At 47.8% G+C, this 69590-nt stretch overlaps 3 protein-coding genes and 2 long non-coding RNA genes across 9 annotated transcripts in view; 3 read left to right on the top strand and 2 right to left on the bottom strand.

Moving 5' to 3' along the window:
* The window catches only part of Hoxa13 (homeo box A13), a 2134-nt gene extending 1388 nt beyond the window's left edge, over window positions 1–746 (bottom strand). Inside the window, 1 exon segment of the mRNA NM_001271355.1 lies at window positions 1–746. This exon segment is cut by the window's left edge and continues 193 nt beyond it. Within this exon segment, the coding sequence (NP_001258284.1) occupies window positions 1–723 (723 nt within the window). The 5' untranslated portion in view covers window positions 724–746.
* A 176-nt stretch (window positions 747–922) lies between these two features.
* On the top strand, window positions 923–7788 carry LOC147994859 (uncharacterized). Of its 2 annotated transcripts, XR_015686586.1 has the most exons (3): window positions 923–1157; window positions 2970–3328; window positions 4410–7788. It is a non-coding gene; the product is annotated as an uncharacterized LOC147994859 (long non-coding RNA). The 2 variants fall into 2 exon arrangements; XR_015686585.1 differs by lacking the exon at window positions 923–1157 and having other exon boundaries at window positions 2551–3328.
* Window positions 7789–12641: 4853 nt separating this feature from the next.
* On the top strand, window positions 12642–53340 carry LOC147994860 (uncharacterized). Of its 2 annotated transcripts, XR_015686590.1 has the most exons (4): window positions 12646–12789; window positions 20894–21033; window positions 31355–31484; window positions 52325–53340. It is a non-coding gene; the product is annotated as an uncharacterized LOC147994860 (long non-coding RNA). The 2 variants fall into 2 exon arrangements; XR_015686589.1 differs by lacking the exon at window positions 52325–53340 and having other exon boundaries at window positions 12642–12789; window positions 31355–31984.
* On the bottom strand, window positions 52981–55796 carry LOC147994861 (uncharacterized). Its single transcript, XM_087659743.1, has 3 exons — window positions 55193–55796; window positions 54465–54572; window positions 52981–53601 (listed from the first exon to the last, which is right to left on the bottom strand). Exons 1-3 carry the CDS (start codon window positions 55554–55556, stop codon window positions 53099–53101), a joined length of 975 nt encoding a protein of 324 aa, XP_087515869.1. The 5' UTR covers window positions 55557–55796; the 3' UTR covers window positions 52981–53098.
* Window positions 55334–60237, top strand: Evx1 (even-skipped homeobox 1). 3 transcript variants are annotated; one of them, XM_087655489.1, is made up of 4 exons: window positions 55334–55562; window positions 55822–56160; window positions 57661–57917; window positions 58488–60237. In XM_087655489.1, the coding sequence occupies exons 2-4, from the start codon at window positions 55857–55859 to the stop codon at window positions 59025–59027; spliced, it is 1101 nt and encodes a 366-aa protein (XP_087511615.1). In that variant the 5' UTR covers window positions 55334–55562; window positions 55822–55856; the 3' UTR covers window positions 59028–60237. The 3 variants fall into 3 exon arrangements, with proteins under 3 accessions (XP_087511615.1, XP_087511616.1, NP_001178901.1); XM_087655490.1 differs by having other exon boundaries at window positions 55822–56105; NM_001191972.1 differs by lacking the exon at window positions 55334–55562 and having other exon boundaries at window positions 55734–56160; window positions 58488–60113.
* The last annotated feature ends 9353 nt before the right edge of the window (window positions 60238–69590 follow it).

The raw sequence follows: 69590 nt of genomic DNA on the forward strand, positions 1-69590 counted from the left end.
GTGGTGGTGGTAAGGCCCGGCTGCGTAGCCCTGGTGGTAGAAGGCAAACTCCTTGGCGCGGGAGCTGAACTCCTCGGCCGCGGGGCCGGCGGTGTCCATGTACTTGTCGGCGAAGGCGGCCGCAGCCGAGGCAGGCTGCGCGCAGGACTTGATGGCGTTGGGGTGCGGGCCCATGCGGGCGCACGGGTAGTAGCCGCTGCCGAAGTAGCCATAGGGCAGCGCCGCGGGACCCGACGAGCTTTGTGCCGCCGCCGAGCAGGGACTACACTGCTTGGCGGCCTCGGCACCCGCGGGCCCCGCCGGTCCGGGCCCTCCCGACGACGACGCGGCAGCCGCGGCGGCGGCGGCGGCAGCAGCGGCAGCGGCGGCGGCGGCGGCGGTCGGGGGCGCCTCCCCCGGGGCGCTGCTGTACGCGGCCGCGGCGCCCGGCGCCAGTGGTGCGGGATGCGCCATCAGGTTGCGGCACTGGTTGGCCGCGGCGGCGGCGGCGGCGGCAGCCGCTGCGGCCACCGAGAAGTTGCCCCCCGCGGCCGCCGCAGCCGGGTGGGGGAAGCCCCCGCCCCCAGCTCCCGCCGCCGCCGCCGCTGCCGCCGCCGCTGCCGCCGCCGCCGCCCCTTCCATGTTCTTGTTGAGCTCGTCGGCCACCAGGCCGCCGCCGTTGTCGTAGAGAAACATGACGGTGGGCTCGATCCAGCGGGGGTGGAGGAGCACGGAGGCTGTCATAGCCCGAGCCGCATGGAGAAGACCCCAGTGGCGCTGTTTTAAAAAGCCCCCAAGAAGTGAAGAGCGCGCTGCGCGGGGCCGGGGCCCGAGCGAGGGGGGCGGGTCGCGCCCTGCGGGGTCGCGCCAGGCGGCCGCCCATTGGCCCGCCCCCGGCCCGCCCCCGGCGTATGCAAAGCGAGAGGCTCCGGCTCGGCTCCGCGCTGGGCCCGCCGTCCCCGCCGCCGCCGCCGCCACCGCCCGCGCGGTCCTCTGTGCCAGCACTAGCTCCCGCCGCGCGGCCGCGCAGCAGTCACCCACGGAGGAGGCGGGGAACTATGATGAGTGGGGCGGGAAACACAGGGACCCCTATCCTTTCTCGGGTCTCGCGCGGAGGTTGGGAGGGGCCGTGAGCGGCCGCGGTTGGGCTGCGACCTGAGGTCGTGGGGACAAGTCAGGTAAATTCTCCAGTGGTTAGGAATGAGGGTTTGCCTTGGATTGGCCCAGGATAGCCCGGCGTATTTTAGGGAGCTCTGGGGCTGTTTTCTTTCCAGGGATGGATGCATTTTTCTGCAGCTAGACTCTACCAAGAATGTCGGAGTTTCAGCCTCGCCGAGATTTGACTCCCCTACCCCTGGGGAACAAGGGCAGGGCGTTTGTTTCCTGTCGGTTCCAGGAGAAGTCTGGCGCTAGGGTCCCAGGACATTTCTCTGGGAAGCTTGGGTTGCATTTAGGAGCTCCTTTCCCTGTTCTCAGGCTCTAGAGGACAATTTCAATTAGGCCTACAGACTCAGGATATCTGAACAACTAATTGTATCTCCCTATCCTCTTCACATCACACACGGGAACGCAAATTTACACACGCGCGCGCGCGCGCGCACACACACACACACACAGAGACAGAGAGACAGAGAGAGAGAGAGAGAGAGAGAGAGAGAGAGAGAGAGAGAGAGAGAGAGAGAGAGAGAGATGCATACCGCCACACTGTCCAACTTGTATATACAGCTCGCTATTCATTCCGATTCAGCAACTATTCTTTCTGGTCCGCAGAGGGTTTCAGATGAAGAAAGCACCATTCACTCATGCTCTTGTCTCAGGAGTCCGGCTGCCTTTTCCTGAAGGGGTTTAAGAGGAACAGGCCCCAGCTGGGCTGCTGGCTGGAACTCCAGCCACGGTTCTGGGGCTTCCAACAAGCCCCTCCATAGATCCTGAGTTGGACACGACACTCCTGACACCTGGAAATTCAGTGTTGCATTCTATTTTGGGAAAAGAGAAAGAGGATCTTTGGGATCGTTTCATGGCTTTCCCTAGCCTGTAGTGGGTTCAAAGTACTGGAGACCCAGCCCGATGCCTTCCTTTGTACCTGGGAGTGTGGTGGTGGGGTTTGTATAGGAAGAGCCACCTTTAAGTGCAGTGTTTTGGTAAAGGATTCTGGGGACCCTGCCTCCTTAGGACCACATCCATTTCTGATTGTGCAACTGTGAACTGGTCAGATGTCCAGAGGGGAAACCAGTGGTCAAAGTGAAAGTGGGTGCATTCTGAAATATAGAAGCTGGGAAGGGTTCTGGACCATCTTTCGTCAAATGCCCTGATAGGCAGCCAGGCTTGGACCTGTCCTCTCCCAGTTTGTAGACTTAGCTCTAAGCTACAGCATCACACATACACTCAATCCATATGCTGCTCTGTAAGCCCCCTGGGCTTCTGGCAAGATCGGGACCAGTAAGGCGAGGCTCAGGTTTTTATCTGCCAGGATTCTGGGTTTGTTCTGACTAATGTTAAGTATCGCCCAATAAAACCTTCCCTGATCCCCACACACACCCAGTGTGTCCTCTCCCTTCTGACTTTAGCAGTACTGGGTAAATATTGATTTGCCCCCAGTTTACCTTCTTACTGACTGGCCATTTGCAGACTAAGGAAGCAACCTCTGTGAAGACTTGATTTTTGTTACTTTGGAGCCCTTTTCATCCCCCCCATCCCCCACTCCTTCCTCCCTCTAAGTGGCATTGTAAAACTCAACAGTGACAAAGAGACGAAGTACGGTTCCGGGCTCCAATTCTTGGAGACTGGAGGGTTTGAGGGCAGTTTACATACAGGTCAGACACGGCTGGAGGCCAAGGTCAAGTTGAAAGTTGCTGTCTAGTCAGCGTGAGAAACTACAATGAGCCCAGAGACTGCCGACTGCCCACCTCCCCTCTCAATCCCCCATCCCTTACAGTTCTGGCTTCTGGCTCTGTTTGGTTTTTCAGCATCACTTTTTGCTCTCTTTGTAGAGTTTTGGGGGCGGTGTTTACAGACTGGACTGATTCTTCTCTGTCGCCGCCCTGCTCTATGCTGGGTTTCCGAGCCACCGAAGTTTTCCAGCTATGTTCAGAAAACGAAAACACAGCTCAGGAAGCCTCCACCAGCAGTTGCCTATGCCAGTTCACCTCTGGCAGTGGCTGTACTGCTGGTCCACGCAGCAGCCAAGACCAGCTCCACGTTCTTCCCTCCCCCTCAGTTCACTGGAGCCGGGAGCCCTGCACTCAGGGAAAGGGCCTCAGCTCTACAGACTGCCAAAGTCCGCTGTGTCCCTCCGCTCCAAAAATGGTGAGAAAGGAACCCATCTTTTTCACAGAGGAACCGGGAACAGGTTTGTCTGGGAAGAACGAAGCAGCGGGGAGGCTTTGGGCCGCATCTTGAATTTACTGGGCTTTGCTTCCTATACGTGGCATCCCCACCGTGGAAGGACTTTGGATTTGAATTACTGAGGTTTATATTTTCTATCAATTTGAGAGAGAGAGAGAGAGAGAGAGAGAGAGAGAGAGAGAGAGAGAGAGAGAGAACCCCAAGACCAGATTATTTAGAGGAAGCATCCCTGTTCTTCTCCTGTCTTAAATCTCATACATTGGTGTGGATTTTCTTCTAGGCATGTGTCATGGGCATAGTAGCATATGTAGCTCTTTCTCCCCTTCCCGAGTCCCATCTTTATTGCTTTAAAATATCTGCATGTCCTGCTAGGTTTTTTTTGAGCTGTAGGCATCATTGGAAATTGTTTCTAGAATTAGATAGAATGAACACTGGGAATAGTTTTGAGTAAGACTTTCTAGAAATTCTACTCACTTTAAAACAGTAAGCCCTCCATCTTTCAAAGAGGGAGAGAAAAGATTCATTAATAGTTTCTTATACAACGCTCCAGGCAGTATCACACCAGCTTGGTGTGGGAAAAGAAAGGCTGGAGGATGAAGCCTGGCTCTCGGAAAGCCAGTAGTTTCTTCCAGTGTTCTTCCTCATTTACCAAAGACACAGGAAAAAGTTGCCTGTCTGTCCGGCTAGCAGGGCCTGACTTTCTGAACTCTTTTTGTCTCTCAAGCTTGGTGCTACTTGCAGAAGCACCAGTAACTTAACACGGTTCTCCATGGCTTAGGGAAGAGAAGTTAGGGCACTCACGGTCACCTTCAGGCAATAGTAGCCATAGAAACTCTCAAGCCAAGAACCAGGCTGGGGTGGAAGCTAGAGAAGTCTCTATTAATGCCAAAGTTTTGTCGGATATACCCAGATTTCTCATCTAAGACCTTCAAGGGCAGTGTGGCTACAGGCTGGCCTTTGTTGTAGGAGTTTCCACAGCTTTCCCAAGCCCTTGATTTTGACTGGTGCAAGCCAGGGTCCACCGGCTTTGAAAGCCCTCTTGCATCCCGCCTGAGACTTTGACTGCATTTTTCTTTTCTTTTTAGAAGACTCCTGACCAACAAGGATTACAGGACCCTGGGCTCCTAGACCGACCCTGGGCTCCTAGGCTTGGAGAAGAAAAGGACAAAGGGAAACAGAGGTCTAATCGAATTTGATTTTCATTAGCAAATTAAATTTACCTGCTCTCACTTTAACTCGGAAGAGGCTGTCAGCACCATTCTCTGGAACTACTTCTTTGCATTGATCTGGTATTAGGATAAACATTCCATGGCTGCTTTTAAAGACACTTTGTATTTCAGGATATTCATGTGTTTCTAATGTATCCAAGCAGCTTTATGAGCTGCTTTGCAGGACATCTTACCCTCTGGCTTCCACGCCAGGCAGGCTGGGGGCAATGAGATAATGGCAAAGCAAATAAGATTCAGAAAGGAGCGTGTAGTCAGGGGACTAGGACAGAGAGAAAGGAGAGATTCTCAAAGAAGGTAACTCCTCAGAATCCTTACCAGCAGAGAGAGCATTTGGGAATGCAGCAAATGGGAAGTTGAGTTTTTGAGAGATCTCAATCCTCTGTGCGCCAGGGGGAAAGCAGTGCTCCCCTTTTTTTGGTGTGTGTGTGTGTGTGTGTGTGTGTGTGTGTGTGTGTGTGTGTGTGTGTGTGAGTATGAGGGGGCTGTCCGGAGTTCTGGGCTGGCCAGAGCACAGGAAAATGTCATATGACCCATTTGAGGTTTTTATTCTGTAGGGAAGCAATAATGAAGTCAAGGAAAGGTTTCATGTTGTGGGGATAATTTTGGAACATGGGGAGTCACTCTGTACTATGGTGACCCACTTCAACGTGGAAATGGGAGGTCAAGAAAGAAAATCACAGACCTTGCCTCTAAGATCACCTCAGAATGGACTTTGAGGAGAGCAAATTATTGGATACGTGGCCCATCCACTGCCTACCAGATTGGACCAGGTACAATGGAACCAGATTAGAGCCAGCCATCGGGAAGAGCCTTCTCGAAGGAAAGATAGAGCAGAAACCCAGACAGAACTCTAGCTGCTCTATTTCTTACGAAGTCTCAAAGAAGGGAGGAGGCACCTCGGCCTGCTCCCCCCCCCCCCCCCCCCGTTTTAGAAGAACTAACGGCAGGTTTCAAGCTCTGGTGAGGAGCACCTCTACTCCGCTGCCTGAGATCCCTTCTCTGGAGTGATTTAGATGGTGGTGAGAGGTCTCTCCGTGTTGTAATGGCGTCACTGCGCTGCCCTTCACCACGTCTGGAAGCGCAGACTTCACCTAAAGGACCCGAGTGTGAGTTGGAAGCAGAGGGACCGAATTCCTGTAAATAGAGGCTCAACCTGAAGGAAGACGCTCGCTCCTTTCCCCAGTGAGTGGCAGGCAGCCCAGGGCACCAGCTTACAGGACTCTGGGAGTGAGCTGGGGCCACTGGGACAGATGCTGGCAAAAAAGGGTACCTCCTGACTACCCGGAGCTTGCAGCTGACACGTGAAAAGGACCCCCCTCCCAACCCTAGGGTGTTGCTCACTACCCGCAACAAAACAGGAAACCAGCGCCGGGCTGTGGATCCTTTATATCAATAAATACACTGTAGACGGTGGAGAGAGTTCGAAGGAAGTAGGGGGCTTGCGTCTAAGTCTGGTGCTGACGAGGGCTCGGTGTTTCTCCACGAGAAATCAGTGAGAAATCAGCGTGGAGCAGAGCTAAGCCCACAGGAGTCCTTCTCTGAAGAAAGCTCCTCAGAATTCCTGGCTGTGAATTCTTAATAGACAAAGCCACGGAAGGAAGGAAACTTACCAGCAAGGAGAAAGGGGGAACCCTTCAAGTACACACTGAGGTGTAATCAGATTTTACAGGCATGTTATATACTGTAACCATAACGATGTGTGTGCCTTCATGAAAGGATTTTTTTTTTTTTTTGGTTCTTTTTTTCGGAGCTGGGGACCGAACCCAGGGCCTTGCGCTTCCTAGGCAAGCGCTCTACCACTGAGCTAAATCCCCAGCCCCGTGTGTGCCTTCATACACACTCACAGATTCACACATCAAATGTATACACAGGCACAAGCGTAGTGAATGAATGTATGCTTAATGTTTTGTCTGTGAAATACAGTCGGATGCCAAATCCTAAGGGAAAAAAAATCACCTTGTCAAACCAGCCTGATGGCCAGTTTCCTGTCCTCTCATCCAATTCAGATTTCTCCAGTCACTGGTCATCCCTCCTGGCTCTGTAAATACTGTAAATACACCTGTCTTAGTGGAAGGTGTATATCTGGTTCAGATGTCCTCCCCTAGAATCTCTGGACCCTCATTGAGCTGTTTCGAGCTTGTAAGGGAGCCTCCAGCTGAAGTCCTTTGTCTGTGGGACTGGATGCCTGCGCGGCCCAATGCTCTGGGAAATGAAGCAGCTCAATAAAAACTTCTGATATTAGTTTTTATAGGTATTTACACTTTGGTTTGGGTAGCTGGGTACGGAAGCTTCATTAATCAGTCCCCGACCTTGGGTTTGGGCTGGGAAAAGGGACTGGCCGGAAAGGAAAGAAAGTATCGGGAAGTCAGAGAGAATGAAAAAAAAAAAAAACACAAAAAACTGAACAAGGTCATTTTCTGTTCCTGGAAACATGAGTAAGTGGGCAATTCCAGGGGCAACCCAGTTGACCACTACCTCCCCCCTTTGTACAGGGAAAATGTTTTCTGCCTTTGCATAATATAATTAATAACCATACTTTAAAAATATTTTCCCCAAATACATATAAAAGTATAACAAGCCCCTCTACACCCAATTTATCTTTGTCTGTATTATCATTTTATCTTGCATCCTCGTTTTGATATTTAAAGTTTAATTAAGTTCCAGACATTGAACTGCTTTATTTTCAATAGACGGTTTTGAGAATATTTCAAGATTGTGAAAAAGGGTTGAACTAGAGTTGTTTCAGTTAAGGACTAGAAAGAACCCAAGGTTTCATCAAGAAGAAACCTGGACCAAAGAGATTTGGGTATCTTATGTGAAAATCGTATGTGTCTTCTTTATAAAAATTACACATGCAAGGGGGGGCATATATCAACTTCTTCTGTGAGTCCTTCCATTGAAGATTTCTGTTCACTTAAGATTGGTGTGGGGGGGTGTGGGGGTGTGCATACACACGCTCGAACTGTGCCCCAGCACAGTCCTAACTTGATACGTTTTTACATTGAGCAAATGCCTATTTCCTATTTCAAAACATCCCCTTCCCTATAAATGTGGCAGAGAAATGTGCAATGGTTAAAATAAGAGGAGAACGTGCGGACTGGATTGGTATCAAAGTTACCCTGGTTTTCTAGGGGAATAAAAAGCGTGTAGCTCTGTATGCCTTTTAAAATATTCCTTCCCCAACAAGAGGTTTTTAAAATACTGAATAAAAGTATTGATGTTTTGTTTGTATTAATTCAGTGATCTATTTGAAAAGGAGCACGATTCCAGGAAACTCTGAAGTTGATTTAACTAAAAGTGTTGGTGACTTTATAAACCAATATGACAAAAACAAATTATAGAAATTCTTGAGTTTGACAAAGTCTATACCCGGCAGCTGCTGAATAAGATTCAGCCCCACCTAGTCCAACTTCTTTCCAAGGCCAGAGTACTGGATTGTTTATGATTTTTTAATTGCCCCCCCCCTTTGCGGCTAAATATCTGGAATTATTTTTATAGTACGTGTATATAACTCTTCGGGGCGGCAGAAAAGTGCTATTTCACTAAACTCATAAGGGTTGTATAAATTAAACAGGAGAATTTATGTGCATATACTTTATGTCAATTTCTAGCAGTTCTAACAGTGTGTGGCAGAAAGCCCTAGAAATGTTCCTCAGGCGTTCCCTCCCTTACTACAGAGGTTCTAACAAATCTGCTTTTAAGTGGCCTAGGACACAGAGGCTGCCAGAGTGTGGGTGTCCTCAGTTTCTTGATCTTAAGATGACGTTCAGGAAAGGAGTAAAGGCTTGGGTCAAGGTCAGGGCAGAGACTGCAGAATTAAGAATATCAAAATTTCGGAGGAAGAGGGAAAAGGGGAAAAAACACTAACAGACAAAACGGGAGACAAAGAGGAAGGGAGAGATAGGAAGAAGGAAAATGAGAAACAATGAAGCCTACTCGGTAATTCCTGACAAAACATTTAAGCCTCGGGACCTAAGCAATGCTGTGCTTTTAAAGTAACATGGAAGCCCCCTCTCTGCAGAAGCTAGCTCTTTTCAGAAGCTGGCTGTGTTCACTGTTCCCACCACCCACTGAGGTCCCATTTTGGAGCCAAGGCGTCAAACCTCCTTGTGATTTCTCTAATTGCACAAAAATAATTTAAACTCTGAGAACCTGATTAGGGTCCTGAATTAAATTCAAAATTGAGCATCTGTTTGTAGAGAGCCCAAGTGTGTGGATTGCAGCTGGGATCTGCTTTGGTAGTCTGGGTAGTTGAGTTGGGGACAGCCCCTCAAGCCTGCTAACAATCACTTGCTCTCAGCCGCTTTTAAAAAGGTCATATTTCTTTTACATTTTTAGGATCTAATGTGAGGTTATGCAGGGTCATGGGACCCTCGGCTGGTGCGAAGTAATTTGATGTCACTGAGAGCAAGCAGACTCATTTGTCACCCCAGGAACAGAAAGAAGTCCCTCAGTTTGTGCTAAGAACAGGATTCGGTGTGGTGTATGTGTGGTAGCCATGGCGACAGATTCTGTGTAGAATCTAGCTAGAAGTCCGGTGTTAATCCAGCTAGGTGGGCTGGGTAAGGTTAGAGTACTTTTTCAGGTAGGGCACAAAGTTGAGGGGGAGGGATCGGAAAGTCTCCAGGAGGCACATCTAAACTCAGCATGGGATTCGAACTACTCCTAGACCTTGGATCCAGGGTTCCTTTGCAATCCTGAATATTCAATAAAACCTAAGGGAGTTTCCTAGGTCGGGGAGGGGGAATCCCATCCAGCCAATCGTGGGATAAAATGGGAGCAGAGGGAGCCACAGACTTTGCAGTCTTTGGTCAATGCACTTCAGGTCTGTGAAGAGAACTGGCTAATGTTTGTGGGGGGAAAAAAACCTGTAAACCATTTTTTTTTTTACTTGAATGGTTTCATTTCCAGTTCTAATTTATGATTATTTTTAAGAAGTGGGGAGTAAGTGATGACCTTTTTTTGAGAATCAAGGGAATTCCAAGCCCAGATTGGATTGTGTGTAGGTGTAGAGAAGGTAAGTCGATGGAAAACACAGAAGAGGTCCTTTCCCAAAGCCATGTCTAGTCCTGGTCCTGCCAGTGAACAAGACCAGACAAGGAGACCTTCCTGCAGAAGGCTGCTCCCAGGGGCCAGCATGCCCCAGGCAGCCTTCGCCTCCAGAATATTCTTGCACTGGGCTCCAACTTTGGGTTCACAATGTAGTGGGGATTCATATGTTAGAGGATGATGTAGAGCAGCATCTCTTATCTGTGTTTTTAATTTTTTAAAAGATTCATTTATTTTATTTTTATGTGTATGAATGTTTTTTCCTGTGTGTGTGCTACAGCATGTGCCTATTGGACCCCTGGGATCTAGGGTGAGCCACGGAATGAGCCCTGGGAATCAAACAAGGGTCTTCTTCAAAAAACAACACCAGAACAACAAATGTTATTAGCCACTGAGCTGTCTCTCCAGCCCCCTCCCTTATCACCCACCCCTCTCATCACAAAGACAAGCTGTATCCTGATGCTAATCTTTCCCTGACAGTTCTAGGATGATGTGGTACCACAGTGAATGGAGACCCCCTGCCAATGAAGTCAGGCAGGAGGCTGCAGGGGATAGCACATCCTCTCTCTGGAAACAGGGGAGGCAGCTCCAAGAGAAGCTACAGTGGGCTCCTCTCTAAGGCACAAGGGGAGGAGGTGCACAGAATGCTGATTAGGCCTCCCGCTGCTACCTGCAATCGCCTGATTGCCTAGTGGATTGCAATCTAAAGCTGGCAACCTGTCTTTCGTGCCTCCTGCCTGAGGAGACTTTACTATGTAACCACATATAGGTATGAGGGACTTTCCCCAAAGCAGGATCAGGCGCCCAGAATAATTGGATCAGAACAGGGATCTTGGATAACAAACACCTCATCACTGGATACTAGAACCACAACCTGGAGAGAAGGCCCCTCAGAGCTGGATCATTTCTCTCAACACTCTGGGATCTTCGACAGTGGAGCAAGCATGTGGCAGGATAAAGGACTGCACTGGAGAGATTGGTTTCTCTTTGTGGGCTCCAGTGGTGCAGCAAGGCACCCCAGTGGTCCAGCAGGCCTGCAGTCCGGGTTTGCAGGAGCAGAGGATGCTCCGGGGACGTCACTGCAGTTGCGATCTCTCCCCACTAGATGTCTTCCAAGTTAATCGGATTTACAGTGCACTGTTAGTCCCCATGAGTGAGACTCGGTTTCCCCTGCCACGTTTTGAAATCTGGAGTTTCTCTAGGAAAGCAAAACTTTTCCTTTGAGTCTTCAGGCCCTTTTGTTACCCTACTCTCCTAGGCCTGGAAGCCAACTAGAATCAAATACTGGCTCCCTGCCGGTCCGAGTCGCCCTGCTCACGCCTTTGGAATCTTTTTATGACCTTTGATGTGTTTAAATAACATGGCAAGGCTGAGCACACACCTCGGATTAAACTTTAATCGGCTGCAGTCAAGGTCGTCCAGGTGGTAAATGCGTTTCCTGTGACTTCTCCTAGCGGATACTGCAGGGTCCAAGGTCTGGGGGCACAGCCCTAGGCTTCTATCCTCACCTCCCGCCTCTGCATAGGCTTGGGCGGGACAAAAGTGGGGCCACCCCATAGAGCTCCAAAGTAGACTAAGGAAATGGAATCGGAGGTGAACACCCAGGGTGGGCTAATGACCGAAGTGATTTTTTTTTTAATGGCTACTAAGACAGAATAGTTAAAAACTCCAAGAGCCATTACCAATTTCCCCTCACCTCAGAGAATGGTTGAAGTTCCAAAGTCATGGTCAATGCCTTGATTATTTCTCCCAGCATGGTTCTGCTTCCAGGCAAGCAGAATGGGGGTCCTCTGGTAATGACAGTTAAGTTAACTGAGCTGATTATACTGGAGGTTACCGAGCTCATTCACAGTAGATCAAGGCCTAGAACTCAGGCTGTAGTTGCCACTCTGTGGGCCACACACGGTTAACTTCTTCTGTCTTAGACACTGAGTATGAACATAACTTTCCATGCCAATACACCTGTCAGGGAAGAACTGTCTCACAAAGCCAGGACAAACCTCTTGAAGTACATCTCAAACCGTGACTCGTTCTGAGAAAAATTGGAGTCAGAGTGTTGAAGTGATTTCATTTTGTGTGTGTGTCTGTGTGTGTCTGTGTCTGTGTGTGTGTTGAAAATTTATAATGAGCTGAATTTGTAAGCTGTTGGATTTATACCTCTTCACAAAATGGGCCAAATAACCTCTTGGGGAAAATGTCTCCACTTATCAAGCTATATTTGGGTTCAGGAAGGATTTCAGCAGAAATGAGGTGTCTCAAGGTTTGAGCCTTAGTCTTACAGGCATCACTCTTCCCTCTGGGATCACTTCCTGGTCTGGGCACAGGCACCCTATCCATGAGTGCAAAAACCACATTGTCTCAAAAACAAATGTAAGCCTCATCTTCAATGTTTCACCCCAATCTTGAGTACTTAGAGGCAAGATCCTGAATGCTTCTCTAGAGCAGAGATCCCCATAGCTATGATAATAATAAATATTAGTGCGGAAGTGGTGCATGCTTTTGATCCCAGAACTCAAAAGGCAGAGGCAGACAGATTTCAGTGAGTCCAATGCTAGCCTGATTTACATAGGGAGTCCTAGGTTTATCAAGACTAGATAGTGACACCCTGTCATCGTCATCATCATCATCATCATTATCATCATCATCATAATTTGGTTTACATTTTTTTCAGCATTAGATATCAAATACAAGTGCATGCAACACACGTGCTTCACTACTGAGCCACCTACCCGATCAATTACTTAGTAGTCCTTTACCCCACAAGAAACCCCATATACTAAAATAGGATTCTGAATCTCTGAGTTGGAGACAAGATCATCACATACTCAAGTTAGTGTTAAAATCCCTTCTTCACGGAAACCTCTGGGAGCTAGTAACACCACTCGGAACCTTGATCTCTGTAGTAGTTCACGAGTGTATACATATATAAAAATCACTCAGCTGGGTATTTGAGATTTGTATACGTGGCTATATGTAAGTTACACAGCAATAAAAAAAAATTAAGTGCTTCCTCATAACGACCTGTGAAGTGGGTCCTGAGGTTACTATAATCAGCTCCATTTTACAGACCAGGCTACTAAGACTCCAGGGAAGCTAGAGAGACCCAGGCCTCTGGATGAAAATAACTGCCTAAGCTTCCGTCCTCTCAGGCTTGCTGCTAGGCCGTCATCCTGCTCTTCCTCCTCTGGTAGGTTTCCCAGGAAGTACGAAGCTCAGCGTAGAAACTGGGTTGCACGGTGCCTTTGAGGCAAGAATTCAGCGATCTGTTCCTTCAGTCTTCTTGGTCTTCCTTTGGATAGAGAGATGGTGGAGAGGGTTTGGTGCCCAGAGCCTTGAGGCCTAGAGAGCCAATAAGGAAGCCCACAGGGCTCAGAACACATTTTCTTTGTATAGTTCCTGGTCTCTGTCTACACTCAGAGCAGCCGACAGACCTTACCCTGCCTGCTTTATTCTCTAGCTGCTTCCCCACTGTCTACCCCACCACTTTTCCAAAAGCACCACCGAAATGTGGCGAGGGGTATTCTGAAATAAAGGCCGGCCAAAGACATAGAAAGAGGTGGTTATTTATTCCAGGCACAGTCGCAAACGGTTTCCAAAAATATCGAGGGGAGATATTTTATTGTCCAGCCTGTCTGCAGCCTGTAATTATGCGTTCAAGATGTTTAATGTGTGCAAATGCATTAGCTGCTTTCGCTGGTTGAAAAAACCTTCGAGCTGGGGGCACGGGAGAGGCAAGTCTGGAGACAGTTATGTCTTACAGACTCAAAACTTATTCTACCCTTACTGTAAACGCCCAGGCCACCTTTACGAGAAGTCAGGAAAACTTGAAGAAGGAGTAGCCACGTTTACCCAAGAAGGCTGCTTTTGTTTTGTTTTGCTTTGGTTTTCTTCCCTCTCCCGGATTGTTCGAAGTGCTTATCTGTCGGGTTGCAGGTCAGTTTCCGGGCGGCGCCAGAGAGAGGCCGCCTTGCAGAGAAAAGCTGTGCCAGCCCCTGGTGCCTTGGTCCTCTAAGACCTCGCCAGAGGGGCTCATCGGCACCGGGCGGTGGCTCGGCCTGTGGCCAGGAAGCCCTCGGAGGCGGCCAGCCGCCCCTCTTGGGCAAGGTCACCGTCTTCCCGCAGTTTGGGGTTGTAGCGACTTAGTCTTCACTTTCTCAAGGCCCTGCTCACCCGTCTCTAATGTCGCTCCAGATGGAGATGACAATCTAGAAGGAGGCCTAGCTCGCGTGAGACAGTGTCTTGCTAGGTTGGGGTGCAGGGTCAGCTCTAGCAAAGCTGACCTGGGGTGAACTTGCTATTTTGGGTCCGAGTGCTACAGGGCCAGGAGGACAGCTGGGATGGGGGGAACCCCGCCTCCATTCCCGGGTCATCACGTCCTCACCCCGGGCTGGTCCTCCCACCCTCCCAGTGGCCAGGACTCGGGAGGGAACCTTGTAAGGTCCTGTGGTGGCACCTGCCCCGCACCCTGCGGTCCTCACTTCGGTTGTGAACACTCGGGTTCCAGGCTGCGGCCGGCCTGCAGTGTGAAAGTGCGCAGCCCGAGGTTGGCAGGCCATGCCTGGCTGCCAGCTTTAGCGCAACAGAGGTGTGCGTTTAAAAGTCGTTGCTTGTTCTTTCCCTCCGCGCCCCCAATTTTCAGTTTAGTCAGGGTTTTTAGCCCCCCCCCCAAAAAAAACAAAAAAACAAAAAAACGAGGCGGCGGCTATGAGGGTGCCGGGCGGCGCTCAGCTTAATGGCTAGACAAAGTTGCCTCTTGTTTAGGTGTCCCAATCCCGCCCCGCATCGCTCAGTCTAACTGGGTCCTGTCCCTCAGCAGGAGGGTTGGGTCCCGGGAGCCAGTCCGAGGGTTTCTTGTGCTCCTTTTAACTCGACCATCTAACAACCACCATGTCTTTTCTTTCTTCTTTCTTTCTTTTCTTTCTTTCCTTCTTTCTTTCTTTCTTTCTTTTTCTTAGAAAAGATCCGATTTTTAAACCTGTTTTAGACTACTGCCGGCTCAAACCAAATTATAAACAAACAAACAAACAAACAAATAAAACGATCCGAGCGCCGTGCGTTGTGAGGGAAGCAGAAAAATCTGTGCGAAGTGTAGGCCTTTTCCCGGCTCCTAGCAGCCAATGCCTCAGGGTACGGAGCCTGGGAAGGTGTGAGAGGACCTGAGGGGATGGTGAAGTCCCAGGGTGGGGAAGTGAGCACACAAAGAACTAAAACAAAAAGCCCTAATTTGTCTCTGAACCAAACAGAATCCCTTTGAGGTACAGTTTCTTGTGGACTTAGAGTAGGGGGCTCTCAGAATTAGGGGAGGTCTCTGAGATGTCACTTCCAATCTGCCTTTGAGGGTAAGAACTTTAGTCTCAAAGAGAGTTTGTGAGTGGTTGCAATTCTTAAAGAAACAGAGAAACCCTAAGCTTTGAGTAACTTTGCATTATGGGGTTTCTGGGACTTCTCCAAACCTGGCTGAGATGGTGGTACATTCATTGGTTATGAAATGGATACAGTGGGGACAGCAAGACTTCTGAGGAAGCAGACTTCTCCTTTCCTCATCTACCACTCTCCCCAACTCTCCCCTCTCCCTCTTTTTCTATCGGTTTTTTCATTCACAAAAGTCAGACCCCAGCTCCAAGTGAAGTCAGCCTGCTGAGACAGGTTGTGGTAAAACTTATCGAGCTGATGGTACATATTTCACACCCAAGAAGTAGTTTTGTCCTCCAGGCTGAAAAATTAAATTAGAGACACGCCAAGTGTTCTACAAACCTGTAACCTGAAGGTCCCTACATATGCAGTCTTCTAGAGACACTTCTAGAAGTGGTCTGTGAGGTGAAGCAGAATTTAGTACATTTCCTAGCTCAACTGAAAAAGAAAACTGAGTGCTTTTCCATTGTTCTCAACCTGTAGGTCTCGACCTTTTTGGAACCAAACAACCCTTTCATAGGGGTCACCTAAGACCATAGGAAAACACATATTTACACTATGATTCACAACAGTAACAAAATTGCGGTTATGAAGTAGCAATGAAAATAATTTTACACTTGGGAGTCACCACAAGATGAGGAGCTGTGTTAAAGAGGAACAGCATGAGGAAGGCGGGGGGGGGGGGGGGACTGAGGGAAAGCATGGTTATTACTGCTGTTTCGAGTGTACTTTTCCTTTTGTCTCTCCCTTTCTCCTGTAGACTCACACTTTTCTCAATGCTCTCACAGCAATCCAATATGTGATCCTCTCTACGGGAAGTGGGTGTGAGCAGGGCTTCTGTGCTCCCATCCGCCCATGTTCCTTAGCCATTCAATAAGACACCAGGGAAGCCAGAAATCTATGCCCAGGGCTTCCTGTTGTTAGGAATGGAGATCTGAACCCTAGAGTAAGGAGTGGGGAAGAGTGTTTCTTCTTGCATCCGGGGTCTAGAAAAAAGCTGGGCTTGACTGGGCTGCCTGAGCAATGGGGAGTTTCCCTTGCAGCTGTAGTGACTAGGAAGAGGTGGATCGAATTCTGAGGGACTCTAACAAACTGGTGAGCGGGCCACCTGGAAGACCTTGGTTTCTCAATTCTTCAGATCCCTGGAGGAGGGATTGTGTAGCTGAACAAACTCCTGGCCCATTTCAGCCTCTATTTTGGTTTTCCTGCCCAGGGATATTAGAGCTTTGTTCAGATCCTTTCCTAGCGCCCTACACTCTTTGGCTTTCTGGTTTCTATTAGCAAGGGACTTCGTGTAAGATAATCTGGGTTTCTCCCTCTGACCTCTGAAACATGTAATTTGGGGGAGATACTGTATTTAAAATGCCAGTCCCAGTAATGATCCCAGCTTAGCAGTGTGAGCTCTTACCCTCCCCTTAATGAACAGAGCTGTTGAGAAATCATTTCACTTTGATCTGGTTTGTGACCTGAGTTTTTTGGCTTAGAGAAGACTGGGCAGCTAATTGGATTCTCCCGTTGCCTTTAATCTCTACCTCTGCACTTGGAACCTGACCAAGCTGAATTAAAACCGAGTCTGATAAACAAGATGTAGCTGGCTCCCAGGTTAACAGAAACAAGAGAACCACTCCTTCTTCCCCAGGACCACTGTGGGCTTTAATGATCACAGTGTGGTTGGCACCTCACAAAACCCACGAAGCTATAGGCTCCCAGAACCTGCAGTACGGAAGTCTTCAAAATCCCTTCCTCTCTCTCCCGACACCCTGGATGTGGCTTAATTAGGAAGAGAAGGAGAGGTACAGGGAGAAGAGGAAGAAAACTTACAATTGATGTAAGAAGAAAGTTGGGGTCATCTGAAAGAGAGGCAGTACAGGGTCCAGAAGACTTTGTCCCTGGAAGTGGAAGCAAACCAGGCCAAGCTTTTGAGGGCCAGACAGTGAAGATTGAGATTTGAATCTCCAACTGTGCTTCCAGAGGTGGGGGTGGTGGTGCAGGAGGGAAATAGGATATGAGGGGCAGGGCTATGCAGTCTGAGGGGCTGCGGATCATGGGTTTTATTTAATCTCTTCAGATGCCAGGGCTTTGTGCTCTGAAGGCAGAGGTGAAGAAGGACCCAGCCTGTTGGCATCTCCATTTCTCAGTTGGGACTGAGAAAAGATGCTCTTAGGCCCCCTCCTGAGGCTCCAGCTGCCCTTTCCTTCTCAGCTCGAGGAGTCTTGAAGGCATGGTTTCTCCAAGGTGGTGGGATTCATGCTAGGCCAGGAGCTTTCAACCTGGACACTTGACAGCTTGGGTCAGATGGCCTCCTGTGTTGTAGAGGCTGGCCTGTGCATCCTAGGCCTCCTTGTTGTGGGGGCTGATCTGTGCATTCTCTAGCTTCTACCTACTAACATCAGTTGTGAGGACAAAAGGTATCTTCAGACATTGTCAAGTGTCCACTGTGGAACAAGAGTTGCTTCCTGTTGAGAACCATCAGTCCTGACCTCTGTGAGGCAAGCTCGTCTGGTGGGAAGGTAGAATGCTTTGCTTCAGATGACCTTTCAGAGTCTTGAAACCCTTCCTGGGGGTATCTTGAACATCTATTGCAATACCTTCCTCCAGGCTTTGGATAAGCGTATAGCTTCCTGGATACATAATCTAAACCTTTGCATTTGTTCTGAATCTAGGAGAAAGGTGTTTGTGAGTTTGCCCATGGTAACTTATAGAGATTTATTTTATATATGTCCGTTACAGATGGTTGTGAGTCACCGTGTAGTTGCTGGGAATTGAACTCAGGACCTCTAGAAGAGCAGTCAGTGCTCTTAGTCGCTGAGCCATTTGTCCAGCCCCTTTTTCCTACCATTTTGAGTATGACGTGCTTGACGATGGTATTGAACGGTCGGGCATGAGTGAGTGGTGAGCCCATTGTGCATCCTTGGGTGTGATGCACATGCAGATTTGATAGCTCTGCAAACATCTTTTTGCTCCAGCTCTGAGAGGCCATCTGACTTGACTCTGGGTAAGCACCTCCCATGTTGGCTCTCTGCAGTCACTTGTTATCAGGAAAGAGTGAGTTCGTCATAACTTCCTAAATACTTAACCCTACTCTAATGCTGATTTTTTTTTTGACACAGTGTTTGTGTGGTCCTGACTGTCCCATAACTCACTATGTAGATCAGGCTGGCCTCAGACTCAAGAGATCCGCTTACCTCTGACTTCTGAACGTTGGGATTAAAGGTGTGTACCACCACCAAACCAGCTGAAAATATTTTTTCTTTGTTTTTTGAGACAGAGTTTCTCTGTGTAGGCCCAGCTGTTCTGGACAGCCTGTCTCCTCACTCTAGACTAGGCTGGCCTCGAACTCATAGAACTGCATCCTTAGTGCTGGAATTAAAGACGACTGCCACCATCACCCAGAGGAAATAACTTTTAAAATAAGTTATGGTCTTGGAGAAATGGCTTGGCATTTTTTTTAAACATTTATTTATTTAATGTGCATGAGTACACTGTAGCTGTCTTCAGACACACCAGAAGAGGGCATCAGATCTCATTACAGATGGTTGTGAGCCACCATGTGGTTGCTGGGAATTGAACTCAGGACCTCTGGAAGAGCAGTCAGTGCTCTTAACCACTGAGCCATCTCTCCAGCCCATGGCTTGGCATTTAAGAGCACTTTTCTTCCCAGTGAACTGGAGTTCAGTTCCTAGCACCCAAGTCAGAGAGCTCACAAATACCTACAGTTCAGTTGCAAGAGATTTGCTGTCTCTGGCCTCTGAGGGCACCTGCACCCATATGTATATATCCACACCCAGGCACCTATACATATGATTAAAAAATAATTTTAAGACCTTTGAAGAAAATAAGAATTTTACTATAGCCATCTCTGTTTTTTGCTTGCTTGTTTTGTTTTTGAGACAGGGTCTCACTGTGTAGCTCTGATTAGCCTGAAACTATGTAGTTGAGGCTGGCCTCCTGCTCTCAGAGATCCTCCTGCCTCTGTATCCTGAGTGCTGGGATTAAAGGCATGTGCTGCCACACCAGGCTACTATATCCACCCCAACGAGGATTTTTCTTTTTCTTCTTGGTCTTTCTTTTTGAGTTCTCCTTTCGGAGCCTAGCTTCAGAAAAAGCAGTAGGATTGAGAGAAGTTGATTAATTCACAAAGCCAGTTCTATTAGTAATAACAGTAATATTCAATTAGCTTGATAACCCAAAGAAACATGAAAGTTACATTGTGATATTATGGGTACATAATGTTTAGAATAAATTATAGGCACTTTGCACTAGCAAGCGCATTTCAGGATCAGATATTGAGGTGCTGTCCTTTGGTATTTGACAAAAGTCACTGAGTACTTAGAGCTAATCACATTAGGAATGAAATGAATTAATTAGCTCATTTTAATCTGCCTAACAACCCCAGGGGCTGATTTACAGTCACCTTCACCTTTTAGATGGGGAGAGAGAGCCCCGGCTCAGACAGGGAAGGTAACTTGCCTAAGGTCATTCAGCAGCTGGGAGATGAACGGAGGATGTTTTCTTGCCATTGGATCAAAGCCTCTGCATCTCACTGTGCGGAGGATTAAGCCATAGCCTTGTACGTGCTAAGCGTGTGATCTAACACCCGTTCCAGCTACGAACTTCTTCCGTCCCTTGTTAGTTTGCTGGGTAGAGAGAAAATGGCTGAGATGACAGCTACAGATGGCCCAGTGGTTAAGAGCAGGTTCTGGTCTTATAGAGAACCAGAGTTCTGTTTCTACCACTTGCTTCTCGTGGCTCACAACTTCCTGTAAGTCCAACTTCAGGGATCGACCCCTTTGCCCGTCCTCCCCTGGCACTCATGTGCACATCCCTCACTTGTATATTTGTAATTTTTAAAAATGAAATAATAAGGCACATCTTCAAAAGAGGGCAACTGTTGAGGTGAGTAACTCTGTGCTAAGTATGGAGCCACTGCCCTGGAAATGTCACTCTGAGCTGACTTCAGGGCCAGATTCCTCACCAACAGTCTATTAATAGAAGCTTTTCTGATAATTGTAAGTTATGGGAAAAGTAATGCATATACTGGTATTTACTGCCCTAGGAACATGGGAGGCATAAGGAAGGAGGGAGGGTTGTAATTGTAGAAAAACATCCATTCTGGTAACAGAACTCAGTGGCAGTCAGAGACTTCTTCACAGGTTTCCGGCCCTGCTGGTGGCCCCTCCACCAGGCTCCATACAGGCAGGAACCCCCAGAAGAGGAAAGGGGCCTGTTACAGGAATCATCAACCTGTCACCACTGCTAGGGTGAATATGGCCTCTGAGCTAGACTGGGAGGGGGGAGGCTTGCTTTATAGTACTACCAGCTGCAGGGGTGGGGACAGGAGGTTAGCATTGTGGGGGAGAAGTGGAAGCTAGAGGTAGGCCTGCCTCTGAGAAACTGTCGTTCATAGAAGTGCTGGCACTAGTTAGCACTGAGTATGAGCACGGAGGTCTTTTCCCCTCAGGGTCTCCTCACCGTTTGCCTGTGCCTTTGTGGATCTGTGTGAGAGAGAAAAGGGGGTCGTGGTGCTGGACATACAAGCCTGGGAAGGATTACATGGGAAACCTGGGATGGAGAATGGGGACAGTGTGGTAGGAGGTGTGACGTATGGGGTGTGTTGAAGGTGGCCAGAAGAGACTGGGGTGCTGGTGGTGGGCCTAAATGGTGTCTCTATGCTTGGCAGGCTGAAGGGGCTAGTTTCTGTGTATGTAGGTTTGGAGACCAGTAGTGTCTGAATACAGGAGGAGGGTAAAGAAAGTCTCCTTTTTCTCATTCATTTTATTTACTGCATGCTAGAGGCTGTACTTTGCTTTCTTCTCACTTTTTAAGGTCTTTATTATTTTTATCTCTATGTGCATGTCCATCTGTATATATGTCCTAAGTATGCAGGTGCCCGCAGAAGCCAGAAGAGGCCATGGGAACCCCTCTGAGCTGGAGTTGTAAGCAGTCATGTGCCCTCTGACATGGATGGGAGCTGGAAACCAATCCTGGGTCCTATGGAAGAACACCAAGCCTCCTAAGAGCTGAGTATCCCTCCAGCCCCCGCGTTTTAATTTTTAGACTCTGTATGTTGTAGGAATCATCTCACAGGGCACCATCCCCCCAACTTCTCCTGGCTGTGAATTGGTGTTAAGTCCGTTTCGCAGGTGAAGAAATTGACTCAAGGGTCAGTGACTAATGCAAAGTCTACCCGATTGGGTGTCAGAGAGCTCCTTTTTCAGCTTCTGGTCACTGGGACTACAGAGGGATGCCTAAGACAGGGCATGGAGAAGGGGAGACCCATGGAGCTTCTGTTGGTGATCTTGCTTGTTTTCAAGGTTGGCATGAGGAGAAGCGGTACTGTTCTGTGTTTCAGCTTCTCTGCCATCGTCAATCTGACCTTGGGAAGATGTCCAATGGTCATGCAGAATTCTATCTTCCACTCTCTTTTCCCAGGCATTGTCGCTTGGAGTAGGAGTTCCAGGGTGCCCTGGCTGTGATGTTCCTGTTAATGTGCCAGCTGGAGGGGCTGGAAAAGAGATCCCAGGAAGCAGAAGTTCTGCAAATCTCTGGTTGTAGGTCTGCAGAAACTCTGAGGCCTGGACCACACCTGCAGAAAACCTCTTGTCCCCAGCCCCAGTCCCAGCAATGTATCACAGACGACACACTTGACATAGGGCCATGCAGAGTGGGCATCCCGACCCATATCCTCTTCCTGCTCTTTGCAATCACTCCTGGCTCCCAGGTTCGTGACTCCATGCGGCCAGGACCCTCAGCAGGGATGGAACTTCTAACCTGTACAGAGAGCTAGGTAACACGATGTAGATTAATCAGTGCTCTGAGCGCCATGACAGGTGCTGTAATTGGTGCTTTATATTCTAAATATTTATCATAGTTTGTCTTCTGGATAAATTTTAGTGAAGTGGTCTGTGCAAAATCAAGCGTTAAGTCATAAGATCAAGAAAATATTACAAAGTGAACACAAGGGTAAGCAGCGATACCAGGGAAACAGGACAAAACCAGTCCTTGGTCACTCCAGGGAGAACCACCATTCTGCTGCTTAACAGACACCCAAACATTTGCTTTCACTGGACAAATATGAAGCCTGGGTGCAGGCTGTCAGTACAGCGTTATCAGTGAGGGCCCTGTGACTGTGTGATCTGTTTTTGAAGTGGCATGGGAGTGTTTTGCTTCTCCTCAAAGACTGGGGAGTGGGGGACTGGTCAGTATCTAAAATTTACACTTGTACAAAAAAAATTTTATTTTCAGTTTCTAACACTTTTTATTTTATTTTATTTTTTTTTTGGTTCTTTTTTTTCGGAGCTGGGGACGGAACCCAGGGCCTTGCGCTTCCTAGGCAAGCGCTCTACCACTGAGCTAAATCCCCAACCCCATATTTTTTTATTTTTTCATTTTCATTGTTTTTTATTAGATATATTTCTTTAAAAATTATTTATTTATTTAAAGTACACTGTAGCTGTCTTCAAACACACCAGATCCCATTACAGATGGTTGTGAGCCACCATGTGGTTGCTGGGATTTGAACTCAGGACCTCTAGAAGAGCAGTCAGTGTTCCTAACCACTGAGCCATCTCTACAGCCCCATTTATTTCTTTATTTACATTTCAAATATTATTCCCTTTCCTGGTTTCCTGTCCATAAGCCTCCTATCCCTTCCCCCATAAGGGGTGTTCTCCCTATCCACCCCCCTTACCCTGCCCCCCAACATTCCCCTGCACCAGGGGTCCAACTTTGGCAGGACCAAGGGTTTCCTCTTCCACTGGTGCCCCAACAAGGCTATTCTCTGCTTGTACAAAAATTTGAGGTCACCTCCTGTTATTCCTCTGGGCCTACTCAGTGGAGTAAGGTGTGGCCTTCACTCCTAGGATCTGCCCTGTGTCTCCTAGGGGTGGGTTTGTGTATCTCAGAAGTCATAGGATGGATTTAGAGTACAGCTGCCTGCAGTGCTCATGGTTAACACAAACCCCGATCTTTTGTAACAGTGACACATCTCCAGCAAGCTTGTTGCAATAAACATGGGCTTGAGGTTCACTGGGCCCTGAAAATCATGGAGAAACTTTAAATTGCTAGCACACTGGAGGTAGTGCTTGCCTCTCATCCTGTCTGCATTGCATGGGGTCTGATCTACTGCTCAGCAAAACAAAGAGATAACCATTCTCCTGCTACTCAAACAACCCCAGAGTCTTGCTGGAGAGACAGAGTGCTGCTTGTCTCTGCAGAGTCTTCCTACAGAGCGGTCAGGACAGTGGCTGTAACAGTCGCGTCTCACTGTGGTCATATCTATATTTCAACATAGAAATTCACATCGAGCTGAATGAGCTGTGGCTCAGTTCTGTAATTCCAGCATTTGGGAGGCCATGGCAGGACGAGTGCCATAAACCAAGGTCTGCCTATGCTACAAATAGGATCCAGTCTCAGAAAGCCAAACACCAAGGTTGGTGAGATGACTCAGTGGGTAAGGGCTCTTGCTGCTAAGCCTGACAACCTAAATTTGATCCCCAGAGTGAATATGGTAGAAGGAGGGAACCGGCTGTCCTTTGATGTGTCCAGTTATTTGTGCTGTGGCATGTATACATATATCTGTAACGGGCACACAGACTCGCATACACACACACACACACACCCCTACATACATCACATAATAAATAAATGTAAAACAAACAAGTCCCCAAACCAAACCACTCACTTGCCTAACCACACAAACAAACACCAACAATGGGAGGTATAGACCTCCAGGATTTATCTTTCTCTATGTATCCATCCTGGTCTAAAGGAATACAATACATTCTTCAAGGCAGTCTGTCTCTGTCTCTGTCTGTCTCTGTCTCTGTCTCTGCCTCTGTCTCTGTCTCTGTCTCTGTCTCTGTCTCTCTCTCTCTCTCCCTCTCTCTCTCTCTCTGGTTTCTCTGTTGCAACCCTAACTGTCCAAGAACTTGCTTTATAGACCAGGTTGGCCTTAACCTCAAAGATCCCTCTGCTTCTGCCTCCTAGGTGCTGGGATTAAAGGTGTGTGCCACCACCACCACCTGGCCCACACCAAACTCTTTAAAATCAGAATCCCAGTGCTGGAGAAAAGGGCCTTTCAGGTCTCAGATCTTCCCTGGGGGAATTAGCTGTTCCCAGAACAGGGCAGCTTACTCCCCCTGTGGGATAGGCTCAAATGTGTGTGTGAGTAGTGAACTCGGGTTGGATGCTCCCTTATCGCATCAGGTTCCGGGCACTTTACATTCCGCAGCAGCTTTTCCATGGGAGCGGCTCGGAGCATCCGCCCTCTCCCCTCTGTTTACTGCAATTACTCTGAAAGTTTCACGGGTTTTGTTTTCTGTGATGATAGAAAGGAATAGAACACAGGACCTTCACTCTGTTGAAGAACGAGGTGTTCTGGTTTGGATTCTAGAGTCAAGGCTTACCAGTTGAGTCCCCTACTTGCTTTGTGACCTTGACTACGTCTGTTTATATTGGTAAACTTTAGTTTACTCTGAAAATGCAAAGTACTACTATCTAATTAATCCACAAGGCTGTTGCAAAGTCTGAGTTTTACGATTTGAATAACACCTTTAGGGGCTGGAGAGATGGCTCAGTGGTTAAGAGCATTGACTGCTCTTCCAGAGGTCCTGAGTTCAATTCCCAGCAACCACATGGTGGCTCACAACTATCTGTAATGGGATCTGAGTGTCAGTGTCCACACATTCATAAAAAATAAATAAACCTTAAAATATCACGACACACTTGATTCAGGACCTTGAGGACCTAGATACAATAGCTAAGTGAACATTATTTATTTTTATTTAATTAATTTACTATTTTCATTAGTTCTTGAGATAGGGTCTCACTATGTAGCCTGAAACTCATTATTTAGATCACTTTAGCCTCCAACTCACAGAGATCCACCTGCCTCTGTTTTTTGTATACTGGGATGGAGGCATGTGCCACCGTGCCCAGTTGATTTTCATTCTTTATTCTCATATCATTCGGCATCATTCAGCCTGCCCTTTACCTCTTCGTGTAGCTGAGGGCGATGTTGGATTCTGCATGTTTTCATTATTTGTTGGAGATGGGGGAGATGCACACAGTCTGGCATCAGGGTGGAGGTCAGAGGACATCTTCTGGGAGTTACTTCTCTCCTTCCACACGACCATACCAGAGATGGAGCTCTCTTGTCAGTAGGCATATTTACTAGATTAGCCATCTTGCTTGTTCATGACCTTTGAACTTCTGATCCTCCTGCCTCCACCTCCTGAGTGCTGGGATTTACAGTTGTGTGTCACCACAGTGGGTGACACACAGTGTGTATTCAGTGCTTGGGATCTGACCCAGGCTTTCCTGAATGGCAGCAAACACTTTACCAACTGAGCTACATCTCGTCCCTAACACCTGACCTAATTCTGTATTCTCAGTACTTTATGCTGTGATTTTTATAAGCAGGGCAAGAAAAATTGTCCTGATTTCACAGGTGATAAAGTAATGAACATATCACATGTGGGTAAACCTCAAAAAATATTATGCTAGGAGACAGAAGACAGAACGGGAGAGCAACTACTGTATTATTTTAACCGCTTAAAATGTCCAGAAAAAAGTGATTTATAGGTAAAAGAACAGAGACTAGTGGTTGCCTCAAGCTGGAAGTGTGAAAGAAGATTCATTATAAAGAATCATGAAGGATCTTACTGGGAGAGTGAAAACATTTTTTAAATGGATTTATTTTTATGGCTCTATGGCCATAGGACCAAAAAAAAGAAGTAGAAAAAAAAAACTATAGGCCTTCACACTTAAAATGAGTAAATTTTATGCTATAGAAAATATATATCAGGTTCTGGAGAGATAACCCAACAGTTAAAAGCACTGGCTGCTCTCACAGAGGACCTGGGTTCAATTTCTAGCACCCACATAGAGGCTCACAATTGTTTTATAACTCCAGTCTCAGGAAATCCAACACTCTCTTCTGCCCTCTATGGGCATAGCACATAGTGTGCAGACATAAATATAGGCAAAAACATGCATATATATATGTATATATATAATACTAATAAAAATATACATCAACAAAAGCATCAGTCCTTCTGAAAATTCCAGAGGAGAACAGAGCCCAGATTTCCCTTGGGCATTCATTAGATGGTGCTGAGCTTTCATTCCCACAGTGGAGGAAGCAGAGGGCCAATATCAGGGTGAGGAGTCACGCTGAGGCTAGAAACAGAGGATTTTAGAAGAGGAGAACCAAGAGGGATAAACTTTTTCAGAGGCATAAAAGAGGAAGGAGTGATTGTGTCTCACTTACACTAAACCCTTAGCAAGAGCCTCACACTGCACTGAGAGCTTCACTGGCATCGACTTCACTGGCATCGACTTCACGGCTGTGCGGCTACGGCCTGTGGTGAGCAGTGTTGCTGCTCATGCTGCAGAGGACGAGCAGATGTTCGGGGGAGATAAACGGGTTGTGGCAATAAGCCACTATGCAGGCAAGATCGGAACCCAGCACATCTGTATTTTAATGCTGACTGGGGGTGGGAGCATGTGGTAAAACAAAACAAAACAAAACCCAAGTTAGACTGTGAATTTGAGCCCAGAATATTCAGAGATGTGGTCCAAGATAACACAATTAAAAATTTTTAAGGTATTTTTAAATTTTTATGTGTATGAATGTTTTGCCTGAGTATGGCATCATGTGCATGGAGACTAGAAGAGGATGTCAGATCTCCTGGAACTGGAATTAAAGACGATTGTGAGACCCCATGTGAGTATTGGGAATTGAAATCTGGTCCTCTGCAACAAGTTAACCTTACCACTGGGCTATCTTTCCGGCCATTGAAAACATGATTTGTGTGTGTGTGTGTGTGTGTGTGTGTGTGTGTGTGTGTGTGTGTGTGTGTGTAAAAGAGCCATGCCAGGAACCAGGCATGGTGGCACATGCCTCAAAAACAAGCAAACATTCACCCAAAGAGAACAAACCCCTCCATCAGGTCTCTTCCTGCTGTTCATTGGTAGCACATACCACTCTTTTTGTTTTTAAAGATTTATTTATTATTTATTTAATGTATATAAGTACACTGTAGCTGTCTTCAGACACACCAGAAGAGGGCATCAGTTGCCATTTCAGATGGTTGTGAGCCACCATGTGGTTGCTGGGAATTGAACTCAGGACCTCTAGAAGAGCAGTCAGTGCTCTTAACCACTGAGCCATCTCTCCAGCCCAGCACGTACCACTCTTATATATGAATACATGGCTTTGTCTGAGACTGCACATCACTATGCAGCTCTGGCTAGCCTACAGCTTGCTTAGCTCAGAACTCTGGCTTTAAATTCACAGAACTCTACCTGGCTCTACCGCAGTGCTAGGGTCAAAGGTGTGAGCTACCACACCCAGTAGGCTCTGCTACACTTTTATTTGTGTGTGTGTGTGGGTCACATGTATGACGATTAGAGAACAACTTTCAGAAATGGCTTCTCTCTTATCACCGTGTGGGTCACTCAGGCTGTCAGTTTTGACAGCGAGGGCCCTATCCACTGATCCATCTTGATGGCCCCAATATATGAATATTTTAAACGTTCAGACAGTCCTTATCTCTGCATGTTTGAAACGTGCCTGTGCTCACAGTTTAAACTAAACTCATTTGTGTGTGTGTGTGTGTGTGTGTGTGTGTGTGTGTGTGTGTGTGTGTGTGTGGTGTGTGTACATGTGTAGTTGTTAGTTTTGTTTTGTTTTTTGGGACAGAGTCTCACTAGCTCTACATGTCCTGCAATTCACTATGTAGACCAGGCTAATCTTTTTTTTTTTTTTTATTTTAGAAATATTTTATTCCTATAAATCAGTATCCTTTAATTCTGGCCTTATAGGCTCCAATAAACATGACCATCAATTACTTTTTTTTTTACATTTTATTTTATTTTTTTTTTATTAATTTGAGTATTTCTTATATACATTTCGAGTGTTATTCCCTTTCCCGGTATCCGGGCAAACATCCCCCTCCCCCTCCCCTTCCTTATGGGTGTTCCCCTCCCAACCCTCCCCCCATTGCCGCCCTCCCCCCGCCAGTCTAGTTCACTGGGGGTTCAGTCTTAGCAGGACCCAGGGCTTCCCCTTCCACTGGTGCTCTTACTAGGATATTCATTGCCACCTATGGGGTCAGAGTCCAGGGTCAGTCCATGTATAGTCTTTAGGTAGTGGCTTAGTCCCTGGAAGCTCTGGTTGCTTGGCATTGTTGTACATATGGGGTCTTGAGCCCCTTCAAGCTCTTCCAGTTCTTTCTCTGATTCCTTCAACGGGGGTCCTATTCTCAGTTCAGTGGTTTGCTGCTGGCATTCGCCTCTGTATTTGCTGTATTCTGGCTGTGTCTCTCAGGAGCGATCTACATCCGGCTCCTGTCGGCCTGCACTTCTTTGCTTCATCCATCTTGTCTAATTGGGTGGCTGTATATGTATGGGCCACATGTGGGGCAGGCTCTGAATGGGTGTTCCTTCAGTCTCTGTTTTAATCTTTGCCTCTCTCTTTCCTGCCAAGGGTATTCTTGTTCCCCTTTTAAAGAAGGAGTGAAACATTCACATTTTCATCATCCGTCTTGAGTTTCATTTGTTCTAGGCATCTAGGGTAATTCAAGCATTTGGGCTAATAGCCACTTATCAATGAGTGCATACCATGTATGTCTTTCTGTGATTGGGTTAGCTCACTCAGGATGATATTTTCCAGTTCCAACCATTTGCCTACGAATTTCATAAAGTCATTGTTTTTGATAGCTGAGTAATATTCCATTGTGTAGATGTACCACATTTTCTGTATCCATTCCTCTGTTGAAGGGCATCTGGGTTCTTTCCAGCTTCTGGCTATTATAAATAAGGCTGCAATGAACAAAGTGGAGCACGTGTCTTTTTTATATGTTGGGGCATCTTTTGGGTATATGCCCAAGAGAGGTATAGCTGGATCCTCAGGCAGTTCAATGTCCAATTTTCTGAGGATCCTCCAGACTGATTTCCAGAATGGTTGTACCAGTATGCAATCCCACCAACAATGGAGGAGTGTTCCTCTTTCTCCACATCCTCGCCAGCATCTGTTGTCCCCTGAGTTTTTGATCTTAGCCATTCTCACTGGTGTGAGGAGACCAGGCTAATCTTGAACTCACACAAATCTACTTCTTTCTACCTGCCAAGTGCTAAGATTAAAGCCAAGTCCTCTATGCCTGGCTTTTTGTTTGTTTGCCTTTTTTTTTTAAGATTTATTTATTTTATTTATATGAGGACAATGCAGCTGTCTTCAGACACACCAGAAGAGGGCATCCCATTACAGATGGTTGTGAGCCACCATGTGGTTGATGGGAATTGAACTCAGGAACTCTGGAAAAGCAATCAGTGCTCTTAACCACTGCGCCTTCTCTCAACCCCCATCCCCACCCCCCCTTAAGATTTATTACTTTTTTTTCATGAGTACAGGTGAGCTCCTGCCTGTAGTGTATGTGTACCATGTACTTGCCTGGTATTCCCAGAGGCCGAAAGAGAGCATTAGGTCCCCTAGGACTAGAGGTATAATGATTGTGCACCTCCATGGGGGTGCATGCTGGGTACTGAATCTGGGTCCTCTGAACAGAAGTGAGAACTTTTTTTTTTTTAATATTTTGATCTTTTTTTTTCATCTTTATTAACTTGAGTATTTCTTATTTACATTTTGATTGTCATTCCCCTTCCCGGTTTCTGGGCCAACATCTCCCTAACTCCTCCTCCTCCCCTTCTATGTGGGTGTTCCCCTCCCCATCCTCCCCCATTACCGCCCTCCCCCCAACAATCACGTTCATTGGGGGTTCAGTCTTGGCAGGACCAAGGGCTTCCCCTTCCACTGGTGCTCTTACTATTCATTGCTACCTATGAGGTCAGAGTCCAGGGTCAGTCCATGTATAGTCTTTAGGTAGTGGCTTAGTCCCTGGAAGAAGTGAGAACTTTTAACTGCTGAGCCATCTCTCCAGCCTCCTGAGCCTGTCAGGATTTTATAATAACACCAGAACTGATCCAAACAATCCCAGATCTATGGCACATGCTTCCAGCCTTGAACCCTTCCAGAGTCTCCTTCCCGGCATCCTTCCTTCCCACTCCCACTCACATCCTAAAACCTCCTGCTTTCTATTTCGTTCCTCTGCAAGGCATCGGGTCCTCTGAGACTGCCTGGGAGAGAAACGACTTACAGATCCACTCTTTGGATTTGCTGCACTGAGAGAGGATATCTGCAGGCAGAGGACAGGCAGTCCTGGCTGGAGGCAGGGCTGAGCTGTGGCTTAGTGCTTGGGAGCTCCTCACCCAGGATGCATGCAATCCTGAGTTGGATCCAAGCCCTGCAAAACAAACACATAAAAGGACTGCAGGGGTTAAGAGGGATTGCTGCTTTGCAGAGGACCTGGGTTTAGTTCTCAGTGCTCCTATGGTGCTGCACACAAATCATTCACATCACATAAAATTAAACTCAGGCACGCATACATGCAATCAAATAAATGAATATTTGAAAAGCTCAAACATGCAAAAAAAGGACAACAAACAACTTGAAATGTTTCCAAAAACCCAAATGCACTGTATTAAATACTTTTATTTAAACGATATGAGCCTTGTCTCCTGCACTGTTGGTTACAGACCTGATTCAGTGGTTAAGAGCATGAATTGCTCTCACAAAGGACTCAGTTCCTAGCACCCATGCTGAGCAGCTCACGACTGCCTTACCTCCTTCAGAACCAGGGAGATCTGACACCTCTGGCCTCCCATAGAAAACTGCATTTATATGCACAAGCACACACACACACACACAGACATATACTTAAAGATAATAAAAGTAAATCTTTAAAACGGATTTTTACTTTGAAATGGTGTGTGTGTGTGTGTGTGTGTGTGTGTGTGTGTGTGTGTGTGTGTGTTACTGGTGGTAATAAGACACCTAGTATGGGTGCAGGGAACCAAACTCAGGTGTTCTGCCAGTGCAGTCTCCTAAACACTGGAGCCATCTCTCTAGTCCCTAAAAATAAAAATCTTAAAAAATAAAACAACCCCAAAAACAACCCCCTAGTTTTTCTCACAGAAAAAGAAAAAAAAATAGAGGAAATAAAAAGAAGTAAGTTGAATAAACAGACTAAGTGAAAATACCCCTTTCCTCTCTTTCATTCTTTTGGGTCCCAAGATTTAAAATGGCATGCACATGTAAACCAGGAAACCTATAGTAGACTTTAAAGGATGCAGGTTTCTTGGATGCTGTACAGGGAGGAGACGAGGCTGAAGGACGAACACGGAAATGAGAAGATCAGAGAGGAGTGGACCAGTGATAGCAATCTGGTGGTCGGGATGGAAACCATGATCTGACTTTTTAATCTCTTTGTTTTGTGTAGGAGGAAGCAGAGAGCTAATACACGTTCATTTAGGAAGAACTCAAGCTCCGAGGAAACGGACACCTTGACAAGTTAATGACCCACGCATTCCCCTGCCGCCCCAAAGTGGGATGTATATTCCTCCATAAAGGTGTGTACATGGAATATACATGTTTCCTATATGATCACCCGTGAAGTCCAGGACCACATCTGATTAGTTGCAGAACAATTTCCCCTCCTCTTTAACAAATGTGGACTCATGCTATACGGAGTACTTTTTGCCGCTTGCTCTTTCAATCGATGTGAGCTTAGTCTCCTTTGCCTGTGAATGGATCTCCTTTGCAAACTGAGAATTCTTTCCCACGTGTCGTTGTTTCCTGTAACTGCCATTGCCTCCACGTACTGATTGTTGGGTTCTTATTTTCACTTCTTTCTTTATAACCCAAACAACGTAAGTATGCTTTTAAAAAGTATTCTGGAATACATTGCATAGGGAAAAAATTTCCAAGAAGTAACATTTCGAAGGCAAACTAAATAACTAAACTTAGAAACGTCGAATTGTCTCCGAGGTTTTATCGCCCCTCCCTGGCCCACCCCCGCGGGACACACACAAGCAAACGAACACAGAAAATAATTACATTTTAAGCTATGAAAAATACTAGTGTCTTCAGCTTTGAAATTCCGCCAGTATCAGACCGACGTTGTCTTCTTGCGCTGGGGTCTGTTTCAAAAGTTCTACACAAAATGTACAGCGTTGAAAAGAGGTTTTTCTCTGTTAGAACTTAGCAGAGCATCATTTCGGTAGACCACAGGCCAGAATAAGTGGGGGCGGGGGGGGGAACGCTGACGTCTGTTGCGCGGGAAGATCAGGTCAGAGTGAGGACCTTGGGGGGTGAAGGTGTCTGCAGGACTCCCCACAACTCAGAGGGATTGGATCGCGCCGCACGGCGGGAGCCCCAGCCTTTCTCGGCAGATGGAGAATTCCTTTTTAAGCCCAGACAGGAAAGGGCGCAGACACCAGCCCACTGCTCCTGGAGGGTCGAATTTCCTCCCAACAAATACCAAGCGCTGGGATGGAATTCCCTCTCCGTGGTGCACTGCCCACCCGCGCTTCCCCTGTTGCCCACGCCACCCTCTCGCCCTCTCCAGACTGGTTGGCCTGTGAGACTGTGAGCTCTGCCCGAGCCCCGGGGCCCCGTGCCCCGTGACATGAGCTTGCAGCCCGCTGAACCTGTGGGGCCGTCCATCGTGGATAAGGTGTGCCCCGGTGTCCTGCCAAGGCGGCATCCCGGAGAATCTGGCAACAGTAGAACTTGTCACCACCATGGTAACAGAGGCCAGAGGCCTCCAGCTACTCCCGGTGCCCTTCGGATTTAGCAGGATCATCCCGGGACATTTAGGTGGTCTGAGAGTTTGGTTCTTGTCAGCTTGTGGATAGAAGGAAAAAGCCTCAGTCAACCTAGCCACCTCAGAAATTCAGAGGGAGCTGGGTAGACTGAGGCTAGAGAGGCAGCAGATAAGAGACTGTAGAACGTGGACCAGTCAGCCCCATCCTTGGGCCAGAAGCATGGGGGACAGGCAGACACGGCTGCACCATTTCCTGCTCTCCACAGAATCCCAGCTAGCTCAAGTAGTCCTCAGGTTAGTGGGCTGTAGAAAAGTTTCAGCGTGTCCTAGTGGGGGCAGTCCTGGGCTGGAGTCATTCTTTAGTCAATAGAGAATTGAATGACAATCCAGGAAAACCAAACAAGAGCGCATTTGAAGATGAAGCATCTTCCAATACAGTCAACTTCAACTAAGAATCTGCTACTCCTGTCCCCTCGACTCTCTAAGGTGGCAAAGACTTCCATTTATACTTCTGTCGGCATAGGTGTTTGTTCCCTGTATATTTCCCATCCTATTCTCTACTGTGTGTTATGGTACAGGGTCCACCCGTCTGTGGCTCTCTGAGAATCTAGCCAGTTCTTTCTGGTTCCTTAGTGAAAAATGGTTGCACTTGAGAAGCAGAGTCAGGAAGATGTCCAGGTTTAGGCCAGCCAGAATTAAGACAGAGTGAAGAGTCACAGAATGCCTGACTGGGACATTCTAAAAACCAGTCTCTCCAGTTTTTTGTTGTTGTTGTTGTTGTTGTTGTTGTTGTTGTTGTTGTTATTTGATGCTCAGAATTGAGCTAAGTCTTCCAGAGTGGAGGTGGTGCTCTCTGCTCAGCAGTCAAGACCCAGAAGGAGGCAGTGGTGTCTCTAAGGTTATTACAGTGACCAGGTCTAGAACTCACTTCCCTGAACCTTGGTCCAAAGACATTACACGTGATTCTTATCTGGGCTTTGATCCAACACTTGCCTTTCTCTGTCTGGGTGAATAGAAGGAGTTGATGAGGGCAGGCTTCGCTCTTGCTTTCGATTCTCGGTTCTGGTCCATGTCTGAGAAAGCGCAGAGCTGTGGGCTGTTCTGTCCCCTTGGCTCACTCATAATCTGAAAAACAGAGCTTCCCACTGAGCGAAGTGAAAACTTTACAAAAGCTACAGTTTCTGTGGGAGAGGCTGGTTTTGGACTAGCAACCAAGAAAGCTCAGCAATGGCTCCTCCATATGAAGCTCCCACCCTGTTTTAGTGTTTGAAAGTGCTAATTTGATCTCAAAGGAAATCAGTCTATCTAGCCATTAGGGAAGTCTCCTCAAACCTTCAAGCTTGAGGTCTATGTATGGAGGCAGAGAAGTGGCAGCCAAGTCCTTTGGCTAGCTGTCTCAATCTATTACAAAGCACATGGAAAAATGAGTTGTTGGCAGTAGTAACTAGAGTGTAAGAGAAGTGGACCTAAGGGACTTCGTGATTCAGTTATGGGCATTTCCCACCCAAGACTAAAATGTGTAAAGCAGGCCAGAGGCCTTCGTGTATCTGCATGAAGGAAACAGCACTTCAAGGTTTTCCTGTTGACTCAGCACATGGGATATCTATCCGAAACTGTGTTAACTAGTTCGCTGTATCACTTTACTTCCCATGGAGTAATGGGAAGACTTTTCAAAACTACAGCTTCTGTGGGAGAGGCTGGGTTTGGATTAGAAACCAAGGAAGCTCAGCAATGGCTACGCCATATGAAGTTCCCACCCTGTTCTAGCAAGGCACAAGGTGTTTACTAGTTCACTCAGTTTTTACAGCCAGTTGGGAACAGGGATTAGGAGCTGGCTCTTTTTCTGAAAAAGGCTTCTGAGAAAATGTTTTCAGTTTTCATTCTGTCCCTTGAAAAGCTTCTGATCTGTCCTCTTTATATCTCTTCCCTAGTATCTGTGTAGCTTGGATATTAATCACTGCACAAGCACAAAGGATTGTTTCCATATTGCTATGTAATATGTTACATTGGGTGCTGATGGTAACAAGCACCTTTAATTCCAGCACTGGAGAAGCAGAATCAGGAAGATCTCCAGGTTTAGGCCAGCCTGATCTACATAGTGAGTTCCTGGACAGTCAGGCCCACACAGAGAAACAGGGTCTCCCAAAACAAAAGACAAAACAACAACAGCAACAGTAGAGTTACTAGCATGTTCTAGCAGCTTGTGTGGCGTGACTGCCTGCCTGGAGGAAGAATTACTGTAGTCTGAATGTCTGTAAAGGCGCAGTCTTTTCAGTGGAAATATTAGACAAGCGTGCACACTCTTTGCTGCACATGATCATCAATTCCTTTTGTTAACCTGAATAGATGAAGAGAGATACCTGGGGGGCGGGGCAGAAGAGAAGGATCAGTAGTCAAAAGCATTCACTGCTCTTGCTGAGGGCTTGTGCTCAGTTTCCAGCTTTTTCTTGATGGCTCCCAACCACCGGAAACTCTAGTTCCCAGGTGTTCAGCACCCTCTTATGAGCTTTGCAGGCCTCCAGGCATGCATACGGTGCATATACATAGGTGTAGGTAAAACACTCGTTGAAAGAAAATAAACACAAAAAGAAAAAGGAAGAAAAGACACAACTAGGGCACACCTTTGGTATGTATGAGCATGTTTCTAGTGAAACTTAACTAAGGTGGATGGTGGGAGCATCTAGAATGGGGTCCAAGATGGACTAAACAGGATTTGGTGGCCCATGCCTGTAATCTCAACACTCCAGAGGCAGAGACAGGAGGATTGCTATAAGTTGGAGGCCAGCTTGATCTGTATAGTGAATTCCAGGCCAGCCAGAACATCATAGTTGCACACTAGTAACCTAGGGTCTTATTTATTTATTTATTTATTTATTTATTTATTTATTTATTATAAGTACGCTGTAGCTGTCTTCAGATACACCAGAAGAGGGCATCAGATCTCATTACAGATGTTGTGAGCCACCATGTGGTTGCTGGGATTTGAACTCAGGACCTCTGGAAGAGCAGTCAATGCTCTTAACCACTGAGCCATATCTCCAGCCTGGGTAACCTAGGTCTCATGCATGCTATGCAAACACTGTATAACATTCCCAGCCTGTGTACACATACATACCTCTCCCTCTGTAGGCTTAGATACTTTAAAAATTGACTTTAATAAGGGTTCTTAAAATGCTTTAATCTCCTTTCTAGCCCACCCCCCACCAGAGGTAGTGGGAAGGAAAGGTTAATAGGGCACAGGGGGGATGTGGACCTGTTTAGAAATGGTTCTCTGGGTGATTCCAGTCTTCTTTGTCAGGATATCAACAGTTCAGGTCACACGAATCAGCAACGTTAGGTAGATCCACTTGAAAACACCATTCACAAACCAGCCATGGTAGTTTGATCCAGAAGAAACTGTGAGGCTCTGCCAATCGGCCCAAGTCAGCAGAAGCTGCAGGAATATCTCGAGAAGTTCTTTGGTGTGTTTCTCTCTATGGAGTCCTGACACAGAATGATCAGCTAAGGAGGCAAGGCAAACCAGCGCCTCAGGATTGTCAGTGGAGACCAGTGTCAGCGAAGCCCTATAATTCACCAGCAAAGAGCTGCAAGGCAAACCAAGGCCAGAGTGTCGTCCATTGTCTGTTGGGTTATACTTACAACCTTTCAAACGTCATGTGCACTTTCTCTCAAGTGTCCTCTCTAGCAAAATATCACATGCTCTTTTCCCAGGCAGCATCCAGAAAAACACCATGTGTCTGTTCTCAGCAAAACATCCTCACGTGTCTGCTTCAGCAAAACATCCTCTTATAAGACAATTTCCAGAAAAACATCACATACACAACTGAGTCTCCAAAGAAACCAGAATTTTCCACTTCATCACCTTTCTCCCTCATCCTGTCCCTCTTCTTCTTCTCTTCCTCCTCCCTTCTCCCCCCTTCTTTCTGTCTTCCTTCCTTCCTTCCTTCCTTCCTTCCTTTCTCCTCCCTCTCCTAGGATTTAATTTTCTTTATTAAAAAAATTTGAGACAAGCTCTCTCTCTACAGGCCTAGCTGTTCTGGGAACTTGTTCTGTAGCCCAGGCTGACCTCAAGCTCACCTGGATGTACCTGCTTCTGTCACCCAAGTGCTAAGACTGGAGACATACGCCACCACATCCAGCTTGCTTTGCTTTTAATCATGTGCATACGTGTGTATCTGTGTGAGTGGGAGACACGTGTGCAGGCGCCCCTGGAGGCCAGGAGCCTCAGATCCCCTGGAGCTGCAGTTACAGGAGTTGTGAGCTGCCTGATGTGAGTTGTGGGAACTGAACTTAGATCCTTTGAAGAGTAATATGCACTCTTAGCTGCTGAGTCTCCACCCAGCTCTCTTTTTTTAACCTTTAATTTAAATATAATCTCTCACAACAGGAGAGAGCATTGGATTTTATTCCAGACAGTTGTGAGCCACTATGTGGTTGCTGGGACTTGAACTCAAAACCTCTGGAAGAGCAGTCAGTGCTCTTAACCGCTGGGCCATCTCTCTAGCCCCTAACTTTAATTTTGAGATTCTGTTTCACTAAGTTGTTCAAGCTGGCCTTGAATTCATTCTGCAACCCAGTTAGACCTTTAACCCTGCAGTCCTGCTTCAACTTCCCAGTACCAGGCATTGCAGGTCTTTAGTTTCCTGAAGTGCTGGGATTTCCACCCAGGGCCTCACCAGCCATAAGCGAGTGCTCTCCTGTGGTTACAACCCCAGTCCTTTGGCTTCTTTACTGCTGTGTCCACAAGGCACATACAGCTCAAGGATACCACATTCTTATCAGTACTGGAAGTTTAACTTCACAGGCCAAGAACTTTGTCTTCTGTGTTCTACCGGGGAGAAATTGTTCCCGGTGTCATAAAGCCTTAAGTAAGGGTGTGGGGTGCTGTTCATTTGGAGACAGTACCCAGGGTACACTTAGCATTTTCAAGGATCTGGGTTTGATTTACAGATCCAAAAATCAGCCATGCAAAGACAGAAAATGAATCTAAAATCATCACGGCGCCTTAGTTACTTTTATATTGCTATGAAGGGATACTAGGACCAAGGCAATTTGTCAAAGAAAGCATCAACTGGGGGTTTGCATAAAGTTTTAGAGGGTGAGTCCACGATTATAGCAGTCAGTGTGGTGGCATGCAGGCTGGCATGGCGCTGAAGCCGTAGCTAAGAGTTTATATCCTGATCTGATGGGAGGGGGGAGAGAGAGAGAGAGAGAGAGAGAGAGAGAGAGAGAGAGAGAGAGAGAGAGAGAGACCCTGGCATAGGCTTTTAAAATCTTAAAGCCCTCCTTCAGTGACATACCTCCGCTAACAAGGCCACACCTCCTAATCATTCATAAACACCAACAGGGAAACAAATATTCAAATGCATGAGCATATGTGGAGGGACGGATATTCTCATTCAAACCACCATACAATACCTGGCTTAAAAAAATAAGGTGTTAAATTTCTCACCTGGAAGTCAGGATAGGGGTCAGAGCAAGTAAGGGCCCTATAATGTCAAGGACCCAGACTGTCCCATCTTACTGCTCTGCCTATGTAAGCTCAGGTTGTCAGCGGACGAGCTCCAGACAGCAGATGATAAAGACAGAATGGGCTTCTGCCTCTCTGACTTCCAAGGCCTCTTACAGCAGCGACTGAAGCTCGGGGTTGGGGGCCTTTATCTTCAGACTGGAAAGCCATATGCTTAGGTGAAGGTAGGAGTTCTTTCAACATGACCGAAGGGGCTGAGGAGCAGCCCAGCGCGTGGACCGTTGGCTCAGCATCCTAGAGGTCCAGGGTTCCATAATTGGGTAAAATCACAGTGAGGAGCACAGAATAGGGACTCGGCAAATATTGCAGACTGAGTTAAGCTTAAGTGTCCTTAAAGAATTTCTGAGCGTTTCACAGGGAGTATTAATGAGATATGAGCCAGCAGGGGACAGTGGTACACAGAGTAGAGACAGGAGGACCAGGAGCTGAAGCTGGTAAGTAGGATTTCATTTCAATACCAACAACACTGAACACAAACAAGCAACCAAACAAAAATTAAAGCCAAATCACTGGACATTTTCTCTGGGTTTGGGAAGAACAACTTGGTGGAGATGGTTAAACAAGATCAAAGGACTTTCGCTTTCTAAATTTGCTGATTCTTTAAGCCATCTTTCCCATCTCTAAACACTACTGAGGCCGATGCCAATAAGACTGGCTTTCTTTTTTCTCCTCCCCTTTCACTCTCCTCCCCTCCCCTCCTCTTCCCTCTGTTTCTCTTCTCCTTTCCTCTTTTCCTTGTTCTGAATGGCCTCAAACTTCTAGGTTTAACTCATCCTCCTGCCTCATTTTCCCAGTAGCTGGGATGACAAACATGGCACCATGTGCCGAGCCTCTTTCTTTCTTTCTTTCTTTCTTTCTTTCTTTCTTTCTTTCTTTCTTTCTTTCTTTCTTTCTTCCATCTGTCCTTCCTTCCTTCCTTTTCCTTCTTTCTTTCTCTTTCTCTTTTCTTTCTTTTTCTCTCTTTCTCTTTCTTTCTTTCTTTCTTTCTTTCTCTCTCTCTCTCTTTCTTCTTTCTTTGTTGTTTTGTTTTTGTTTGTTTTGAGACAGGGTCTTTCTACATGGCTTTGGCTGTTCTGGAATTCACTCTGTAGACCAAGATGGCCTTCAAGCTCACAGAGATCCACCTGCCTCTGGCTCCCAAGTGCTGGGTTTAAAGGTGCCACCACTCTCAGCACCTCTCATGTTTCAAATATATTTGCCTCCTACTGATACTGAAGGAAGTCTTACAACATCAACTCTACCTCTTCCATCACACCAGGATAAGATTGCCATGAATAGCTAGCTCCAGGTGAGTAATTAATGCTGCCACACATGTGAGAGTCTCATAAGGACCGAGGGGGATGCCCCTTGGGTAACAGTGACAAAAAGGAGTGTCTTGGAGGTCCACTTCCCTGAGTCCTCTTTCCTTCTTTAGCCCTGTTCTCCCAGTCATTCCCATAATGGTGGTTAAGTGTTAATGGATTGGCAAGCCTCAAATAAGCAGTGCTTGAACTGTAGCTCTGCCCAGGAGGATGAACTCTGTATTACACACAGGAGAACCATTAAGAGTCCAAAGATTAAAAGCAACAATCAGAGGTAATAGCGCTCTGTGTGAGCCAACAGCTACACAGAGAAGACAAATCAGATTTCATCCACTGGATTTTCAGGGAAGTTGAAGGGTCTAAGGTTATGTGACTTGAGCAGGTCAGTACTGAAGCCGGCTCTGTCTGCCTTTGAATATATGCTGTTCCCATACATACCCATGGCGTGTCTCCTCCATGGGTGGAGTTTGGCTGCACTCGTCTTCCTTTTATCCTACAAGCACACATCAGAGAATTGACATACCATAAGGATGATAGCTAACATTTATGAAGTCTTAATGTGTGTTAGAACAGCTTCTAATCATTTTATATGTGCTAACTCATTTAATACTGACTGGCGCCATTTTACGGATGAGGAAGCAGAGTTTGAAATAATTTAAGACATTCAACACCACACAGCTAGTAATGAGAATGGCAAATTTGGAATTCGAAAGCAGGTAGGGCTCTTTGGGCTTTCGTTCTCACCTGTTACTCTAGATTTCCACTAGATTGTCCTTAAAGGAGCAGCTAGTGCACTCTCTCTCTCTCTCTCTCTCTCTCTCTATATATATATATATATATATATATATATATATATATATATACACACACACATATCTATGTATACATATATATATGGTGAGTAGCTTCACAAGCTAAAACCTTGCTGTGCACATGGTACCGTTCCATGTGCAGGTAGATGAACTCGGCAGGAAACTGAGAAAACTATTCTGGGCTTGTCTCTCTCTCTCTCTCTCTCTCTCTCTCTCTCTCTCTCTCCCTCCCTCTCTGTCTGTCTGTCTGTCTCTTCACTTATTTAATGTATATGAACACACTATAGCTGTCTTCAGACACACCAGAAGAGGGCATCAGATCCCATTACAGATGGTTGTGAGCCACCATGTGGTTGCTAGGAATTGAACTCAGGACCTCTGGAAGAGCAGTCAGTGCTCTTAATTGCCAAGCCCTCTCTCCAGCCCACTATTGTATTCATGTACACTGAGCTGCCATGTAGGAAAAGAGCACTGTTGGTGAGGTTCCATGGGCACCATTCCCATCATGCTCTCTGCTACTTCTCACTTTGAGAGGGATGTTGAGGAATAAATGTCTCGGATACAGTAGAGTGAGGTCAGGAGCTGGCAGGGTATGTGTGGGAGGGTAAATACAAGACCTTGCACTTGTGTAGTACCCATTACAGGCTGCTGCTAACTCTTTCCATCTCATTCAATCTTCGGAACAGCTCCAAAAGCAGGCCTTTTGCTTTCTGATTAGGCAGCTGCATTTTGGGTCTAACATCTTGCAGTGTTGGCTGGTAAGTGCCAGAGCTGAGGGTCAAGCTCAGGTCTGCAAATGCATCCTCTTGCATGTTAATTCAGCCACAGCCTGCTTTCCAGCTCCTTACCCATCCCTGGGACCAGTCTCTCCTGAACTCAGCCCAGGCCTTACGCTATGTAAGATCTGAATGCTCTTCTGTTGGATCAGAAGATATTACAAGCTATATCCATATGGAAAGTGGACTTATGCTGGCCAGTGGTGGTGCACACCTTTAATCCCAGCACTTGGGAGGCAGAGGCAGGGGGATCTCTGTGTTCAAGGCCAGCCTGATCTATAGAGAGAGTTCAAGGACAGGCAGGGCTACTACACAGAGAAGCCCTGTCTTGAAAACAACAACAACAACAACAACAACAACAACAACAACAACAACAACAACAAGAAAAAAGAAAGAAAGAAAGAAAAGAAAGAAAGAAAAGAAGAGGAAGAGAAAGTGGATTTGTGGCTACTGGAAGTAAAATTTGTAGTTTGTAAGCAAAGTGGCACAGAATTTCCCTCTTATTCTCTGTATGATTTCAAGAAAGTGTGTCAATGTCTTTGTGCCCCACCTTCCTCATTTGTTAAGTGGGGAGACCCGTCACCCTCTCTGTGGATTGTCGTAATATTGAAATGACAGTAAGCAGGGCTGGAGGCTTTTGCAGAAGAGCTGGGTTCCATTGCCCTCACCCACATGGCTGTTCACAAGCAATCGTCTGTAGCTCCGGTTTTAAGGAATTTGATGCTGTTCTTCTGGCCTCTATGGGCACCAGGTGTGCACAGACATACATACAGGCAAACAATATATTGTATATTATATATAATATACAAATATATAATAAACAATATATAAAGATTATATATAATATTATTTAGAAAGTAAAATAAAGATAAAAGGAAGTATGTGAGTTATGTTCTTAGCTGAGAGCCAGGACATGGTGTTGAAGTTAGGCTTGTTCTGCCTCCCAGCAGTTCTGTGCTCCCAGAAATAAGAGTCAGACTCAATATATATTTATAAATATCTTGGCTATATAGTTAGGCTCTTCTGTGACTAGATATAACTTAAAATATCCCTTTATCTTGCCTTTGTTCTGCCACATGGCTGGTTATCTGTACTCAGCTACTGTGTGTTCTTCTTGTCACATCTTCCTAGTTAGTCTTCTGCCTCGCTCTCTCCCAGAATCCTTTCTCCTCCCGGATGTCCCACCTCCTATTTCCTGCTTAAGCCATAGGCCATAGGCCATAGGCTTTTTAATTGACAGGTCATATTCTGACACAAGATATTCTCTCTACAATATGGCCTTTGTTCTTTCTGTTGCTTGTACCAGCAATAAAAGGGCAGGTCAAATAAAGACGAAATTTGTCTTCTTTTGCAGTTAATCTGGTTCCTCAGTTGCCAAAGGGCCATAGTTAGCATTAAATCAGGACTGGATAGGAACATTGTTACCTGTAGATAAGCCCCAGCCCTTTCCTCAGAACCTAACTCTAGAGCAGAGTTAAGTCTGGAACGTGGGCGCCTTTTGGCCCTTCCCATGACTATTTTTATAACAGTGACCTTTCCTTCCTCTTCTGATTCTTTCCAAGAACAGTAAGGTCCGAGAACAGGGTAATTAGGAAAGCATTCCAAAGCTGACATGTTGCCAGTAATGGAGATTACAAAACCACTCAGGCCAATCGCAGCCGAAGCCTGGATTCACAGCATGCTTGCTTCCTGCTGTATATTTCCAATTATTAGTAGCGTCTTGCAGCTGTCTGCCTTTTCTCGTGTGTTTGTCAGCATTGGTGGGTCTTAAGGATGAGTCAGGGACCAAGAGTAACTCATTCATTCTGTAAGATCCACTGGAAAACTGCTATTTTTGCTCCATGTAAAGCTTGAGTCTTTGTTCCGTGTCCTAGCTATGAGATGATATTGTCTATGTCTCCCGACCGTCTGAACTGTGGCTTCTAAAACTGGTCACTGAAAAGAACAATTCTCTACTGACCCGATTCACCAGAGGCCTGGGGAGGAGCAAAGAGTATCCAGGCAGGGAAGGCAGTCTTCACATCTCAAGCACAGGATTAATAAAGCTGAGCATGGTGTCTAAGGCCTTTAACCACAGCATTCAGGATGCAGAAGCAGGCGGATCTCTGAGGTTAGTGTGGTCTACAGAGTGGGTTCCAGAACACCAGAACAGCAGAACAGCTAGGTCTACACAGAGAAATCTTGTCTTGAAAAGCTGGAGAGGAGAGGAGAGGAGAGGAGAGGAGAGGAGAGGAGAGGAGAGGAGAGAGAGAGAGAGAGAGAGAGAGAGAGAGAGAGAGAGAGAGAGAGAGAGAGAGAGAGCACTATAAGAGAGCAAGTTATGAATGAGCTCAAGATTTACCTGGACTACACGAGACATGAGATCTTGTCTTAAATTAAAAAATAAAGGATGTTAGGGAGGGAGGGAGGGAGGGAAACGGAGATGGAGGGAGAGAGAGAAGATGCTTGGTTCTGATATGATGATACATGGACTTAGATGTAGTAATGAGTGTTTATAATCTTAGCACTCAGGAAACTGAGGCAGGAGGACAGTGAATTTGAGGTGCCAGAGTAGGCAATATAGCAAGGCCGTACCTCAAGGCTAGTGAGATGGCTCAGTGGGTAAAGGCTCTGGCAGCCAGGGCTGGTGATCTGAGTTCAATTCCTGAGACCTTCATGGTGGAAGGAAGTTGTGCTTTGACCTTCACATGTACGCTGTAGCATGTGCACACACGCTAATTAAATAAATGCAATAAAAAGCAGCAGCAGCAGCAGCAGCAGCAGCACAAAGGAGGCTGTATGCGTGATATCTGACATAAAAAAGAGAAGAGACTGCAGGGTGGTGGTGCACATAATCTTATCACTCGTGGGGGGGGCAGGCATATCTCTGTGACTTGGAGGCCAGTCTGGTCCATAGAGTGAGCTCTAGGGCAGCCAGGGCTGTTATACAGAAAAGGCCTTTCTTAAAAAAAAAAAAAGACAGACAGACATACAAATAGACAGTCAGAAGGAAAAAATGACAAAGAAGTCAGCAGGACTAACAGCATCCCTCAAAGGAGCTGGGTGGTCCTTGAGCAGGTATTTAATCTCTGGGACTTTCTTTACCTGTAAAGTAGGACTCTACAATAGATGTCAGAGCTTCCTCCCTTCCTCCCTCCCTCCCTCCCTTCCTTCCTTCCCTCCTTCCTTCCTTCCTTCCTTTCTTCCTTCCTTCCCCCTCTTCTTTCTTTTTCTTTGAGATAGTTTCTCTGTGTAGCCCTAGCTGTCTTAGAACTCATTCTATAGACTAAGCTGGCCTTGAACTCAGAAATCCACCCGTCTCAGCATCCCTAGTGTTGGGAACTCGGGGGCCCACCACCACTGCCCAGCTGATGTCAGAAATTTCTATTTGACAAATCTCTTGTAACAACCCCACCAGTGGTGGAGAAAAGTTTACATGAATGTGATGAATGATTCAAATGCTAGTTTTAAAGATTTATTTATTTATTTATTTACTTATTTATTTATTTATTATATGTAAGTACACTGTAGCTGTTTTCAGACACACCAGAAGAGGGCATCAGATCTCATTACAGATGGTTGTGAGCCACCATGTGGTTGCTGGGAATTGAACTCAGGACCTCTGGAAGAGCAGTAAGTGCCCTTAACCACTGAGCCATCTCTCCAGCCCCAACTGTTAGTTTTAAATCTTAAATCTGTTTTAGTTTTGATTTATGCTTGTAGGTTTTTTTGCCTGCATGTGTGTCTGTGCACCATTTGTTTGCCTGGCACCTGGAGAGGTTAGAGGAGGGCATCAGACGCCCCAGAACTGGAGTTAAGAGGGCTGTGATCCGCTATGTGGATAGAACCCTGAAAGAGCAGCCAGTGCTCGAGACCACAGAGCCATCTCTTGAGCCCTGTTTTTTTTTTTATTTATTTTTTATTTTTTTCTCTTCTTTTTTTCGGAGCTGGGGACCAAATCCAGGGCCTTGCGCTTGCTAGGCAAGCGCTCTACCACTGAGCTAAATCCCCAACCCCTATTTTTTAATTTTATTTTTTTAAATTTTATTTATTTACTTCATGTATGTGAGTACACTGTTGCTGTCTTCAGACACACCAGAAGAGGGGATCGGATCCCCATTACAGATGGTTGTGAGCCACCATGTGGTTGCTGGGAATTGAACTCATGACCTCTGGAAGAGCAGCCAGTGCTCCTAATCACTAAGCCATCTCTCCAGCCCCTCGAGTCCTGTTTTTATGTTTGAGACAGGTTCTCATTACGTAAGCATAGGGGGCTGGAACTTGCTATGTAGACCAGGCTGATCTTAAACTTCCCAGATACCTGGAGTTCTGGGACTAACGGTGCACACTACCATGACTACGTAGGAGGGGGGTTTTCTTCGGTTGCTTTCGGATGTTTTTGGTTTTGTTCCTTTGGAGATGAGACCTTACTGTGTAGCTCTGGGTGTCCGGTACTCATCGTGCAGATCAAGTTGGCCTTGAACTCAAAGACCTGCTGGCTTTGCCTCCAGAGTGCTGAAAGTAAGGACTCATAACATCATTTGGGGTCAGTTTTATTATTAATATTATTGTCATTGTTTTTGAAATTTGGTACTTGAACTTGAATCTAAAAAGCTTACACATGCTAAACTTACTGTTTGCCAAAACTTAACTCCCAGCCCTGTCCACTGCCACTCACACTGCTGGCTGTAACCACTATGAAATCCAGTATATATATTTTTTTAAGATCAAAGGACTTTGGAGGCCAGGTTGATGTCAGGAAGGAGGAGGAGCTGGACCCCTGGTAGAACTCCCTTGGATTCCGCTCTCACCCCTGCTTTAGCTGGCTGTGTGTTCCCAGCGAGCCTATAACCCCTCTTCGATTTAGCTCCCCCATCTGTATTACTGGCACGACTGCAGTTGTAGTAAGCTCCTGGAGTTCTGGGTAGTTTATGTGCACAGCACCTAGGGTAGTACCCAGTACTAGAGTAGTAGTACTAGAGTAGTATCCAGTATTAGAGTAGTACCCAGTACTAGAGGCATAGCAATTCCAAACTCACTGTACCTTTAACTTACCAAACAACAGCCTAGGGTATGTTTAAAAGAATCTGACAATGACAATCTATGCATATGCATACACGTACGTTATGCATATAGTGTGTCAGCTTTTTAGGACTCCTCTAAAGATGTTTGATTTAGGCCTAAATTAGCATCTCAGAATATTCCCAAAGGAAAGTCCTTATGTAGGGTAGAGGTGTATAGCTCAGTAGTGAAACTGTGGGTTCATCCCCAGTGAAAGGTAGAGAGTGAAATTATAAATATTTGTTTGTTGCTATTTTGGTGAAATTATAAATATTTGTTTGTTGCTATTTTGTTGTTTTGTGAGCTAGTATTTCCTGTAGCCTAGGATTATCTTGAAATCATTGTTACACACACACACACACACACACACACACGCATATAGATGCAATCTTTTATCACACTTATTTTATTTCTAAATTTCAGTTTATTTGTGTGGATATTTTTGAAGCATGGATATCTGTGCGTCCCATACATGCCTGGTGTCTGCAAATGTCCATAGAGGGCATCAAAACCCCTGGAAGTATAGTTTTCGCAGGCTGTAAGGTGCTGGGAATAGAACCTAGTCCTCTGGAAGAGCAGCCAGTACTCCCAACTCGGAGCATCCATCAAGTCTTTCATACTGAGAATGACTCTAAACTTCTAATCTGTCTGCCCCCACCCCTCAGTGCTGGGATTGCATGCATGTACTGCCACACCCAGTTTATGCCATGCTGGTAGCGAAACCTAGAGCCTCATGCCTGCTAGGCATGCATTCTAAAGCTGACCTATATCCCCAGCCCAGGTGTGTCTGAAACTCAAGCCTAAGGTGCTGTATGCAGGACGTACTTGTAACACCACCTCCTTTAAGGATTAATATGCCCATAGTTTTTAGGAGTCCCTAGAAAACCTGTTTCTGTACCCTATCCTTCCTTGTCCCCAGTTACTTCCAAGGCCTTTATTTCCGTTTCTGCTTGTGTAAAGAGCGGCTTGGAAGCTGGGCATGGGTGGTGCCTGCCTGTAATTCCACCACTCTGGAGGCAGAGGAGGCGGGTCTCTGAGTTGGAGATCAACCCAATCTACAGAGTGAGTTGCAGGACAGCCAGGGCTACACAGAGAAACGCTGTCTCCAAAAATGAAACAACATAACAAACCAATGAATCAGAACAACAACCAAAGAGCTACTTAGAAGCCATAAAGGACAGAGAAACTCAAACATATATACACGGATGTGTGTGCAACCTTTAAAGTACTCTTTAAAAAATCCATCTCAGGCAAAGGACGGCAGAAATGACGAGATCCACAGAGTAGCAGTTTTTAATCTTGAACGTGCATTGTGATCATTTGAGGGGCTTGTTGAAACACATTACTGAACCCAGTCTAAGAATTTTTGATTCAGTAGATCCCAAAATGGAGTTCCCAGATGCTGTAGACCGCACTTCAAGAGCATTGTCTAGATGAATCTGAGAAGGGTTGCTTGTTTATCAATGGGCCTCAAAACTATGTGAGGAAAAAGTTGCCCAAGACTTGAAGGCAAAGCAATATCCAGAGACTCCAAAGCCTGGGCTGGGTGAGTCACGTCAAATGGAACGTGCACACATGACTGGACTGAATGACAAGTGAAAATTATGACTTCTAGCCATGCTACAGTTCTTATGGAGGTGGGAGGTAGTTCTGCGCTGGTTCTCAAATGACTGGGGAGGAGGCAGGCTGGCATAAGAGAGCCAGGTCCAGTTCCCCACCTGTAGTTAATTACCAGTCTTTGGAACTGAGACTAGGTGGGCGGAGACCTCGCGTCCAGCTCTCCTGGAGTCTTAACCCCAGGACGGACGCACCGGGAGGGAGGGAGGCTCACTACTGTGCCAAGATCAACCGGACTTCTAGCTATTCGGATGCCCGCGTAGTGGCAGAGCCCTGGGATTTGAGCCAGAGAGGATGCTGCGACGAGATACGACTTCCGCCTCTGGCGATCGGCAGTGGGGGGCGCACCAAGACAGCAGTTCGGGAGCGGTGCTTTGTCACCGCGGCAGCGAGGGGCGGAGGATACAGGACCTGGCCGCAAAGACCGGATGGAACGCCTGACTGGCTCTCAGCTTGAAAGGGACATTTTAGGGGGTTGTGGGGCTGCACCTGGTGCCGCTGTGATGGTGAACGGAAGGGATATAGACGCCATGACGAGTCAGTCTGGGCGCACAGCACTCTCCTAGCCCGCAGCGCTTGTTTTCTGGGCTGACATCACTTCCACATCTCCCTCGCTGCCACAATCCGATCCACCTTCGGTTACAGCACCAGCACCTCCTCCGATTCTCACCGCTAGATTCCTAGGCCACGAACGCCCAGTTCTTCCACCTTGAGGTGCTCTGCGGGCCTTCCTAGGGTTAACTATTTTTTTCTGTTGTGTTGGATCCTCTGATCCCTTAACAGCCGCAGCCACCCAGCCAATTCGAGAAGGATGGTCCTTGTCCTGATCTTTTGATACCCGAAGCATCTTGACTGTCTGGGTGTTAGGGAACGTGATATAGGATCTTGAGGGCACTGGGAAAAATGTCATAACGAAAAACCTGGCGTTTGGAAGCTCCTCGATTTAAGTTAAAAACTGTTCATTTCACTTCTATCTGAGTGCTACTTAGATCCTTTCAATCTCTGAGACCGTTTTTTCCTCTGCTTACTGGTACCATGAAGCTCAATTAGTTGGGGGGACTAGTCTGGGTTGGGAGGGGACTCTGAAAGTCAGCTTCCACAAATCTCCAAACCAAACCAAAGACTTAGAGGAGTTCGACTGCACAGACCAGTTGGACTTGCTGCCCAAGGCTAAAGAATGGAGGAGTAGTTTTCCCACCCAGTTATCTCCTAGGCTGGGGATCCAGAGAAGACAGGGAGACCAGCACTGATGGGATCAGTTAGGGTCAATTCAGATTCCTTGCAGACTCCTTAGTCTGATATTACAGTGGGTCTCTCTCATTACTGTCAGTGAATGGGGTGAACAGGGGGACAGCACTGTATGGGAAAGTTGACTCAACTTGAGCTGACTCAAGTCCTTCAGTACACAGAAAAGCTTGCCTTGGAGAAAATTGTAGAAAGCAGAGTAAGCACTGGGTATGAGGGTACATGCATAAAGTCGCAGAGGCAGAGGCAGAGGCAGAGGCAGAGGCAGAGGCAGAGGCAGAGGCAGAGGCAGAGGCAGAGGCAGAGGCAGAGAGGCAGAGGCAGAGGCAGAGGCAGGAGACTCACCCAGTCCAGGCCAGCCTGAACTCTACAGCAGAGCTTCAGTCCTTTCAGCCTAGGCTACACAGCCAGACTCTTATCTCATCCTCCTACCCCTCTATGAAGTGCACAGCAATAGATCTGGGATATGTCCTGGTGGCAAAGTGCCTGATGAGCACATGCAGGTTCTAGCTGCAGAGTCCAACTAAAACCCAAGCTAACAAGAACAGAGAAGCCCTCCCTGAGGCTGGGAAAGGAACTCCTGGTGTAATAGAGGGATGTGGGAGTAGCCAGGCAGCTCTTGTCTTCATTCGAAAGATGATCAGGCCAAGTCAAGCCCTGCCTTTTAGGGATGCTCCAGCCAGACCATCTTTCTCTGCTCCAGGGCCAAAACCTGGAGGTTTTCCGTGAAGGATATGTGCAGGTCAGGTCACATGTACACGCAAGCCTGGCCAGCCACTTAGGTTTTGTCTTTTGGTCCACACAACATTAGGATAGTTTGGGAGAGGAAGCTGCTATGTAATGAAAGAAGAAAATAACAACAACAATAACAACAAGCCCCTCAGGTAAATATACATCCCTAAAGATGAATTAGGCCATTTTGCTTGGACTATGGTGGCTCTAAAGGGCTTATGAAGGGAGAGAAATTCTGGCAATTGAAGGACCTCTGTGAGTTTTTCTAGGGAAAGGATAGCCAGGTATCTAAGGGGATAGAGCTTCTAAAAGGTTAAGAGTGTAGGGGTAGTTGGTTGGGTGTGGTAAAAGGTTATATGCCTATAAATCTAGCACCCTGGAAGGCTGAGGCAGGAGGGTGCCTGTGAGTTGGGGCTAGGCTGGTGGTTTTCAGATTATCATATGTGATTGTGGTCTTGCCTCTTAAAAACCTAGATGCATGGCCCTGGGAAACCCAAGTCTTTCTTAGAAAAGTACTCAGGGTTGATTGTAATGGTGTGAGCCGATGCCTTAAGGTGCCCAAAGTCAGTAATTATACTGACATTTGCTGCTCTAAACCTGATCCCAAAGATCGGAAGTTCCACCTTTAGGTCCGAATGTCCTGTCACATGGCCACACGTGGCCACAGTAATTTTTTTTTCTCCTATAGTTACTTGACTGTCCTCACCCAGCTGCTGGCCCCTATCCTGTAGAGGGAGTATTTCCAAATGGTTTACAGCCTTTTCCCCCCTCCCTTGCAGGTCCAAGGGGAGTACCCAGAGTCCCAGGAATTGCCCCCTCATCTAGGAGTGAGGTGGGAGGAAAAAAAGTCCTTGGTGAAAGCACAAGCTGGCTTTTTAGTGTGAAAGCCTCAAAGCCCATGCCTGGTACCTCATGGTAGCCAGGTAAGCATTCTACCACACAGGTCACAGCCCAGCTTCCAAGTTGTAGGGAGAGTTGTCTTCCAGGAGGGGTGGGGGAGTAAAATACTCTTCCTCTTATTTCTCCCCGTTTAGTTTTCTCAGCTGCAAGCCAGGAATATAACTAATCACCCCCCTTACCACCCCCTCCCAAGCCTGTAGAAGTTAGAAAAACACAAATGCACAAGACTGTGTTGCCCTTACCACAGTGACTGCCCTTACCACAGGACCCCTCGTCTCCTGGAAAAAGATGTATGTTGGGGAGGGGTGGCATCAATGTGGCCAGGAGCCTCTTCTCCAGGGAAGTGCTTTTGAGGGTGGGAAGGACCTGCTGAGGCTTCAGACCTATCTAGATTCCAAAAAGTCTGTGCGGTGTCACCTCAGCATGAGTGATAGCAGAAGAGGTTCCCCAAGGACAGGAAGGAAGAAGACTTAGGAGGAGGAGCCTAACACTCAGCCTTGCCCAGCCATTTGTTAGGACTGGTCACCCTACAACTGAGGGAGAAAAAGCATTGCAGTCTGTCAGAGCCCTTTAAGGAACTCTTGCACAGCTAAAAGAGACGCGGATGTCAACTAGCTTTGTAATAATAGCAAGTCTCAGAACAGTCAGGATGAAGGAGACCATGGTGCTTTTGTGAGGGCAAGGCTAGCTATCCTGGCTTTCGTACATGCAGACACTGAAGAACTCCCTTGGACGGAAGGGAACAAACCATACTGGACACATCCAGGCCTTGTCCAAAAGGAAGGGTTAGCCTCGGGTGTCAGTCCTGTGGTGGGTCTGCTCCCCACTGCTGTCAGTACCCACAGTGAGCTAGGCAGGCAGAGGTAGAACAGAGGTAGGAAGCCACTGGACTCTGGTTTTCAGTAGACTAGGCAGACAGGTCCAAAGGGAGAAAAGGCAGGATTAGATACTTTTGGGGTTCTGAGAAGCACCACGCATTGAGTGCCATGAAGCACCCAGGTTCTTGTCTCAGATATCTGTGCCCTTTACATCAGGAGACCCAGAGGCTGAGCACTTTTCCTAACTGGACTTGTCCTAACTGGACTTCCGAAGCCTGCACCTCAATCTTCTGAAGAGGAAAGCTGTTGTGTTGCTGAACACTGCCTCGAGCTCCCTCAGCAGCAGCCCCCTCCCCCGCCGTCCCCGCCGCCCTGGACAGCCTGGAAGAGGGGTAGGGAATTGACCCAGATCATTTGATCTCAGGGCTCATGGACCCTCTGGAGTTCGGCTTCCAGTGAATTTTCTCCGGGGAGGGGGGCGGCTGTTCCCCCAAGGAGTGCACTACTCAGTGATTCTGGGCTCAAAAAGAGGCCTGGACAGCTGTGTTGGGAGAAGTAGAGCTGACTGAACGACACTCCCACTGCCAGCCCCTCTAGCTGTAAAGACCCAGAGTCACAGAAACTTTGAGGAAATATCCCTGCCAGAATCTGGGAGGTCACGGAGGACCAGAGGACAGTCTCTAAGACAGTTGGGCGACTCTTACTATTTAGAAGGATGCTCTCTTTGTTCTTACATTTGACGAAAGAAAAGTTAATTTTTTTCTTTTCTCAGCCAACTCACAGCCCCCCCCCCCAATCTTTCCCCCTCCCCCCCTCGGGAGAAGGCGGCTAAACCAGCTCCAGGTCCTTGGACTTTCGTCCTTTGCCTTTCAGGAGTCATGTGCAAAGGTGCTCTGGACGGCTCAGGACGCTGCGGACCACGCCCCACGGGCCTCAGGTCACCTAGACAGCTACCACGACCGCCGCCGTCTCTGCCGAGCGAAGCGAAGCTTTTTCCGTGGATCCCAGCGTCCAGTGCCCGCTCAAGGCTTCAGATTCCGTTTGAAACAACCGGCGCGACTTATCTCCCCTCGGCCCCCGTAGGATTCCCAGCCACCCTCTATGCCTCCTAGCCGGGGCGGAAGCCAAACCCGCAGCTTTTGAAGTTCAGAGAATTTCAATCAGCGTCGAGCTGGCGGCATCCGAGCCCCAGCAGGAGAAGGACCACAGGTCGGCAGGGTTGCAGGGGAGAGAGATGCACCGGGACCAGACTCCACTCGGGCGGCTGTCACCCCCTCTTCGTTTTCGAAGGGTTACCTTGCTTCACGGGCTATTAGAATTTCCTTTTTTTCTTCTGCTGCTCAGTAAATAACCTTCATAATACAACGACAGTGACGATTAAAACACACTTCCCATGCAGGAAGATAAACAAAACAAAAACAGTGGCACCCTAAGAGAAAGCAAAAATCCTGAAATCGTGTCTTTCTCCAGCACTCTCTTTTCATCTGCCATGAAACATTCCACCTCCCATCATTTGAAGTCGGCCAACTGCTGATTTTAGAAGTGACATTTAGTTAGATTTTCCCCCTTTAAGCATCGGCAACGGTGGGGAGAGGTTCAGTAGGGACCTGAGAACTAAATAGACGGAGACTGCTTTAAAAAGCTAGGCTAGATTCTGGGGAGGAATTTTGGATTGGGGGTGGGCTGGGAAGGGATTTCCAGGAAGCTCAAAGCAGAAGCAGAGAGGAGGCTGTAGTCTTCTGAGTCTGAGGCCCCTCCTGGAGATGTAAGGGGAAGCCTGGCTCCATCAGACTGACCCAGGAAGGAAACTAAATGGCACCCCTTGATCTCACAATTCTGTTCTGCTTTCATCTCTAGGGAAATGCTGAGTAAAAGGGGATCAAACATTGAACATTCCCATTGAATGCAAAACTGGGGGCGGGGCAGGGGAGCTCCGAGTGACTCTAGGGACCAGCCTCCCTCTGAGAGGGAGGGCAGTGAAGTAGTGGCTTGTTCATGGGGGGTGGGCAGGGAAAGTGGGTGTCTCATAGGTCCAGCCCTGGAAGATTTTGGTTTAGCAGCGACAGCAGCAGCACCAGCAGCAGCAGCAACCCCAGACAGATTCAGGAGTCTAGAGAGCAGAGAGAGTAAGCCAGGTGCTCCTGCAGATCCTGCAGAGTGAGAAAGTCAGGGCAAGCCAGAATTGGTGGCTATCTCCTCACGGTAGGAAAGGTCCCAGGACTCATTATCTCCTCGATCCCATCTCTGCCCTCGGCCTCTGAAATAGTTCTCTAGATTTCTGGGCTGGCAGATTTAGCAGATGGTGGCTTTGGGGGTTCATAGGGAGTGGAAGCATTTGCGTGGACACCACCCTCCTTGTCCATCTGCCCTTGTTCCCCAGGCAAGGATAACAAACATTTGCTGTATCAGGAGAGACGTGGAAAGCCAGAGCCGTTTTCCTAAACCTCTGGCTTCCTCCAGTCTTTCCATGATCCTAAATCAGAAAGATGGAGGGACAGGTAGGAGACAGATGACAATGAGGGAACTTTCTTAGAAACTGTGGCTTTGTCTTGGGACGCAGAGGAGCCCCCCCTTTCAGTTAAGTGGGCAGGCTGCTCACCAGTGGAAAATATTGTAGGGGGAGCCAGAGAGAGGGGAAACCAGGAGCTAAACCTGGAAGATGCTCACCTCTACCCCTCAAACCAGCCCACCTGCCAGGCTCCGGAGATCTATTCCTTCTCCCAAACACCAAGTCCCAGAATTCCACAGACCCAGCTCCTCACCTCCTCACCTCCTCAAAGGATTATCTTAGCCCACAAACTCCCATCCCCAATTGCCTGTTTTGTTTTTTGTTTTGTGTCCCCCACCCCCACCCCCAGGACATTTCAATGACTCTCTTCTACCTCTGGCTTTGAACACAGAAAACTTCTTTTGGGCAGAGCGCAGGAGAGGACCCTGCAAGTTCAAATCCCACTGATACCATTTGCTACATTCCATCCACAGTTGTCCTAAAATCTCCAAGGAAGGCCAGTACCTTCTACCTGGGGTCTTTTGGTGCTGCCAGAGTAGGGTTCTGATTGCCAGCACCTTTTCATTAGAGCACGCTGGTTGTGGCAGAATTCGTTGACTCTGAAGAAATCACCTAAAACACACACAGGAAAAGAAAGGCCAGTCTTAGACCCTTTCCCTAACCGACATACCTGAAATAGCCCGGAGACAAGCCAAACCAAAAGATGTTTTCTTCTATGAAGAGCCAACCCGAATTCAAGCCAGGACATCTAGATAGAGAGAGAAAATTAACAACAGCAGTGATAACTCATTGAACGCTTCGATTTTAAACCAGGTGATCTGGGTGGGGAAAGATTTTTTTCTTCTCCTTAAATCGTGGAACACTGAGCCGGCACACAAGGCCGGCTTTCAAAGGGAAAAAAGATACCTCTTGACTCTTAGGGAAGAAAAATAAAGTTTGGTTTTAAGGAAGGAGACAGATGATGATGGGGCGATGAGGCAGAAATGGGGTACTGCAGGCTCAAGCTCTCCAGACAACTGGGGTGGGGGGCACTTTTTCAGTAGCTTGTAAAAAATATTGAAGCCACTTAGAATGACAAGCGGTTATATAAATACTCGGAAAGCCCGGGTTTGTACGTAGCTTCCAAAAAGCAGCTATGGGTTCTTTCATTAGTATTAGATCTAGACACCAGGATAAGAAAACAGAAGTCAAAACAACAATAAAATAAAATTTCAAAAGCGTTTTTCAATTACCAAGTCCTGCTGCCCCTGTGGAACTCGTGGCGCGCTTTAAGCGCTCCCTTTTCTGTGTGCGGAATTCCATTTGCATCCTCTTTGCCTGGGTGTCTCCCTTTCTCAGTGTGTGTGTCTCTCTGTTTTCACACTCTCCTCCCCATTCGAACGAGGCCCACACCTGGCGCATCACTGCCGAGCCATTAGCTGCGGGTCTCCTTTCATCTTCGCTGTGGTAGACGTTTCTATTTATCCACTTGCGTTCGCCGAGTGGCGTCACCAGCGGTACTGTAATGACGATTGCAGCAAGAGGATGACAGCTTAGAAAGAAGAGGGCAATGGGGCTTCCTCCCAGAGGCGGTGCGGCACAGAGGAGCGCTCGCATCACAAGGTGACCCTAGCTCCCCACTGCCATCTCCGCGGTCGCCGTCTACACCACGCTGGGGCTACCCGGCGCCAGCCTTGTTGCCTTAGCTCCCCTTCTCAGCCAAGATCCCAGGGAGCCTGGGGTTAGGAGCTAACTTGGGGGTTTCCCCCCTCCCCCCCCCTGGAGAGTCCGGGGATGGAGAGCCGAAAGGACATGGTTATGTTTTTGGATGGGGGTCAGCTTGGCAGTCTGGTTGGTAAGAGGGTTTCTAATTTGTCCGAAGCCGTGAGCAGCCCGCTGCCTGAACCGCCAGAGAAGATGGTGCCCCACGGTTGCCTGAGCCCGCGAGCCGGCCCTCCGACTTCCCGGGAGCGTGGCGGGGGAGGCCAGGAGGAGGAGCCGGTGGATGGACTAGCAGGCAGCGCTGCAGGGCTGGGCGCCGAGCCACGGTCTGCTGGAGCGGCCATGCTTGGCCCGGGACCCCCAGTCCCCTCCGCGGACAGCCTCTCTGGCCAAGGGCAACCTAGTAGCTCAGACACCGAGTCGGATTTCTATGAAGAAATCGAGGTGAGCTGCACCCCGGACTGCGCCACCGGGAACGCCGAGTACCAGCACAGCAAAGGTAGCCACCTTGTCCCTCTGCTCCCCGGTCCGCCCACAGCACCCACAGTTCCCTTCATCTCAGGCCAGGTGGAAGATACTCCTTTCCCTTGGGGCAGGGTGGCTGGGGGTTGGGTGAGTGGGGCGGGGGCACCTGAACAACTCTTGCTCTCTGCACCTTGGTGTGTGTGAGGTCTCTTGTGTTATCCCATTAGTGGGACTAAGAGTGACAGTTGTGCCTGGATGAATGTCAGCTTTGACACAAGTCTTGACTTGAGGGATCCAAAACGCACCCCAACGCACCCCCCCCCCGAGTTTTGTGGGAATGATTCAGCTGAGAGGAAGATACCTTCCATCGGGTAGGGCAAGATCAAACGCTTGTCCGGGCAGTTTGTGACTGGAGGGGTGCAAGGCACAAGGAGGCGCGGAAGCCAAGAGAATATAAAGGACCGTAAAATAGTGGCGGACTCTGGTCTCCGGAGGGCTGCAGCCCTCCGACCAGTTTGCACGTCGGTCAGAGGTCCAAATTACCTTGTCACTTCCCGGGCTGGCGGCGCCAGGTCGGAAATAGTCCCAATGGTCTAATTGCCTTTGGTCTCCGGTTGCATTTGAAAAGGCGGGGATTGGGCCCTCCCCCTCCCCCTTTCCCTCGGTCTCACTTCTCCACCCAAAGGAAAAGCAACTGCAGGGGGCTAGAGCCCCACCCTTCTCTGGGGTGGGTCTAAGGGGTTGGTACTTTAATTACAGAGCTCCTTCTCACCAGGGGCTAATGGGAATGGGGGTGGATAGCTCAGAAGGGAGTCTCTCTCTATAACAACAATATCCACTCCTAGGAATGAAAAACTGGGAGCTGGAGCCCATCAGTAGACACACCTCCACAAAACCACGGGGATGGGTGGGAAAGGCTTGCATCTACCTCTAGGCCTCCGCAGCCAACACCACTTTGTTCAGTATCCACCTCCACCTCCTATCATCTTATCTACCTACTCCAGATTCACTACCATACCATGCCCTCACAACCTATACATAAAAATACCACTCCTGCAATAGGATGTGCAACACACATACCCACACCTGCTACTGGCATCCTGGTGTGCACACACAAGAACAGGGAAGCTCACTGCATGTCCAACAATCTACAATACATTAACCTCAAGAATTTAGTGTCCTGGCACATCCTTGCCCATTCCTACCCACAAAAGCAGAGAGCTCAAGGAATATGCCCTTTGCTGCACCCAGGGGCAAGCGGAAGGGAAAGGAGTTTGGGAGCCTTTAGACCCATGTGCCTTAGGTCCAGGTCTTCCAAACAGTCAGTTTAAGTCTGCCCCAAACCCTTTCTGTTTCAACCCTTTCTGATCCAAGACCTCGCTGGTGAAGCTTCCAGAGCCCCAGCAGAATCAGTGACTGAGGAAACTAAAGGGTTCTCCTTCTAATGCCCCTCCTCCAACCTGAAGTCAGCATTGTTTGTGTGTTTGTGTTGTGTCTCTGTCTTTGCACCTGTGTGCTCTGGGCTCCTGTGCAGCGCCAGACTCCGATGCACTGGGCAGCAGTCCTAACAGTGGCAGCGAGGCCCCCAAGAGTAACGGTGGCAGCGGCGGCAGCGGCTCACAAGGCACCCTGGCCTGCAGCGCCAGTGACCAGATGCGCCGATACCGCACGGCCTTTACCAGGGAGCAGATTGCAAGGCTGGAGAAAGAGTTCTACAGGGAGAACTACGTTTCAAGACCGCGGAGATGCGAGTTGGCAGCAGCCCTAAACCTTCCTGAAACTACCATCAAGGTAGGCTGCGCTAGGATGTTCGAGGCGATCTATACCTAGGTTAGTAGGAAGGAAATGCCAAGGGACTATCTCCTGAATTGCAGCTGAAGAGTCTGGGCCTGGACTCTCCAATCTGGTACCTGCAGAAGTCCCCTCTGACAGTCCGTGGTCAGCCACTGCTGCCAAGAGGTCGATTCTGTCCTTTTCCTAGGCAAATAGAGTACAAGGGCAGGTGATTGCACGTGACAGTGCCCCCGAAAGAACAGGGATGAAAGCGCCCCCAAATCTGTGGGAAAATGTCTTTTGCCTCTTCAGACCCATCGAGGCAGGCCTTCCTATTAGCACCTTCACTCCAGATTGTGATGTCAAGGCCGGGTAGGCCGAGCAGCTCCCCTGGTCTCCTCCCGAGCGAGGGTTTCCCTCTGGGATGGCGGTGGGTGGCCTGGCCTTGTTATCTGGAGTTGCTTTTGACTCTTGGAGGAAGAGGAAGATCCCCTCACTGTAGGGATCGCCCTCACACGCCACCCACCCCAGAGTTGGGCCTGGGCCTGGCGCAGTCATCCAACCCGCTCCTCCTCTTCCTCTCCTCAGGTGTGGTTTCAGAACCGACGCATGAAGGACAAGCGACAGCGGCTGGCCATGACGTGGCCGCACCCAGCCGACCCCGCCTTCTACACCTACATGATGAGCCACGCGGCGGCCGCGGGCGGCCTGCCCTACCCCTTCCCGTCGCACCTGCCCCTGCCCTACTACTCGCCCGTGGGCCTGGGTGCCGCGTCCGCCGCCTCGGCCGCCGCTTCGCCCTTCAGCGGCCCCCTGCGCCCGCTCGACACCTTCCGCGTGCTCTCGCAGCCCTACCCGCGACCCGAACTGCTGTGCGCCTTCCGCCACCCACCGCTCTACCCCGGGCCGGCGCACGGACTGGGTGCCTCGGCCGGCGGCCCCTGCTCCTGCCTCGCCTGCCACAGCGGCCCCTCCAATGGGCTGGCGCCGAGGGCCGCCGCCGCCTCAGACTTCACTTGTGCCTCCACCTCCCGCTCGGACTCCTTCCTCACGTTCGCCCCCTCTGTGCTCAGCAAGGCCTCCTCCGTGGCGTTGGACCAGAGAGAGGAGGTGCCCCTCACCAGATAAGGGGGCGCCCTCAGGGCTGCCGGCTGCAGGACGTCATGGGGTGGGGGTGGGGGGAGTCTTCGAGACTCCTCCAGGATCCTACCTGTCACCTCTCGTCTCAGATGAAGAGGGGAAAGGATGTGGGGGGGACACCATAAAGGACTCGGCCTAGAGGATCCAGGAGCCCCAGAAGCGCAGTGAATGTTGCTGCTTGGAGCAGGAATGGGGTGGGAAAGGTTGAGAGAGCTTCCCCTGGGATGGTCAGGCTTTGCCACCCTCCACAAAAGCACAACCCTGTCAGAGGTTGAGGCCTTGGTTCAACAGCTAACCGGCAACAACCCCACTCCCACAGCCCTCCTACCCTTCACCTGGGCCCCCCACTCTCCTGTCAAGGGCAAGCATTGCGAAGGGAAATCGCTGTTTCTTGGAACAAAATGCTGTGTATGCAGAGCAGGTAGAGATTAATCTTCAGCAGCTTTTCCAAAGCATGCAGGGGGCTTGTTGGTGGCAACAAACCAGCCATTTAGGGGAGAGATGATTTACTGCCAGGGACTCCATCACACAGCATCTTTTGGTTCTAGCCTCTACCAGCCCCTGACCTCTTCCCATATTCCTGGCTTTGTGACATCTCACAACTTGCAGCTCCAGCCTTCTCCCTTTCGGTTTGGCATTGGCAGAGAAGCTGCAGGGCCTCCAGTCTCCCCAGGCAGCTTCTGTGAGGCGAACCTCTTCTCCCTGAACCCAGCACACAGCCTGATTAGCAAGTGATGTGTGCGGAGGGTTTTTGAATGTTGAATGTATGTATAATAATGAACCCCACTCTGCTGGGCCACCAAGCCCGGAGCTGAGCCCTTATAACAAGGCGCCCTGGGAAGAGCTTAGGGAATGGAGACTTCTCACATTCTTCTTTCATTGTCTCCCCCAATTGACACAGGGCCTTGGCTTTCCGCTGTCAGTACAAACCTTCAGCACCTCTGGAGGACCCTGTCTCTCCCCTTCACTGGGGTTCACTGGGGGAGCCACTTATGAACTCCTGTACTCATCCTTATAGCCAGTGTTTGAGGAAAAGGACAACTTCAAGCATCCCATGCAAGCTTCACTCCACTGGGAGGGAGTGGTCCTTCCTGTAGGGAATGAATTTGGTTTGGTTTGGGGTTTTCCTTTGCAGCCCAAAGAATTTGCTGTTATGATTTGTTAACCATATTGCAATAAAAGCTGAACATGATTCTTACTTTAGCATTTAAGCATAAGTTCTTTTTTTTTTTTTTTTTTGGTGGCATCAGGGAGTGTATTTAGTATTTTTGAATTGCTAATTTAGCTACCACGGGGCATGCATAAGGAAAGAATGAAGGAGACCCACCCACAAAGGGGTCTCTCTAAGTCCCTGTTGGGCACTGGCAGGATCCAAACAGACATTGCAGGAAGAAGGCTGTCTTCCAGCTGCCTTGGGTGTAAGTTTGGTTAGTTCTGGGGCTATCTAGGACTTGCCATAGGTAGATTGCCCCCCGCCCCTCTAAAGTGTTGAGTTTGTCTAGGGCTCATCTCTCTAAGGGATGAATCCTTCAGTTGCTCCAATAGGGACTCCAGGACTGCCATCTCCTTGAGACCTACCTCCAGCCTGACCCCTGATGAGATGAGTCGGTCATGACAGGTGCTGGACCACTGCAGAGAACAGTGTTTGCTGGTGGAGTGGGGCCCCCATCCGCACATAGAAACAAGTGGCTGGATGAGGGTTGGGATGGTTTTAGTATGATTCAGCCACATGCTAGGAATCCTACCTTCAGCTTAAGGCCAGGTGGTACGTAACAGGTACCCCACCTACTTAAGAGTGGCTCATTTTGAAATCCCAGCCCAATAGCCTTCTGGGAAGCTAGGAAGGTTTGGGTTGCCTAGCACGAGGGTTCTCTGCTGGGCAGTAGGAACTTCACAAATGCCCTCTGCCCTTTTGCATGCTGTGGCCCCTGTGTGGAACCGTCTACCCAGCAACTGTCCTCCCCCAACTCTACCCTGCCCCCAGGCCCTCCAAGTTCCCTCTGAAGCCAGGGACTCCCCAGTGCCAAATCCCAGCAAATTTTGCAGTTGCTCCACATCGGGCCAGGATTGCTTGCGACAGGTAAATGGGCTGCGGGTTGCCTTAATGCCAGGCGTATTTTCAGTTAATAGGGAAGGAAAATGAGGTGTCTGCAGCGATATTGGAAAGTACAAGATCGATGATCCGGCCTCGTGTCCAATCAGCAGCCTTTAATTGACTGTATTTTCTGGGTAATTGAGCCTCTCTTCCTCCAAATTGAAGTGGAAGATATAACAATACATCTTGCCAGGAGGAATTACTCATTACTTCATAATGAAATTTCCCTTTTGCCAAGGTTTGCGGTTTGGCAGTAGGCACCACTTCTCACTCTGTGACCCCCTCCCCCAAGACCCCCACCCCCGAGCTCAGCTTGCCTGCACCAGGCCATGCCATCTGGCTTGACATGCCCCACTTTGGTTCTTTGGTTGGAAGAGCAGAGTTGACTATGAAGGTACTGGCTGTCTCTAGCTTCAGTTTTTGTCTATAGAACAGATAGGGCAGACCAGGCAAGAGGCCTAATATGGGATTGTTTCTGGTTTTGTTTCTTTTTTAACTTCTGAGCATCTTGTCTTAACTGAACCCTAGCAAGGTCCCATTTTGCCTGAAACCCAGAGCTGTGCACAGCAAATAGTGGCTAGGGTGCACCCATGAGTTTAAGGTACTGGATCCCCTCTCTCGTCCCCTGACACACACACACACACACACACACACACACACACACACACACACACACACACACGCTGGGCTTTGGGAATCGGAACCCAAGATTGTGCTCAACAAATTTCACATTTCGTTTCCCCCTGCAGCTTTTGAGTCCTGGCAGAACCTGCAGGTCTGAAAAACAAGGTCCAGTGCTCAGCTTGGGTCTGCCTAGATCTGCAAGACTAACCATTCTGCAGACCAAGTGTGCGCAGAGCGCAGGCCGTCGCTGGCTTGTTAACGTGTGATTGATTGCCTTATTAAAGCGTGTTCTTGTAAGTGTGACCAAACTGATTGCATTGCATATGTTTGGGATAATGCTCATTTTAAACAACAGGATAAAGCGGATGAGCTCGGCAGAGCCTCGAAGACGAAATGATTCCGGCCAGCAGTTCCCTAACTCTGGCATTAAATTACTCAGTTACATAGCAAATCACTTAGTTCTTCCAGCCTCACCCCTATTTGGGGTGGGGGTGGGGACTCTGCCGTTTGATCTCACCCTCTGTCCTACTGATGGCTTTCTAGTCACCATAACAGATCCACCTTCCTAGTCTCTAGATCTGTAAGGCAAGGACTCACTAGACATGGGGTCCTCCATGGGAGAAAGGCAGCAGGAAACAAGAGATTCACCATACACATCGTTACTCAAAGGTAACAGCCCTAGACAGTCACCCCAAATGGAAGTCTTGGGTCCCCACAGTATGTCTCCAAAATGCTTTCATGAAAGTTTAAAAGATTCCTTTGTTCTCCAGACTTCTCCTGCTCCGCTGCTTCTATTATTCTCCAAACGAGGATACACCCGCTGCCATATGTCCTCCGGGAGAGCATGGGTGTCACAGTGGACAGTTGTGGAAGATACCCAGACGGATGGCATACTCCAAGTGGGAAGAGGTTTTCTTTTCTTTCTTTTTTTTTCTTTCTATATTAAGCCTCCTCTCCCCACACAGTGAGGGATGGGAGAAGAAAAAAAGAGATTGTACCAAAGGGGGGTGGGTCTTCTAATCATCTCCACTCCCAGCCATTAGTTGCAGCAACATTTTCTTTCTCTGTGCTCCATTCCCATCAAAGAAATCCTCCTCTTGTCTGCACTCGCTCCTGACGACTTGCCCTGAGAGCGGAGCTGCTGGGAGACTGAGCTGTCTCAGGAACACCTTTGGGATATGCTGAAATTCTGATTTGTTCAAGATTATGACGGTCATCAGGACAAATCAGAAACAGTGCCACTCTTCAGGGTGTCATTTGTAAGTGCAGTTGCACAGATTCGTTTGCAGTCCCCAGCCAAAACAGGACCGGGTAAGAAAATTGATGCACCGGCAAATTTCTTCCCTCGCTCCCCTCCTCCCAGGCTCTGCAGGGGCAAGCACATCGGAGCTCAATTGGAAAAACACTAAGGCCAAATTCACCATTTACCCAATGTATGGGACCCTGGAAATGTTGACCCTGGGCGGGGGGAATCAAATCCCAACTATAAAGCCCATCGTAGCCTCTGTAAAACAAACAAAACACAAAGTCACTTCCAAATTGCCTTCTCAGCAAAGAAGTATGTGATATTCTGAGGAGGACGGAGAAAGATTGCCACTTAAAAATAACATGAAAGCATTAAGTAATTATTTAAAACAAGGCTGTTTAGAAAAATATTTGTATTTATTGCAGCTGCTCAATTGGCCTCGTTAAAGTCGGCAAGCATTTAAATTGTGTTACAATCTCATTTAAATCCTGCTCGGTTCCAGCAGGCTGAAGAGCTTGAATAGACCAATCACTTCATAATGATGATGAATGAGAAATTAATTCAGATACAAGCAAGACAATTTAGGCCTTCATCTGTTTAAATAGCCTTCCAATATTATTCGCGATCGCGGGTCACAGATTGAATCAATTGTCCAATCTTGTGAAAGTCATATCCTTACATCTTCATCCAGATTATTTATAGCGCAGTGAGGGCTGCTGAAAGGTATACGCCGTTAACAGGGACAATTACTTAAAGGGAAACGTTTATAAAATGGAAAACAAATGCCGGGGATAGTAACAAATGGAATCAAACGCAGCCATTCCAATCTGGCAGCTGGAGGGAAGGGAGCAGCGGGCACAGCCGCTCAGGAAGAGGGGCGAATTCTGACCTCTCCCGGGGCCCAGGTGAGGCCGAGAAACAAGGGCGCCTGCGCTGTCGCAGCAGGAGCAGTCGCGGCAGTTTGGCCCCTGCTTGCCTTAGGTTCTTGCGTTATTAGTGCAGGAGATAGCCTGCAGTTTTCCCGGACCCACACCTTGAGGAACAGTCCCTTATAGGGGTTTGTATCTGGGTCTCAGTTTTCCTTATGCGGGACATCAGCCTTCCTCTGGCCACAGGGGAGGGGGCCTCGGGCCTTGGTAGTGGAGAAGCAGAAACGGTCCTGAGTGTGCAGAGTTGCTGGTGATTTTTGGACTCTGCAGACTCAACCTCCTCTTACCATCCTTCTAAACCAAAGACCCTGAAGGGTTCTTGGTTACATAGGCCCCTCGATTTGCTCCCCGCTGCACACCGGGCGGCCTTCCCACCCAGGAGAGGCGCCAAGGTCTCCCCACCCTTAGGGGTCCCTCCTGAGTCTAAATCTTGAACTAATGTCTTCCCATGAGGCCAGGCTCATTTCGTCGCCCTTCTCTGTCAGGATGTTCTCTGCTAGGACCCACGGAGTTAGGTTGATTGTTGATTTTGAGGTGACAGGTGCTTTTCCAGTGTCTTCTACTTCCCGGGCTTGTTTAAGAAAGACCAGCATGGTGCTGCCAGGGAGATGGGTTGCTTTCTCTGGAGTGGGTACAAGCACGGATCTAAACGTGCGTCTCATCTCTGCCAGCTAAAAGCCTGTCCCAGGGAGAAGAGAGCCTTCTAGGCGGCGCTCTTAAGGGGGAAGTTAGTAGGGTGGCTTCAGAACACAGAAACAGGGAAGATTCCATTCCATTCCAAGCACAGCGCTGGGAGGATGGGAGGAGAACAAGTGGATCCTGAGAAATACAGGAGTCCGCGCTGCACTCCAGTCCTATCTAGGAGTGGTTTCTTTTTTTAATTTTCGTTTTTCCCTTTCTGTATTTCTCTATTTGAAACAAAGCCCTACTAACGGATTCCTGGCGCTCTGAGGACCCACTCCTGGGAGCGACTTTGATGTATTGCTGTCCAATTAGTGCCTTTAATTGGTGTCCTCGGGGACAGGCAGGCCGTGAGCTGGGACGCAGCCTCCTCTCGATTCTCCTGAACACTGAAAAGGTAAAATTTATAACGCACTGTGGGAACCCCTTGGGAGAGCAACGAGCAAGCGGGGGAGAGAAGGGAGAGTGGTAAGTCCGTCTTGCTGAGGATGCATCCTCAAACTCGGGGGTCCTGGGGAAGGGTCCAGAACACGTGTGTCCTGCTCAGTTTTCTGTGCAGAAGAGTTAGGGGCGGCTTAGTCGCTGAAGATTATGAATTTCCTTGCAGAAAAGCCAGGGGAGTTTGCATTGTCTGTAGATGCCCAACCCCATGTGGTCTCCCATCTCGTTAATAATGGCTGTTTGTTAACAAGGATGCGGAGGTTAAATAATCCGGGTGGAAGATTAAACACGCCTCATCAAGGCGCCCGGAGCTGAGCCTCAGCGCAGAGACCTGCAGCACAGCCAGCTAGCTTGCTGGAGCCTGGAGGATGATGGGAATAAAGAGCTTTCAGGAGCACTGAGGTGGAGGAAAGGAAAGGTCTGAGGCCCATGGAAGGCCCAGCTCCTAGATCTGCAAAATAGAGACCCCAAATCAGAGGCTGCTCCAGTAGGAGGTGGTCGTCAAATCGTGGAGGAATCTGCTTGGGGATCAAAAAGCAGGGGGTTGGGGATTTAGCTCAGTGGTAGAGCGCTTGCCTAGCAAACGCAAGGCCCTGGGTTCGGTCCCCAGCTCCGAAAAAAAGAAAAAGAAAAAAGAAAAAAAAAAAAAAAAGCAACTCCTGGTCCTGACTTCTGGGTTCTCCAGTTACACCCCTAGGAAGTAAAGGTGCTTGTAACCCATGGGACTGGCATTCAATGGACACAGGAAATGTGGCTCCTGGCTGGACTCTACCCTTTAACAGCGGCACAGGTGGCATCCCATTATTCTCCTCAGCCATTTTTTCCTATTGTATGAAATGGACACGAGACCAGGCTTCATGCAGATGATGTGTCTTTTTTCCTTTCTTTTCTCCATTTTCCCAGCAGAATTAGAAATTGGAGCACTTTCTCCTTTGCACTGTCTCTCCTTAACCTTGGGAAGTTCAGTCAAAGGGATTTTATTTGGCAAATGTTTTTAACCTACTGTGTGCTAGTCATGATGTGATGCATGCTTTTAAACTGGAGAGCAGGCTGTCAATTCTTATCCCTTCCCCACCATTCCCAAATAGGTGTCAGAAAGGGAGACAAGGGGGGGAATTTTGAAGGACAGAGATTGGAATGGGAATGTGTTTGGGGGAAAGAGAAGCTGTAGAGAGGGGGCGTGGTGGAACTGTTAAAAAGAAGTAAAGGACTTGAAGAGACGGCAGGAATGACAGTGAGGACAGGAGAAGTGACGGAAGGGCTTTCTGGAGTCATGGTGATGTCCAGTGAACAAAGGATCTGAGTCTGATAAGAAGATATGTGGGTCAATTTTCTATTTACATGTTGTGTCAACAGTTGGAAAGATAATTGTTACCTAATTTCAAAAGAAAGCACTTCCAGTTTTTTAACCAAACAGAGAACTCAACTGACAACCTGGAACTCCGAGCTTTTGCCTCACAGAAGGTGTTGGGTGAGCGTCCCATCCAGTTTCCTTCTAGACAGCAGTGGAGGGGGCTTACACATGTGTCAACCTTTGGTTGGAAAACCCAGAGGTCAGTGGTGGGCAGTGAGCGGGACACGGCAGTAGCTGATTCTTTGCTGGTATTTCCTCGGGTGAGGACTTGCCTGGGGTTGTTTACTTTGGTCCTCCTAGCCTTCTGAGTTGAGCACAGTTTTCATTCTCTGTCTGCAGAGGAAGCTGAGTCACAGCGAGCTTGTAGCAGGCTTGTTCCAGGCCTGTGTTACTTAGTCAAGGCATCAGCCTGATTCCAGAACACAGCATCCACTACTCTGCTAAAGCTGCCTTCCTGGTGTGGCAGGGTGGCTGAGGGCAGATCAGGAGTGTGTTTCTCCTAGAGTTGTTAATATCAAATATGTTCTAGATAAAGTCAGCTAGTACGAGGAGCAGGATGTATCTATTTTAACAACAACAACAACAAAAATATTTGTGCCTGTCCCTAGGTATCTAACCCATGACCACATGCATGCTAGGTGAACCTTCTACCTTAACTTACATATTAAATTTTATTTTAATACATATTTTTATATTTTAAAGATGTCCATTTAAATTATTATTAGCATTATTAATGTTATCTGGCTTTTTGAGACAGGTTCACACTATATAGCTTTGGCTGGCTAGCAACTCAATGTGTAGACTAGGCTGGCCTCGAACTCACAGAGATCTGCCTGCTTCTGCCTCCCAAGTGCTGGGATTAAAGACTTGTGCTACCACCACATCTGGCAGGTGTCTATTTTTACAGAGCACAACTCCTTCCTGCCTTCTACAAATACAGTCAGTGTTTCTGTGGTAAATGCTCTGTGAGCAACGCAGCCCAACCAACCAATCAATAAACATTCCTTAGTACCTTCTGTACAACTGATTCCAGTTTGCACAATATCTTCATTTCAAATTTCAAGTCAGCCATGTTGATATGCCTTTGTTTGGACACCCTCACAATTAATTTGTGCTTTGCTTGAAAATAACTCATTAGTGGTGACAGCTGTGGTCAAGATGCTCCTATGGTGGGAAGTACACTGTCTTTGGCAGGAAGCCTGCCAAAAGAGAGCTTGGGAGATACCACAACTCATTTGCTGTTTGATTTAGTAGCCATTTCCTTAGTATCAGAAGCTTTATGTTTTACAAAATATAAAATACAAGCGTGTTGACACCTATTGACTGAAACATAAATAATTTGAGTTATACCAAAACACGCATTCTGGAATCAGCATCCCTGGGCTTAAATCTCCACTCTGATCCTTAAAAGTATTCTAAGTCTGAAAGTTTCCAAACCCAAGCCTCAATTTCCTCATGTTCTGGGTAGGCCCATAGTTGTTACTTAGAACTTAGTCATCCATTTATATCAATTGTCATAATCTTAGTTTCTGTGAGCCAGGAATCTTTTTTTTTCTTTCTTTTTTTTTCGGAGCTGGGGACCGAACCCAGGGCCTTGCACTTGCTAGGCAAGCACTCTACCACTGAGCTAAATCCCCAACCCCGTGAGTCAGGAATCTTGATGTAGCTCTCTAGCAAAGGTTAGTCTTCTGGAGCTGTAGTCTATCTACCAAAAGGGTCAAGGGTCAAGGAGGGAGGCCAAGGCTCCAGGCTCACTCACATGGTTGCTGACAGGAGTTAGCCCTTACCGAAGGATGTTTAGCTGAAGGCCTCAGTTCCTTGCTGGTTGTTGGTTACAGTACTCTTTGCCATGTGAGCCTACACCTAGAGTAACTCACAGTTAGGTCATCTGTCTTCTTTCAGTATGAGCATGTATGCAAAGGATGGGGGTGCTGAGCCCAACAGAAACCACTGTCCTTTTGTCAGTTAACTGTGAAGTGATGTACCATCACTTGGGTTATTTAATAGTCATCAGAGGGGAACACTAGATCTAGCCCATGTTAAAGGGGCAGAGACACGGGGCATCAAGTCTAGGAGGCAAGAATCTTTGCCATCTTAGAAGCTGTCCCTGTAGACTTGTTTTCCATTACATGGCGTTATCGTTATGAAGAGTCAGGATAGCCCTCTGTCCTAACATTGCCACTGTCATCTCTCACTGACACAGTTCTTCATGGAGATCCCCCACCTTAACCGTGGACTCCATTCATCCTAGTTTTGAGGAAGGGCCTTCCAATGGTCTGTAGCTTGACAATTAGGCTAGGTTTGCCTTCCTAGCCTAGTTCTAGGCATAAGACCTAGGTCCTCCTACACGCAAGGCAAGCATTTTACAAAGCCGAGCTATCTTAAAGATCCCTAGTCTTCGTGATAATGATGATGATGATGGTGATGATGGTGATGATGTGTTTGTGAGTGCAGGTCTAGGTATACTATGGTACCCGTGTGGAGGGTGGAGAACAGAGGATCAGAGGAAAACTTTCAGGGGAGTTGGCTGTCTGTTTCTAATCTGGTTTCTGGGGATCAAACTTCAGGGGTGAGAGACTGTTTTCAGTTCCTGGCTGTTATTTAGTGGCTGAGAGGGTGACAGCTGTTTAGTCTCCTAGACTGTAAGGTCTAGAGCTTCAGTCTTCTCCTGAGTGAGAGGGTCTGACCAGATGAGGTAATAAACATTGAGCACTGCCCGGTCTTCCCTCTTTGTTCTTTAGCCCTAGCCATTCCTTGACCCCTTGGACAGAGAATAAGATTTAACTGCAGGTCTCCCTTTCTCTCAGGCCAAGGAAAGCAGAGGCCACCGTTCGTTCGTAGATTCTGCCTGTTAGACTTGTCACAGAGTTGGGGCAGACTGCCATTGCTAGTGGGGATGGTGGATTAGCTGTGGGAAGTTCCACGCTGCGGCATATTAAAATTATCTGTGGGGGATCGTACACCAGGCCATGCCCTAACATAGCTGATTGTGACGCTTATAAACTGCGATCTGCGTAGCTGTGGTTTTCCAAACTCTGCAGGATGATCTCGAGGAAGAGCAATATGCCATTTACCAAGGTCGGGGGACCTTCCGTGCCTGTCATATTTCACTTGGGCCAGGAGAACATATCTGGGTTTAAAGGCTAAACCTGTGTTTCTCAATAGTCACTCAGGGAGCAGG

Source organism: Rattus norvegicus, chromosome 4, assembly GCF_021556685.1.
Source record: "Rattus norvegicus strain SHRSP/BbbUtx chromosome 4, alternate assembly SHRSP_T2T, whole genome shotgun sequence".
Classification (NCBI taxonomy): domain Eukaryota; kingdom Metazoa; phylum Chordata; class Mammalia; order Rodentia; family Muridae; genus Rattus; species Rattus norvegicus.

Excerpts from the sequence above, each read along its gene's own strand:
- Evx1 (NM_001191972.1), top strand. The coding sequence starts at position 55,734 with ATGGAGAGCCGAAAGGACATGGTTATGTTTTTGGATGGGGGTCAGCTT. Across the intron at positions 56,161-57,660 it reads CGAGTACCAGCACAGCAAAG|CGCCAGACTCCGATGCACTG; the intron begins GTAGCCACCTTG and ends GCTCCTGTGCAG. Across the intron at positions 57,918-58,487 it reads TTCCTGAAACTACCATCAAG|GTGTGGTTTCAGAACCGACG; the intron begins GTAGGCTGCGCT and ends TCCTCTCCTCAG.
- LOC147994861 (XM_087659743.1), bottom strand. The coding sequence starts at position 55,556 with ATGCGAGCGCTCCTCTGTGCCGCACCGCCTCTGGGAGGAAGCCCCATT. Across the intron at positions 54,573-55,192 it reads CACAGGGGCAGCAGGACTTG|GTGATTTCTTCAGAGTCAAC; the intron begins GTAATTGAAAAA and ends TGTGTGTTTTAG. Across the intron at positions 53,602-54,464 it reads CAAAAGACCCCAGGTAGAAG|GATCTGCAGGAGCACCTGGC; the intron begins GTACTGGCCTTC and ends CTCACTCTGCAG.